We start from the raw sequence: 71040 nt of genomic DNA, 5'->3' as shown, positions 1-71040 counted from the left end.
GTCTGCCTCTGGACTCCAAAAGAGCCTGAAGCCTTCCCCAAGGGGCGCAGAAGTTGCCCTTCATGGCTTGCTCTTCCCACACTGCCTCTGCCTGGGTCAGTCCAGGGACATGCAATAGGACAGCAGGGTCTACTGGTTGCTTTCCAGGCTCTTTGCTGGGTCTGCAGGCACTCAGGCTCAGCCAGGACAGCCCTGGAGCTCACAGCCCACCCTAGCAGAAGCCTTCAAGGTACCATCCAGCCTGAACTTAGTTAAAATCCCAGCTCACTTCCCCTGGGTTGGGGAGACATCTTATCTATGAGAGGAGAAAAAACCCAAACCCATTAGGGAGAGTATCAAAACTGGACCTTCCCTACTCAAAATTCAATACAGACAAAGTCTTGAGAAAACGCTTAGGAAGAGCGAGTGCCTGAGCTTAAATAGGGCTCCTGGGCCCATGGCAGTTGGTTTTTTGGTGAGGGTCCCAGGTGGAGCTGCTTGGGGCAATTAAAGTCCATTAGAGCCCACAGGGCCCTGACACTCGGGCTGATGAGGTCAATTCCTCCCTTGGGTTTAATCATGGTGCAGGTTAAACAGCAGGTGAGAAGCATTTTGGTGAAATTAATCCAGCTGCCATCCAAAATGGCCCAGATGCAGCAAGAGGTGCTTATGGCAGGAAGGGTTAACAGCCCCAGACCGGTTTCAGCGTGGATGCAGCCAGCTCTCTGTCCCCAGCTCCAGGCTCACAGGGCGCAGTGATCCAGAACACATCCAGGCTCCCCGGTGCCCACAGCCATGATGGTGAGTGAGCCCAGAGCTGTGGGGTCCAGACTATGGGGAAACCTGGCAGCTCTGCCCCAAATCTCACCCCACACACAGCCCGGGCACCAAGCACGGGTGGGTGGAAAGTGCATGGAGCATACACCCGCCTTTCCCCTCCTTCCTTCACCCGCAGGCACCGGGCACCCCACTCCCCGTTGGTGCTACGGTCCGGGTACCAGCTCCTCCAGCAGCACCCGCAACCAGACCCATGCCGGTACATCAGCATCCCCTCGCAACCCACGCGAGGAGATTTGATGGTACCCAACTCGACCCGGTTTGCTCTTCAGCCTCTCCCCGGGGCTGAGCCCCGCTGGGAGCGGGCGGGGACCGGGGACCGGACACCGGAGGCGGCGCGGCAGCCGCGGGCGCTCAGCTCCCTCTGCGGGCCGCGGAGGGGCTGCTCCGGCTGCTCCACCACCGCCGGGCTGGGGTTTTTAATGAAGCTGCTCACGGTCCAGCACGGAGCTGCCGTCCCCGGGCTTGTGCCGAGGCGGGAGGAGCGGGGTGAGCTCCCGCACTGGCTGCGCACCTGAACCAATCACCCCATAAACTGGGGGATAACCTCACGTCCCCCCGGGTGACAGCATCTCTCTGACCCCATCGTCTTCACAGAAGGAGAGGATTGAAAGTGCTAAGATTTAAGCCCTTGTTTAAGCGCAGTGATGCTCTATAATTACTTACTGGTGCTGCAGCGACGGGGCTCTGCTTCACCTCTACTGTTATAAGCAGTCTGTGCAAAACCTCGCAGCCCTGGCTTGGAGCAGCCCTCCAGCTTGCGCGCCACCCTGGGGCCGGGAAGATGCTCCATCAGCCACTTGCTCCCTCTCACCACCTGCGCATTCAAACACCAACCCACTTGCGCTGGCAATGCTCTGGCTCGTGCACTGGGGACGCTGCATGGCAGCTGCTCCGCTGCACATCACCCACTCCCCACCCAGAAAACTCCCTCTCCTAAAAGTTGGGTCCTCACCTCTAAAAGATGATGGCTGTGGCCAGTGGGTTGTTGCTCCTTCTTTGTAATACGATCGATGCAGGTTTGTAAAAACACTCTTTCCAACTGCACGTCCTTGTATGGTAGCTCCATCCCACCCCAGGAAAAAACAATTCCTCATCAGCTCAAACTGCCTGTAAAGTCCTGAGTTTTTGCTCTGGAAGAGGGTTTCTCTTTCCCTTGCATCAGGCTGTGATTTTGCAGCCCTGGTCAGCCACTGACTGCATTGCCAGTCTCAGCCTCTCCCGGAGGACACTTGGGTGCATCAGCAAGGACTGCCACAGTGCCTGTCACCTGGGGAGGAAGGGACGAAGGGACACCACTGCCCTGCCAGCCCTTGCCCTTGGGGCTGCTTGGATCTGCACCAGGTCCAAGGTGGGGGAAGAACTCAAAGAGATGTTTCTGGGCTGATTAAAGTTAATTAGCTCAAATGATGCCTCTGAAGGGAAATGTTTCTTATTTCAGGTTCCCGCCGACTTGGGCCCAAGCCTGGTTTTCATAAGGCCGGTAACTGCAAACAGATAGGGCCCTTTCATTGGAAACAGGCAGCGCAGGATATAATTAAAGAAGTATGCACTGGCATCTCAGAGAACCGTTTTCAATTACTGCTATTTCAAGAGGATTAAGGGGAAATATTTTAAACAAGACCACTGCAAAAATAGATTTTGTTTGCCATTAGCTTTGAAATAATATTTGACTTAAGGGATGAAATTTCCATATGCCAGGTCTGATTCTGGCAGCACTTTCCCCAGGGGCTGGGAAGAGGGTGATTCATAGCGGCATGGGATCTGGGAGCAGAGCTCGCTATGCATGGCCCTGTTTCCATATCGGAAATACTCTCCTTTTTCCCTGGTCAGTTTTCTCTTTGTGCCAGCCTGGAAGTGATGCATGGGGCAGCCTCAGACATGAGGAAGATGCTGCAAGGGACTTGTTTGGTTACCAGACTGCACCTGTGGTGCTCTGGGGACACATTGCCACTGCCTTCAGACAGGAATGATGGCTCCCTCCCTGCAGAGGGAACGATGGCTCCCTTGGTCCATGTGCTTTCCTCGGCCAGGCCAGCTGTACCTCTGACCCTTGCGATTTGCTGCTGTACCTCTGCACAGCATGAGCCCATGGGTGCGAATTCGGGCTGATCTGTTCTGCCAGCGGCCAGACAGGTGGCCTGGAAGATGCTGTTTTGCCATAGTCACTGCAATAGTAAAAAGATGCTGCCTCCAGCCTCCCTGTGTCTCTGCCTCTCCCAGCTCAGGCTGTACCTTCAGAAAGGGGATGAAGCTGGAGCTAATCACAGGAGTGGACCAGCATCGGTAACCCTCACCTGGGAAACCATCTCCAGGTTGCAGGTGTAGAGCTTCTGCACAAGACTAGAAATGGAGCCAGAAAGGGTAAGACAGGTTTGCCCTCCTTTCCCTCCCCATCTTTCCCAGTGTGTGGACAGGACACAGCCTGGGGTGTACAAAACCCATGGTCACGTGGGGCAGAAGTGAGCAGCAGTCATGCTGTAAGCACTGTCACGTTCCCAGGTAGGACGAGGTCCATCTCACCCAACCACAGACATCTTGGTACCTTTTGAGATACCTATCATAGGACAGATAAACAGGAGGAGTTGATTTCTATCCATATAAAAGGATCCCAGACTCATACTTGCAAGTTCAACAAGTAATTATCAGGCGACTCTAGTTCAGTGAGGGTCTCCAAGCTTCGTTTGGCGTGTGCAAAGTGGGCATGTACATCCTTCCTTTGCAGGGCTTGACTTCCCACAGGAAAGGGTTGTTTCTCACAGCACCTGGGACAGTTGGACTCCTGGCTCCCCAGGGGCTCCTAAGGGCCTGTGTGAAGTCAACAGCATGGGAAGGGCCTGGCCACAGAGCGGTGAGAAGGGCTCTCCACTGACATTTGCCTAGGGAGCTTATGAGGCTCAAGCAACAGAAACATTGGTCCTAGCAGGATCATGAGAAATCATTTCTCTGCGCTATTTACAGCAACCAAGGACATATTTTTCCTTTCGGAAACACCACAAGGAGGATGTTTCTCATGGTTGTTGAGAAAGAGGGGTCCACCTCAGGGAATAGCATGGGTTGGGGTGCGTAAGCTTGGGACAGCAAAGCAACACATCAAAGAGAGCCAAGGACACCAAAAACGGAGTTTGGCCACTTCCATGTCAGAGTGCAGGGCTGTTGGCACCAGCTCAGACTCTTGTACGTGAGAGTAACGTCAACAGGCTGCAGAGATGTCTAACGAGCAGAGGCACCAAAAGACGGCTCCTCTCCATGTGCACGGGCCAGAGGCATTTCCAAATCCATGGCTGCTGGGTCCAGGGCACACACAATGGCTTCCCTGTCCCACAAAGTGACTGATGGGCAATGGACAGGCTGTAAGGGCAGGGCTTCCTGCCATGCCGATGGAACTAAATAACCCAAAGTGTTACCCAAAGTGCTTCGTATCTCCAGAACTGCAGGCTTCAGGCAGCATGAGAGGCTCAGAGGGCTCCGTCTTGGCCACAAAGCCTCCAAACACACCACAAGAACTAGTGGAAGAGAGAAAATAGCACACCAAACCAGACTGGGTCAAATAAGCCTAGACTCATGGAAATTTCATACTGTTAGCAGCTCTTGGGTGGCTGTTGGGCTAAAAGCACCTGGGAGGAAGCCACCAGCCCCGAGAAGCAGGGACCAGGAGATGCACCTTCTGCTGTGAGCTTAGAGCCTAAGCATAACTACAAAGACCTGCAAAAATAACGTCACCCAGAAGCCAGACAGCAGGGAGAGGAGGGCATGTGTAGGAAGGCATAGGTCTGCAAAGGTGGGGAAAGAAAATGGATAGTTCAAACAAAGAGTAGCATGGGCAGAAGGCTGAAGAAATGCCTCCTTTTCATGTGCAGTATTCCAGTCCCTGTAAAATCCAAGTGGATTTCATCATTAGTGCAATCAATTCTCATGTAGGTAATCCAGCATCTTCTCATGGAGCCCCGATGCCACTTCCAGTGATTTCAGGTCAGCCCTGTGCCCATGCCGACAGGCAGTGCAGCCCAGAGAAGGGCGCACAGCAGGATGGCAGCCAGCATGCTCCAATACACACCTTCCCCCTGCACACCCTATGCTGCTGGGTGCCACCCCACGCCATCGGTCCCTCCCAGCCACTGGTTTCCAGCACAGCAACAAGCATCTCCAGCCATTCCCATGGCCCCCCTCTAGACTTCTGCCATCCCTCTCGGGGCGAGGCAGAGCTGGGGCTGCAGGACCAGCCTCGAGCACCCCAGGTCCATGCAGGGGCACTGGCCCATGGTCCTGCATCAAATCCCAGGGGGTCACCCACTGGCAGAGGAGAGGAGGACACAGATGGGCAGGAGATGTGTCACCCTCCCTCACCCCTCCCCACCTTCCTCCCCTCTCACACCACAGCCCCTCCGGCCCCTCTGCATCACTGCCAGGCATCGATCGGCCGATGGATGTGCTCTATACTATTCTTGGCATTGGCTGAGTCAGTCCTGGTGCTTGCCAACCATTTATAAGACCACAAAGCATCACCGTGATCCCTGTCAGCACCGATTCCTCCCACCACAGGGTCGGGTGGCATCTCTCAAGACTCCTAAGAGCCCTGCAGGAAATATCCTGCAGAGAACAAAATTAGATGTCAAAGAGCAGAAGGATTTCAGCTCTGGCTGAGCTCTGGCAGGTCCCCAAAGCTGAGAAGGAGAAAAGTGTTATGAAAACACTCATCAGAAGGCAGTGAGAAATTAGATGTAGGTCACTTGAACTCCAGCCCTGAGGAAAGGGGTCAAGCCCACAGGGTAAAGCCCAGCTGGATGGGAAGAAGCCAGCAGTTTTTTGGAGGAGGAAGTGCTTGGTTTGTTAATTTGCTGACATCTCCTAGGCTGGGTTTTTCCTCCGCTGGGGGATACAGGTCTGGACCCATGTGCTCAGTAGGGACGGCGGTGCCTCTCCTGCCAACACCATGGAGCAGCTTATGCCTGTGTGATGCTTAGATTTTGGGCACAGGCCACCCAGCTGGCAGCACTATTGGGTGATTTTACTAGATGAAGCGCATGAGCTGCTTGCCCATAGGATGCAAACAGGTTGGGCTTTAATGACATGGTCCAGCCCGGGAGACTGGGACCATAGGTCTGGTCTAAGCAAGTGGCAGTAAGATGTGATCCTCCTTTTAACATATGTTTTGGGGATTGTGGAGTGGGTTTCTGAATGCTATCTGACAGCCTTTCGTAGATGCCAAACTTCCACTTTCAAAAGCAATTGATTTTTGAGCACATTGTCTCAAAGGGACTTTGTCTCCCAAGAGCATCTTCCTTTTGAAAACCATCTCCTAAAGCACTTAGGGCACTTGGTTTTTGCTTTTATATTACAATTTTTAAAGTGCTTTTAAAGGAGGATGTGAGGCAATGGATGGGACCCCGTGAACAAATTAAGTTATCAGCAGTCCTTGTGTTTATTTTCTCTGGAAAAAAAAATCCTTTTTCATTTTCAAGCATTTAGAGTGGCTGCATGCACCAACAGAGCTCACAAAATGTTTCTATTACTTGCTCCTGCATATTTTGGACGCACTACTGAGTGGATTAACTGATGGGTTGACCTCCTGAGCTCTTATAATAATGTTGCAAATGTTTTTTTGAGAGAAGCACAGCATCGCTGGAGATGAAAGAAAAGTATTTGTTGGTTTTGATGGCTTGCATGTGTGAGTGTTCACTTTGAAATTGTGGCCTTTTGGGGATGGGATAGGTTGACTCCTAATAGGATGCTGCTTTCTACCCTGAGACATCCTGAGCGGGTGTTTGGACCAGTCCTGAATCCAGCCGTGGAGACCCTCCAAAGACAGCATCTCCTCGCGCATCCCCCAGGAGGTCACTCCATCCAGGTCCATGCAGCACCGATCGGCAGGCAAATTTATTCTCCCTCTACTTCCAGCTCCAGCTTACCCTGGAAAGATCAGCATCCTTGTGAGAGCTACTTCTTGGGAGATTTATAGCTCGGCTCGGCGGCCGTACACAGTTCAGAGTTTACATAAACGCTGGGCACAGTCCCAGCACTGGGTGCTGACTCAGGCGCCCGCCCATGCGATGCTCCCACGTCACCGGTTCAAACGGGCCTTGCAGAGCATCCGTGCTGACATTTCACGCTGTCACGGACCATAACAGTCGCTGGAGCGGCCAAATCACGGGGCTTCAAGGGGTTTTAAATCTTCCCCTCCCCAGCCCCTGACCTCAGGCAAACACAACGTAATTGGGTTGTCCCAGTTGGCGACGGGTTTGATTCATTTTCCTGCAGGGAGATCTCTCTGGCCAGTTACACAAAGAGGCTCCGCGGTCCCAGCTCAGTCTCCAGTGCCTGCAGAAAGACCGTCTCCCGGAAGCCACCACCACAGCCCACGAGCACCCACCAAGCACCACTGGCCCCCGGGACACTGTCATGGGCAATGGTGGGTTGAAATACTGATGCAGAATAACGGTCTCACCTGCGCTTCAGGGGGAAAAAATATTCTCCACTGCAAGAAAAAGCAAAGTGTGAGAGGCGAGGGAGACTCCCAAGACAAGGGAGAAGGGCACCCTTGCTGCAGCTGCTGAAGGAGAGGGTAACGGGAACAAGATGCTGTAAATCCTCCCCATTACGGAGATACCCGCTGCAGCTCCGGAGGCGGATTCACGACTTCCAGCCTGGGCGCTACTATTATGGACTGTGCTCCAGCTCGAGATGGGGATTCATTGCAGCCTGGGATGCTAAAATATGGCACAGAAAGGCTTTTTCCCCCCTTTTTTTTTCTTACCCAAGCTGTCAAAAAGCTCCATTATTTGTTACTTCACCATAACAGTATATGGCATTTCATTTTGTACCTCACCGGCTTTTCGGAGATGCCTGCTTCTCACAAGCCCTCCCCTGCACGTGTATCTCTATTCCCTTCCTGGGAAGCCCCCCTCTCTTTTCTGAGATGTGGAAGCTGCAAATGCCATAGCACCATCTGGCTGCAGCAGAAAACTGGTCCTTTCTGCAGCAATTAGGCTGATGTCCCAACTCCTCAGCCTGCATCTGAACAGACCCTCCTGTATCTGCTCTTCCTGACCGTATCTCCATTCCTGGAAATTCAAGGCACAGCCAAAAGCCGTAGACCTGTTTATGACTTGTTGTACAAACGTGATAAACGGCTGCTTAGAAAACATCTCCTCTGGGCTGCTCCTCATATGCTCCTTGCCTGCATTTTAATAAGCTAATGTTTGGGAGTAGTTAAGTAGCTGTCTTGACTTGTTTAACACGATAGCCACAGATATTTCACCGAGCTGACGTGGGATTTATGTCTCAATAATGCAATAATGTTTGGTAAGCATCGCGGTTTCGGGGAGATTTATGTCCCATCAGCAATCCAAGAGGGATTTATAGGGCCCGTCAGAGGTAGGGTTACAGGAGGTGCCGTCTGAGAGACACCGAGAGCTCTGTGTCTTACTGCTCGAGGGCGATTCCTTGGAGATAGAAAGTCCTGGAGCATTGTAGCCTGCTGACATATTGCCCCACTAATGTTTTTCATTAATAAAACTGAACACGAGTGCTAAGGGAGCTGCCTGGTGATGGAAATAATTTTGTAATGTGCTTCCCTTCTTCCAGCTCTATGACAGGTGAGGAAGGGCAGTGGAGAACCCACTGCGACCCAGCCTCCAGGAGGGAGGCTATGCCCATCACCTAGCTTGCGTGCTCTCTGGGAAGATGCCAGTGGTGACCGCGCGGCTGCCCCTCAAAGGGTCACAACAAGCTGTCAGTGAGAGCCTGGCGGCAGCGGCAGAATGCCTGGAGCAGGGATGAAGCCCAGGAGGCAGCAGTAGGGCTACAGGGCATCCACTTCCAAGAGATGGAGAAGGACCATGTCTTCCAGTCACACCCCAAACCAAACATTTCACAACACTGGCATTTAAGTGCAAACCGTATGAGTTAGGGACAAGCTGCATTACAAACAATCATAAATTCAGTGTTGCAGGTGGCTTTCCAGAGCAGTCCTGGTACGACAGATGCCCTGTGTCTGGGCCTTCCCAGGGGATGCTGGCTAGGAAACAAATCTTCATCTCCAGCAAGTTCAGGACATCTTTCTCTCTGCTGGGACAGCCTACTTACTGTTTTTTGACTGCAAAAGATTTGACCGGTGTCTTTGTAATTTCCCTGTCAGAGGTTTCTTGCCAGAAATCAAGCCAAGGAAATCCTTGAAAGTATAAAGGGGAAAAAGAAAAGATTTTTCCTTTCTTTAGGAGAGCTGGCAAAGTCTGTGTGAACTTCTCAAAGCGTGATAGACCTGCAAGAGGCTCAGTTGCACCCCAGAACATGAGCTCTGGAGCATTGCTTTTCCCTGAGTCCCAACAGCCTATGTACTTCCCAAGACAAATTTCTTTGGGTTGAAATTGTTCCCTCCTGGGTCTCAGCCTAGACATACATCATCAGCAAGATTCATATGATTAAAATGACTGTAATAAAGTGGTTAATTTTTCAGAAAGCAGGTGCTGGAGGGAGAAACAAAGCTCCAGGGCAGAGCGTTGGAGCTGCTGAGCTGAAGGACCACAATGATGGGAGCTGCATCGTCTTTCCTTTCCAGCTCTCATGGTGACAGAATAAAACAGGTCAGGTTTGATGAGAATTAAACTAGCTTTAGATGTTTTTTCACTCCTGGCAGTTATTAGGACAAGTTCAGTCTTTACTTCTGCAAAGAATGGCACTGAATTTCCTGTAACGAAGCTGTGTTTGGCAGCACCATGACTTGTTCAGCCTCATCAAGAGGAGACCAGGACATGCTTTGGCTGCTCCGTTCAGCAACACTTTGGCTTGAGGGTAGCATTTACTAATTGCAGAATTGTCCAGATATCCATATATCCTTCAACCAGACCCTCCACTGAGCTGCCAGAGCTCAGCTGGGAGGAAAGAAACCTGTTGTTTGGTTGGATACATCCATACAACATCAGGATACGTCAGGATGGATACATCCAATCCTGAGATGCTGAGAGATGGAGTAAAGCAACTTACACCTCCTAGGAATGACCAAAAAAAAAAAGAAAGGGTATCAAAAAGTTAAAAATCTCCTTCCTCGCTGGCCAGTTTTTGATCAACTGCTCTGAGCAGGCTCTGGCATCAGAAGGAGCTGGCGCTCCCTGGGTTAGCAAGCTGGCACACCACGCTTTGAAACCCGGCTCCTTCCAGCTCATCGCTTTTGTTATTAACACGGGAGTTGCCATTAATCACCAAGCATACGTTTCCCTGTTACTCATTCATAACAAGACACGGATGACCGTGCTGCCACCCTGGCCAGCCCGCCAGCATCTTCAAACTTTGTTTTTTTAATGACCCGTACCTTGAAGATATCCCAGGAAAAACAAACATAGGCAGAGTCACCCAGTGTCAAATAAACCATGAATGTTAGATTTCATTAAAACAGTGACGTTTGAGTACATAAGAGTTTTGGAGGGGGTTTTCACATTTTCAGTCTTCGCTTGAAAGATTTTTTGATTTGTTTGTTCAGTGTATTTTTTGGCCATGAATTTTTTTTTTTTTAAACAATTCCTTCCAACTCTTTTTTTTTTTTTTAAATAGGAAAGGTGAACAAAAAATGTGGAGGGAAAGCAGCTTTTCAGCCACACTAACACAAACTCACCCTTCCTCCCTTCCAGAAAATGAACATTTGGGACAAAAGCCCCCATTGCACCAGCCAGGTGCAGGGACAGCAGGGCTCATCCCAGCTCTCTCCAATGGGGTCCCCAAGCCCTTGCATGGTGCCAGCCTCAATACACAGCAGACCTTCCCTCCAGGCTCTGCTCACACTCACCCCATCCTTCCCCAGGACCTACCTCCTCTCCATCCTCTTCTCTTTCTTTTCCCTTCTTCCTTTTGCTGCCCCAATGGGGCTGTGCTACCTGTTGGTGTTTGACAAAGAAAAGGGCACGTGGGGTGGCCAGATGGGAGAGCAGAGCCCGAACCCTCAGAGGGCAACCACACATGTATCAGCGCTGTGAGGTCTGGGTTGGACACAATGCCGCAGCTCCATTGCGCGTCCACGTGCAAACCTCCCCCATGCAGCAACACGAGGAACACAGTGTGCCTGCACTCTGCTGTAAATGCACTGCTGAGGGATGCCCACACTGGCTGGTGTCCTTGGTCAAGGTCCCACTAGGGCTCCTCCAGGCAGGATGAGAGCCTGCAGGAAAGGAGATACGCAAACCAACCAAATCAAATCTCACCACTGCTGTCCTGACTCTTGCCCCTACAGCTGTAACTCTGCACGTATCAGTGCAGCGCAAGCAAATATCAGTTGCACGTGTGCAGCACATGCAAGGCACATTCTCCAAACACATATTTTTGGGCACAGGCACCTTCCCACTGCCATTCAGCGTATGCTTCTCCTCGGTGGTTTCAATAAAGCCAATGCATGCAACAATTAGCTTGAGGTTACACATATGCAGCAACGCCACCTCCTCAAAGGAATGGTGTTGAATGGGACCCACCTTTGCATGCACAGCTTCTCGGATCGTGTGTGTGTGGGCATATACACGCATGTGTGTGCCTGTGTGGGCGCATTCATGCTTATACCCTCCTGTGCCACATCGGCCCCCTGTACTGGGACGGCAGGGGCTGAAAACTGACCACAGCAATGAAGGCACTGCCAGGGCTCCCATCCAGTGGAAGGACAGCAAACGTCCTGGCACCATTAGTGGTTATGATGTGTTTTTTTAATTAGGAAAATAACAACTTTGCTGACTTTTCTATTCTAATCCTGTTCCGTTCTCTGTAACGGCTCTTATTGTACTAAACAGCATCTTAGCCCAGACTCGAAGGCTAATGACTGTTGATGGGAAATATTTTGTTTCATAACAGCAGCTGCAGCCAGCAGAGCACATGAGAACATTTTTTCAGGAACATGGAGGGTGCTATTTTTAACTGTTCTCCCCCATATTTATGGTGCTTGGAGGAAAGATGCGCCAGTTTAAACACATTGCAGCAATATGCGCCATTTAACTCCATCCATGCCATGGAGAGGGTGTGTGCAGAAGTCCCAGTCTGGTGGCTGGGCGGTGGGATGACCATGCTCATTGTAGGCTGGTTTCCTCGCTGTCCATCCATTGACAGCTTTACAGCACCCAACACCAAGACTATCACCATCAGGACATGACACAGCACTCTGTGCACTGACACCCAGCCCCGAAACACACTTTTTGGTGGTGGCTCTGGGCCAGCAGCAGGGCAAGAACAGGGTCTGGTTGTGCCAAGTGCTGCAGACATCCACAGAGGGACATGAGAGCCTGGGCAGAGCAAGACGTGGCTGGTGAGGATGGTCACCAGGTGGGTGTAAGTTACCCAGGTGTCACCCAATGCATTCCCTGCTTTGTTGGCATCCTTCTGCCCTCACCGGGAGGGTCCTTCCCTTTGAGCAGGGAGCAGACCCCATGCCCACCATCTTTCCCACCTTGCCTCCTTTGGGATTATAAAGCCTCGTGGCTTCCCTTCCTTAGCGCAGCACAGATCCACCAAAAATCCAGAACCTGCTGAGGCTGGAGAGGCTCACATGCGAGTACATCTAAGAGCTCCCAACTGGGGCACCAGAGACATTGCAAACCCAACAGCATTAACGCAGACAGAAACGGCATTTAAGTGCCTAGTCAGTTCAAATCACATTCCTCTGTGTCCAACAAAAATACGTTCTTAATAGTCATGGAGCTAAGTGGAGTCACCCAGAGTTACAATTTCCTTTCTGCAGATATTTCGTCTTCAGGCTGTCACTTTCACTCAGGCCATGATTAAAACAATAAACCCCCAAGAAGCCACCCTGTTCCCCGTCAACAGCTGCTTCTCCTCCACACACTGATGGGAGCCATTCATTACCAAAAAGAGGGAGGGGAAATTAAAGACAGATTATTATTATTTATTGTTCAAAGCCACTATGTTTGGCCAGAAAACTCTCCTTGGTAAAGCGAGGGTAGCCATGGCTGCCCCCCTAAGGACGTTGATCGAGGAGGGAGAAGTCGCCCTACAGTGTAAGAGATGCCTTACTGCTGCACATGCTCAACACCTCTAGGACCTTCATCTCTCTTCTCATGCAACAGGCAAGTCATTGTATTGGAAGAATTCCCCTTATTTACCTCTGAAAACCTTCTCGGACATTTGCATTTCACCACTGAAACCCCACCTTGTCAAACAGCTTGCAAAGGGAAAAAATTCAAGTATCACGCATTGCCAAAATAACCAATAAGTGCATCACTGTAACTCCCAGCCCTGGTCCCTGTGATCTTGGGCAGCCTGTTCTCCTGTGCTTCTGCTCTTCCTGCCCTGTGTCTCAACCTGGATAGCACTGTGGGGTTGCATGGCCTTAAATGAGCTGGGTGATGGGGAAGGAGCAGGCACACAGGTTGTCCTCTGAACCTGCAACACGATTTTGTCTGTGCATGCAATTATTGTAGAGATGATGGGCAAGATCTTGCCACCCAGGCTGCCTGCAGGGCTCATTGCACAGTTGGAGGAGACACCTAGAGCTAGCCCACAGCAGAGATGTTAGAGAAAACAGCCTACATCCTGCCAAGCTCAGGACATGAAGCGTCCTGCTTGGACATTTCACTTGGGCCACAAAAACAGGCATTGCAGAAATGCAACAGTTTTCTTGGGGTCTGTTTTCCAAAGGCTGAACATGTTCCACTTCAGCAAGGCTGGAAAATCTATTGTGTCAGCACTCCTGCCATGCCTGCACATATTTGCATTTTCCTTACAGTATTTTTAGAGATTTCCACTCCTTGGCCTGATTTGGGATGAAGTCAAATATGTGAAATTCTTGGAAGCTGCCACAGGAAAAGAAACTCCATTTTTCGACTAGCTTTAGATACAGCCTTCATCTGTGGAGATAAATCTTCTGCCAGCCTGGAGAGCTGCACTCACCTCCCAGGTAAGGGCCTAACATGGTCCAGAAGGTCTTTGTCCCCCAGCCAGTCCACGGAGGTGCTGCCGTCCCACCCCTCCAAGGATGGGCTGAAGCTTCCCACAAGAGACTGCTTCTCTGATGGGAAGCAACAGCAAGAGAGGGCACGTGGCAGAGCTCCCTGGCTCCTTGTCCCATCCAGGCCTCCCAAGCCAGAGGAGTGGAGAGCTCAGCTATCTCCCCATGCTTCGTCAGCTTTCCTCCAAGACAGCCCCGTTCCCCAAGGGTCCCGTATCTACAAGACTCACATCTTATTGCTGACGCAGGGGAGGAAATGATGGGGCTGGCTTGGAAGAGGCTCAGTTCCCAGCTCTACAGAAGGACCAGCCTCAGCTCAGCCACATCAACCCACACATCTGCTGAAGACTCCCCAGCACAGCTCCTTCAGAAACCATTTCTACCTGCACCGTTACAACAGTCAGAGTGGTTTTGTGGGGTGCAGTCCCACAGGCAAAGCACTTGCTGTGGGAGTCACCTCCTTCCACTGTGGCATGGACCTGATTTATCCTCCTGGTCAAACACATGCCTTTCTAGTCCACACCAAGCAGCGCTTCCCAGGCAGGATAGCTTTTCACCTGAGCTCACTCTCCTGTGGAGGAGGAAGACACCCTTAGCTGTCTTCACACCCCTTGTAGCAGGGGATGAAGCACACTCTGGAGCTGCATTTGTTTTCCCACTAACCACAGAGGGCCTTTCATAGAGCTACATCCCATTAATCATGTCTTCATCTCTAGTTTGACTATAGTCCACATGTGTTACCAGGCCAGTCCCAAATCTGCACACCTACTGGAGGGAAAGCCACCGCGTTAGCTCAGCAGCATTATGAGGCCCCACCTCAGAAGTGTGGTGTGAGCTTTCCTGCCTGGGGATGGGCTTTGCTGGGAGCACCCACCGTGTCAGCCCCGTGGTGGGGATGGGAGGAGGGAGCCATGGGAAACCCACACATCCCACTCTCACCTGGGGGAAACTTCACCACCTCCTCTGCTTGTTGGGGTCGGCCATAGAGGAGCACTCGTCTCCTTTGCATGTGGCTGCTTTTTGGGCAGGTGGGACCAGTCTCACCACCCAGCCCCAGGGCAGTCTGACCACTGAAACAGGGTGCTTTGTGGTGTCCTGAGATGTGTTTATAGCGTGGCTAATTTTAGCACCTCCCATTCACAAGGAGGGCTCCACCCGGCCCCGCACTGAAACCACCTCTGGGCTGGAAAACAGCAGCTGTGAGACAACATCTGGCATCGCTCGGACAGGCAGAGGCAGGAAGCGAAGGAAAACAGCGTCTGTCCGAGGCTGCTGAGAGACTCCAGCTAGACAGAGAGCAAAATTTGGCCAAGATGCTGGAAAGAGTAACTCTAATCTTAAAAAAGTTAAAAAAAAAGAAAGAGGAGACATTATAAGATGCCAGTTGCCATTTGTCATCCTTCAGCCTGCTGTTAACTCCCACCACGCCTCTCCCTGCCACGATGTGGAGATGTCAGCCCCTCCTGCCCCAGTCATTCGAGCCTCATCTTCACAGCTGGAGACCTCAGGGCCCTGTCCCAGCATTGTCCCTGGGACCCTGGCACGTGGGCTGGGAGGCTGCAGGGGAACACAGGGCAAGGTCCAGCCATCTCCCGGCCCCACCTTGATAGGGGACAATCCCCTACTTTTCAACTTCATTTAAAAATCAACACCTCGCTCTTAGATGATCCAACAACCTCACCAGGGTTCCCCCTACTCAGGGCATTCAGGGCATTCTAGTCCCAGCAGCCCCACAGATGCCCTCCTGCCCCACAGCAAGCACCATGGGGTGTGGAAGAGGGTTTGGGCACAGCATATGGTCCTCACCAGCCCCCAAAAAGTGATTGCTGGCCTTCTTTACCTCCCAGAGACTTTTTTTTGGTAAGACCTAACTTCTGAATGGCCTGGGGTGCACACTGGCAGTGGTAGGAAATGTAGGTGCTCCAGGCTTGTGAAAAGAGCTGGGGTTTCCTCACTCCTCTATTCTTCTGAATTTTGCCTTTTCGTGTGATTTCATCACATTTGCTGAGCAGGCAGAATCACACAGAATAACCCAGTTGAGCTGAAAGGCATAAAAAGGTGAAAATAAGAGGTGTATTGGGCAGCTGAGGGGCAGAAAAAGAAGATCTGGTGGGGAAGCTGCAAGGGGCAAGAAGGGGAGCCTGGGGCGGTGCTAAGTCCCAAATCCAGGCTGCAGAAACCCAACCAAACCACTGGGCAGCTGCTCCCGCTCGCCTGGGATCTTGCTACAGGGACAGAAGCAGGAAAGGGTGAGCAGGAAAGCCCCCACAAGCAAACCCTCAGGCATGGAGACACCCAGGGGCTTTCCACAAACAGGATGATGTGGGCGAGGGGCAGCAGTTGCCCAATGCACTGCAGTGGTTTAGGAGCTAGAGTTGTGTTTTAAGAGCAATAGGGATATTTCCGTGGATGACTTTTGGACTACAGGGGTCCAAGTCACTCAAGCCCCTTTGAAAAGCTTTGCCCCAAAGCCTCAGGTGTATGGAGTTTACAAATTAAAGTGCAGATGGGGATTATTTAGGGATAACATGCTCATTTTGTTAAGTAATTGCCAGCAAGAGAAAGCAGAGACCCCAGGGAGCACTGTTGAGCACTGCCCTGGTGCCAGAGCACCCAGCCCTAGCCACAGGCTCCAAATTTCTCCTCTTCCTCCCCAGAGCCGTGCTTGCACAACGGCAGATGAAGGGCTAAGCAGCCTCCTGGACAGACAGCATTGGCCAAAAACCTGTTTGGCACATTTATTGTTTTCCTACAATCACAGAGCTCTATAGCTACGCAACTTTTCTTCATCTCGCTGATGTTTTAAGCATCTTCCCCTTTCCCACCAGCATGGGGCAGAGAGGGATGGCAGGATTGGGGGCCAGCCTCTGCCTTGGATAAAGCAACCACCTCTCCAAAACCTCAGGGCCAGCTCCAACCCTCTGTTAGGCTGGAAAAGTTATGCTCCCACTTCTCATAGCTCTCCAACCCCTCTGCACTTCCAGTCTCCATGTCCCACCACCCCATCCCATCCAAACCTGCTGCAGGGTGGGGTTTAGGCGATGCAGGTTTTCCAGTGCATCAGGAAGACCTGGTCTGAGTTTAGGGTCACCTTTGGGCAGGGATCTTTTGTAAGTACCCAGAGCAGCTGGGCATAGCTTCATCTGCTTTGCAGGTCCCAGTCATATCTGAACCATGACCAGCCTCTCCTTCCCTGCTGGGATCAAGAAGAAAAGCCTCCACAGGAATAGACAGGACGTCTCTCTGGGATGGATGGGGAGGTTGGCAGACAGCTGCAGGGATTAGTTGCACCACTTTGAAACATTCCTGGAAGCAGCAAGGGGTGCTGCAGAGAAAGCCAAGGGGGTGAAGGGCCCCCATGGCTTCACCTGGCAGCCCCAGACCCTTCCAGCACACTGCAAGGGGCAAGCTTGAAGCCATGCCAAAGTTTGGGGAAAGACACAATCCAGGCACACGTGTTGCTCAAGACGGGCTCCTGGGAGAGGCTCTGTGCTGGGCATGGCCAGAGGAGCAGTGCTGGCAGGACTTCAGCTCCTGGCTTTCTAGGACAGCCCGTCCAGGTGGGTGCAAGCAGCAGCCACCAGTCAGAGAGCTGGACCTAGAAGGGACCAGGCATGCTGCCGAGAAGGAAGGTTTCCAGAGGCATGGTGTGATTTGGGACTGGCACCTCTCCTTCAGCATCACTCCAGCTGCTGGAGTTCAGGCTCCCTGAGTGGAGAGAAAACCATCCCCAGGAGAGGATCAAGGACTTGCCCTAACGCAAGTCTCCTTTTCAGCATTCCTATGGCTGTTGAGTTCTCACTGGAAGAAAACCTCAGTCAAGAAGCCTGATGTTCAGCCCCTGCATCCACATGTTTGTCATTAAGACTTTCCAGCTGAAAACTAATCTGACACCTGTTATGATCAGAGTAAGAGGGGCTGGATCTATTCCTCCTGATCTCAAAGAGAGGTTGTGATGAAGATAAGCAGTGTCACTCCTTGTCAGCAAGTGGTAAGCAGGAGATATGACTTTCTTGGAGAGATGAAGCCCAGGTGCATTAGATATCTACTCCCGTGGTGGGGAGCAGAATACTGTATGGGTGTAATGTATGGTCAGATGTTCAGGAGATACCTGCAGAAGCAGTGTGTGGCAGCCTCCCCACACACAGCAGAAGCAGGGAGGCTGCCACACACTGCTTCTGCCATAGCTTTTATTGGTCCTGCTGGGAAACCCAGGCCAAACTGGGAGCTGGAGCCCCATGGGGTGCATTGGTGACTGGCAGCCATCAGGTGAGGAGCCACAGCACAGCGGTGCCAGGTGTGGAGATGGACACCTGCCCAAAGGGAGCTCAGATGAGCTGGCTGCAGGTCTGGATGGACATCTGAAGCTTGTTTCAACTCAGTCCAAACCACTCCAGTCTCAAAAACAACTTGGAAGCTATGCTATTTGCAAGCCTACTTATTTTGGCAACCAGAAAATAATAAGAAAGAGGCTGATATTATTATTATTTCAGCTTCAGAGGGGTGAATAATCAGCTCTGCAAGGAACGCAAACTTGGCTGACTGCTGAGGGCTTTGTAGAGATACCCATCTCCTCTTAACAGGGTCTCTCCATGGGCTGGGCTGCTGAAATTTAACTGCCCCTTGCATTCAGCCTGCTTAACCCTAACACACACTGCCCATAGAAGATCAAAAGCCAGATCAGCAGGGAAAGAGGAGGCCAACCCAGACACACTCCAGATTCCCACCATTTGACTCAAATCCAAATCAATCACTTAGAGACCAAGAAGGGAACTCACAGAAACCCACCAGCCCCAGATCCCCCTGATCTCACCCCCAACAACAACTCCCAGCAGAGACCTGCTCTCTGAAGCACAACTCACCAGCCCCAGCCCAGCTTGGTGTCTTCCCCTGGCAAAAGCTCTTCCCTAGCATCTGCCCTGCTCCTACTTTAATAGCCTACTGCACTAATTAGCCCTCGTTAGCCTCTGAGACCCTTCTGACCATCTCCCTTGCTTTGCAGTGGAGTGTTTTCCCTCCTGAGCCCATCTCTTTTTGCTCCCTGCCCAGGTGGTGGGATTCAACCCTTTTCCTCTCCTAATTTGTGGCTTTCCCTCCTTCCGTGCTGGTCACCCACCTCCCAACGCCCACGTAAGGATGCTCAGCCCTTCCTCCCCTCTCCTCTTTGAAGGGAGACCCCCTCTGCACTCCTCTTGCCTCACTTTCAGCCCCACACTGGTGTCTCACCAGCCCGGTGGGGTGTAGGGAGCCAGGGGCAAAGCCACGGGTGTGTCTTGCCTCTTCCTGAAAATATCTCTTTTAGAAGTCTTCATGGATGCTTCCCGCCTTATGCTCCTGCTGAACTTGTTTGCAGCTGCCTATGTTGACAGGAGTATCCTGTGGTTCAGGCAGGGGTCTGGACACAGTGTCCGTCTCTGCCTGGCTCACCGGCTGGCTTGCACAGCGCATGCTGCAGAGGGGTCCCCATCTCCGCTGGGGTGTCTCTGCGGTCCCCCAATCAGCTGCATGGAGTTCCCAGGATAAGCCTGCTGGGAAGGACAGCCCTGAGCCCTGATCTGCCAGCCCTGATCCCACTTTCCTCCCCAAGGCTCCGGCGTGTTCCCAGCCCCAGCCAATGCTGTAGAACACCTCAGGGCAGCAACAGGTGACACATATGTGGCAGCTTATAGAAAGGATTGGGGAGACTTTTCCCCCTTTTATTGAAAATGATCATTTCTATTCTAGTGCAAACACTGTACATTTTACATCACAAAGCAAGAGATAATTTACAGGATACACTTCCATCTGGGAATCCCTCCCGTGGCTTCATGTCAAGCTCCACCAGCCTCCTCAGTCATCCATCCCTGTCATGCTCAAAAATCCCACTTAGAGGGAATCAGCCACCTATTTCGACGTCAAGGGGGGGGGGCGGGAGCTGAGAAATCAGTGTTCGTACAGAGCAGACAAGAGGAATGTGCCTCAAGACCATTTTCTCCCCTGAATGGTACCCAAACTTAGTGATAACCGGGGTAACCATGGCAACTTCCTAGGAGCTGTGACAAAAGTCTACTAAAACCCTGGAGAACTCCATGCTTTCAGGATAAGGTCCTTAATTTGCACATATATTTACACGGTTCAGTAAAATACAGATTAAACATACACGGTCATAATATTTCACTTTGGCTTGATAGACAACTAGACACTGCCTGTTGGCTGAGGTCATCAGCAATTACGAAACAAATAACAAAACCCGTCCATTCATCCAGCTGGACTCAGTTTAGCAAATCCATGTAAACGAAGCAACATTGTGTCAGATGCTCTGGTTTACGTCTTGATGTCGCCCAGCTCAAAGGTGATGTAAAGGTCTCATCTGGACTGGCAACAGCCCAGTCAGCTGAGATGGCATCCCCAACCAAGCAGCCCAACCCAAGGCAAGACCCAACTAAAACTGGAAGTGCAAAAGCTTACACAACCTTTCCGCAGGAGCAGCCCCATGCAAGTCAACACAATTCCTCACACAAATAAAGTGAGGAGGGTGAACAAGGGTTTGCACAAGCATTTATGTGAGCCCCTTCATGTAAACATCACAGTGTGGGGGTAGGGATGGATATCTCAGTCCACAGATGGATAACGGGGTACCAGGAGCTTCATGCTTTCTGAACTGTCTCCTTGCTAACTTCAGAAATGGGTGCCTGTACACAGACACCAAAGCAAGCTGCTCAAGGTGATTTTTCTACTGCAGAAAAGGTGAGCAAAGACTAGGGGAAAGCCACAGGCCACCAAGATGCTGAAGGAAACAGCTGAAACCTCCAGGGTGGACACTCGGGCAGCCTCAGGCCACCACAGGGGAATTCGGTCAGGCTGCTGTCACTGCTGGGATGTTGGTGGATCACGGAGGAGGGCAGCAAGGCAAGGAGAGGGGAGAGCACCAGGCTAAGGCACTCAACGACCGGTTCAACCTCTGAGTAATGTTACATGGCACTGGGTCCTTTTTCTTTCTGATTGTGCAGGACATGTTCTTCAATAGTTTCTCTGTTTGTGTAGGCACAGGAACCAAGAGTGAGTTTCTAAGCGAAGGCTGAGATTTCCAATGTGATCACTTGGCTCTAGGAGCTGGAACCACACTACTCACGATATAAATATTTTCGTTAAGAGACGTTAGCTTCTCCAGACTACAGAAGGAAAGGCCAAAAAAAGGGATCAAACAGAACATCATGGACTTCTTAAAACGCAGTGCTTGTCCAGCCTCACTTCCCCTGCTGGTGTTCTGTCTGCAAGCGTAATCTGTGACTTTTAGCTTTTTGTCCTGATCACAATTAGACTTCTTTTTTTTCCTCAAAAATATTCGTACAGGGAGAAAAAAAATTCCAGCAGCAACACACACAATCATGGGCACAACTTACCCCAGTTTGGATTTGGGGCTTTTTTCCCAGTGTTAGCTCAAATACTTTGGCTGGATTTCCATTCATCCTCTGCCAGTTTAATTTTCACCTTCACTTTGAAGAGATTTATTTCTCATTTCCTGCAACATGCTGTTTTAGACTACCAAAGCCCACTGTCAGACATCTACATATGCCCAGTGTGTCTGCAGCAAACACCAAGATGGAGACCTAAGCCACTCTAGCGGAAGTATCCCTCATGACTGAGCTTCATTCTCCTTCCCTTATGGTCCAGCCTGGACCATGGAGTAGCTCTGCTACCTTCAGTGGGACTATTCTGTGGCAAAGTCCCACTCAGTTTGGGCAGGTCTCCTGCACAAGCACTATTTGTCTTAAATAAGCGCCCTCCTCCCCCCAAATTTGAAAGAGGCAGGCATCACCAGCAACATGAAAGATCCTAATTTCCTCAGGATGCTTGCATGGAAGAAACCTGTTTTGGGTTGCTTCTCCTGTATTCTTAATGGAGAGAAGGAAATTAGGTCCTAATTAGCTCTCCAGACCCCAGAGGAGGGAGGGCAGCAGGTAGGGAGAGCAAAGAAGAGTGGTTAAGTCTACAGGACAAGTCTCACTGGGCAGTGTTATGGCAACTGGGGGGAGATATGGTCTTCGGTGTGGGATGCTCCCTGCTGAGACATTACCTGCCCTCAGAGGGGCTGGCAGAGACTTCCCATGGGGATGTCCTTGCCTGTTCCCAAGAGCCACATGAACCTATCTGACTGGAGAGGAGATCCTCAGCTTATTCTATGAAGCTGCAAATGCCCATGGGGAAAATCTGCAAAGAAGCGCGGCTCCCTCCAGTGCCACTGCTTTGGGGTTTCTCACGGGAAGATGTGAGCTGGCCATTTCAAGCGCTGCCCAAGGCTACTAGGAAGAGCTCTGACAAGGGTGAGAGAGGCTGCGGCTGGAATTTCAATGCACAGCTCCAGGAACCTGGATGCAGCACAAACATCCCAAACATTTTCAATGGATTTTATTTTGTTTAATAAAAAACACCAACCAAGCTTGCATGTATATCTTATATATATAAATATATACAGTATATATAAAACAAATGCATCCGGACAATGCCTTTCCCTGTGGCACAAACTGTAAGGCATAGAAAGGAGTGTCCTAACAGTCCTATTATTGGCACTACAGAGTGATCCCCCCACTACGCCCCCCCCCCCCCCCCCCCCCGCTCACACACCCATGTTGGCTCTTCTCTCTTCTTTGGCTTTTTGAGGCAGCAATGCCGGGAATACTCAAGAAAGCAATGGAGCACTGTGAAGCCCAAGGAGGTCTTCCTCATGTCTCAGACTAGTCCAGGCAACCCAGGCAGGTCGACCCCGTCTTGTTGCACTAATGGGCTTCTCGCAGACTAATGGTAATGGCACTGCCTCTGTGGCACAAGGGACTGGAGGGATGAAGGGTCAGGCAGATACAACGGAAAGCGGTGACCAAACAACTTCTTCTAGGGTGAGCTGGGGCAGGGGGGAGAGGAGCAAGCTTTGCATCTCAGCATGATGGCAGGTGGGACATGTCCACGGGCTGAGATTGGCAGGTTTCTTTTTGCAGTCCCATACGAAAATGGATACCAACAAGGGTGAGACTGTCCTTTACTGAAGAAGCTCGTAGTATATTGAGCAGAAGCAATAAACCTGACAATAACAAGAAAAAAAAAATGGTGGCATTATCCCAAAAGGAAGGAGGAACCTTGTCACTCACAAGCGGTTCAGTTTGCTCCCAGTTTGGTCCCCATGTTCAGTTCTGGGTTAGGGTTAGCTTTTTTCCTTCTTTTTTTCTTTTTTTTTTTTGGTTTTTTTTTTTGTTTGGGTTTTTTTTTGTTTTTTTTTCTTTCAGCACAAACAAGTTGCAAAGCAGGACGGGTGCTGTTGTATTTTCTCTTTCTGCAAGGCAGCTGCCTCCAGTCGTTAATTGACTGTGGGCACTTGATTCCTCTGTAAACTATATTCCTTTGCCTTCAGTCTCAGGTTGGCAATACTGTTGGCCATATTCATGCCCTGCGCTGGGCTGGCATTGGTACACGTGGCAGAGTAGGTGGCCATGGCGCTGTGAAAGAGAGAAACATCACATCAGACGTGGTCTTTGCAGCACACAGAGAGCAGACACGCACCGCAGCAAGGTTAAACCCTGGGGTTTCCATACCTGCGGGACGTATATCTTATGTGAGCAGGGAATTATCACTACTTTTTATTTAACACCCCTGTACATCTCTGCTGCAGTTCACTTACCCGGGGAAAGCCAATGCCAAAGCTGGTTGAAGTCAATAGGAAAAATTCCATTTCCTATTTCCCAACCCAAAAGATTTACAATGAGGTCAGGGAGCCCAGCCTGCCAGTAAGACCATTGTCCCTAAAAGTATTCCCATTGGAAGCAATGTCTTTTTGATGAGAGCATGATGCTGGTTTTATTGCTTGGGAAGTCACGTCACTTCTGAAACACGTTACATTAAAGAAACACTCTGGGAAAAACCCATTTCAACAATTGTGATGCTTTTTGGTTTCAGCCTTTTGGAATGCAAATTTCCACATTTTTTCCCTCAAAACTTCAGCTGATCATACAGAGCATGCCTTAAAGGATGAAGGGAAAAAACCCAAAACATTTTATCTCCCTTCAAATCATGTCTTTATTCATGAAAAACATTACTTTTGGCAGTGGAGGATGAACAAAGATCTCAGAGTCCTTTCTTATCCTACCAAAAGTTTGCAAATCTGCTTTCCAGACCACTAGAAAACTTGTTTAACCCTTGTGTCCCAGGTTTCTGGAAAAGCAACCCCCCCACCCCAAAACACAGCAAACTATCTGACGTGTTGCATTTCCTATATGTGGGTCCACAGATAAAAACCAGTTGAAAAACAGGAGGTGAACTAGAGACACCCATTTAATGCATCCAGTGTGTTCAGAAGGAAACTGCAAATGCTCTCCTGGAGGCAAGCTCAGGTCTGGTGCTGACCTGTTCCAACCGCCTGTGCGAGTGGCTCACGTCCGAAGCTCTGGGAAACGCTCACAGCCCAAGAAATAAGACAGCTTGCTTTTTTCCTTTTTTCTTTTCTTTTTTTCCTTTTCTTTTTTCCTTCCAGTGCTGATCTCCACAACTGGAAGAGCCTTTGCAACAGCAGATCTCCCTTGAGGGAGGTGGGTGTTTGCTGCACACACAGATCCAGGCCATGGGCATGCATGCTCGCCCCAAAGCGCTGGCGGTATCTCTGACTTTGCAGAGCAGCGCTGACCTGCCAGGAGTTTAAATGCAATTCAGCACTGTCTGAATCCTCAGCCTCCAGGAGATCCAGACCAGGCAATACTAGTAGGTCCCATCCCAGGCCAAATGACTCCTATTTCTCACTTTAAAATCAGGGAAAAAAGAACTTCTTCAGAGAGGAACCGTCATCTCTGCATCAGCCCTGGTGGAAACACGACAGCTTACACCCACGGAAATGACAGGTAAGACTCGCGGATATACAGCTGCTTACACCCATCCAGGGAAAAGCACTGAAAACTCTCCCCAGAAGAGCACACATTCAGGACACTTTGAAAGTCTCTAGCAGCTACTGGAAGGATATGGAGGATGGACATTAAAATACACACATCAAAATACAGGCATATCCTTAAAAATATAGACTTATCCTTGTTCAATTTATTCCTTCAGAAGAACCCAAAACCTTTCAGATAAGAAAGCCATAGCAGCCCTGACCAGAGGATTTGGTGAGGAAGAGCTGTGGAGCTCCCCATGCACCCCCGGGGCTCAGGGGTGTTCGACACTGCCCAACATGGGGTACATCGGCTGCATTTTGCTGGGGTCTGGGACGCGATGGATCGGTGTGCCTGGAGCCTTCCCCAGCTGGCCACGCACCCCCTCAGTTTCCTCTCTGTGGCTGACTTCAAGGTTGGGGACTTTACCCTCTCCCCTGTAAGTCAGTAGCAATGCGAGAAGCCGAGTGTTGCCTGCAGAGGCGTCGCAAAGTTTTGCAGGGTCTATAGCTGATGGCCACTAAAGCACCCGTTCCCACCCATTTCCATAGGGTGCATCTCCCCCATGGTTTTATGCTGGAAGAAATGAGAAGAGCCTCAAGGATGCTCTAGCTTAGATAAAATAGGAATTTTCAGTCTTGGGTGCAAACTGTCCCCATTCAAAACCCATATACAACTGCTGTCCAAGTCTGGTCTAAACCTCTGGGGTGCCTCCTGCTCTCAGCTCCCCAGAGGTGTGGGGAAAATTACTGTTGCCCAGTGAAATCTCTGCTAAATCAAAAATCTACAGAAACGCTCTCTTTTAGCAAGTTATTCCACAAGGACCAGTGCCCAAGAAGGCTGTCTCCAAACATCAATATGGCTTGAAGGGTTGGTCCAGAGACCCTCTAGGGTCTAATAAGGGTTGAAGTCACCCTGCTGCCCCCTCCCTCCGCCCCATTCAGGCACAAAAAGAATCTCCTTCCTCTACTCAGCTGCCTGATTTCATGAAACACAGAGGAACATCATGTTTCTGAGACCTAACATCCTTCTTTCAAATATGGTTTTCAGTGGCCCATGGAGTCAAAGTTTGTTGGAGTGGGAACTGCAGGCTGACAGCGCGACTGCTAGTCTTGTTTTCTTAGGAACCTATGCTAAAAAATGTCTAAGCAAAACATTTCAACTTCAAAAAAATAATAGTATCTACTTGGCTATCTATGTGACACAGATCTGCAAATAGCTTTGGTTGACCTGTGGCTGAATGTATTTGGAGAATAAACACACTGATTGAAAATTTTCCCCAGATCTAAGACTAAAAACAGCACCGGCCAACGCAGCTCTCAGCCCTCTCCTGGACTAGCCGTTAATCAGCGGCTGGTACAGCAGCACCAGGGAGATGGGGAGGGGGCAGAGGGCCATGCAAACACTCTGCAAGGCTGTTTTTCACCAAGTGTCCAATACTTTAATAACCCTACTCAGTTCAAAGCCTTAATGAGGCTGTGACAACCTGGCCTGGGTGCCCATTAAGACTCATGTGATTGCTAAGAGACGCCCAGCAGGATGAGAAAGCCTGGGGAGCATAAAGTGTCTGAGGGTCCTGACCACTCCACATTGCGGAAACCAGCTGCTCTGCTCCTCTGCCAATGCCTTCTACTCCTTTGCAGGGCAGTGGGAGGGTGACAGTCCATGCTGGTTTGGTGTGTCGGCCAGTGGGGATGGCTGTAAGCTGCAAATATCTTTGCTGAAATGTCTTGGCTTAAGTCAAGGAGAAGATATCAAGACAGTGAGGATGCGTCTTCGCACCATGGAGAGGCACAACCAGGTCTGGACCTCAGGGGGAGAAAACCATCCCTAAGGCTTTCCCTTCTCCCTTGCTCTCCTTGTTCGCACATCCCAGATGCTTTGGGCTTCTCATTGCCCAGAGCAGCCCCAGACAGCCCTTCCCAGTGTGCCCCTGGAAGTTACCTTTGCAGGGTCTTCTCCTAGAAGCCGTTATGAAGCCCCTCGTGTAAACAACATCTTGGGAGGGACGATCTATTTTTAAAAGTGTGAGAGGTAGAAATAAGCCACGAGTGTTCAAGCAGGCATCTGGTACTGTGACCAAAGCAGTCTCAGCGGGGTGGGGAAGGACCTGTGCTTCTCTCCCCTGAACTCACCCACCCAAACTCCTCCTTAGGATGCAACACTGTGGAACACTTCACAGAGACAAAGCCTAAACCCCAAAAGGGGGATTTTGCCAGACAGCAGTCCTCAGATAAAATCCAAAGGATAAGGGCCATCTCTAAGACCAAACTGGTGGTCATCAAAAGCATCCTGTTCAGTATCTGGAGCAGGTGAACCTATGACTTGTTCCTCTAGAGCTACAGGGTGGATGAGGAAGGACCCCATGGCACTGAAGCAGCAAACTATCAGGGAAGCCACGTGTTTGCAGACCTAACTGTGCAAACAATGTTTGGGGTGCAAGAAGGGGGTCAAGGTGACTGATGAAGAGAGGTCCCGGGCCTGGTGTGATTCCTGGAAGCCAGTAGGAAGCTGGCTGTGATCAAGCCAGATGAACAGGAAGAAATCCAGCCAAAGGCTCCAAGGTTCTGACCAACAATGAAGCCACTGTGCTAAAAAATACCCACCAACCTAATTTTTAACTGCCTACAAGCCAGCTGGCTCCCCACAAACGAACACATCCTGTGGATCTTGCATCCACACCCAGTTCCTGCTGGGCTGTGGATGGCACAGAGAAGGACAGGGAGGCCTGTGACATGCATGGACATCCCAGATCCTTTGAGCAGACTAGGGTTGCCACATCTGCACTTCTTTCCTGCCACCCTTTAAGCAGTGCTGGCCACAGGAGACGGACATTGAACACCAGTCTGCCACCCAGAGACACCTGGTCCTTACTGCGGGCAAACCACAGCACTGCATAACGGCACAGCTCATTCACACACATGCTGCTGCTCTAGCAACTACAAAGAAATTGCTCACCAGTTCAGCGCTGACCATTGAGGGGAGGGCTGGGAGCAACATGCATGGAGTGAATTCCCAGCCCTTCCTTGCATCCCAACCAGTGACTGCCACGGGACAGTCACAGAACTCCCTCTTCCAGTCACTGTGGTGGCTGAGCCTCCCCAAGTGCTCTGCCATCGCCTCCCCTGGATCTGTGTCTCATGGAAAAGTTTCCTCCTTGCTTTAAACTGGATGCACTAGGGAAGCAAGTGCAACCCCTTCTGTTTTCATGTACTTCTACCTGATCCTCTTTCAAAACTTCCTGAATTGCAGAGAGAGACCATCAAAAAAGCTACAACCTCCCATGGACCCAACTCCCAGAGAGCCACGATGATGCTGAACCAAGCCCACTTTGCAAGCCTGGCAGTGAGATGGGGTAGGATGGGAACAGGTAAAGAAAACCAGTGGGGTGGTCAAACTGCTGTATCCTCCAGTTGTCCCATGTGAATATAAACAGCCCATTAGAGCTGTCTGAGGGCCACTCTCAGGCTGCTCTATACTATGCCAAAAATTCATCAGCCCAGAGGGGTTATTCACCCACCTGTAAGGCGAGGCGGTACCCCAGGAGAGATAGTCGGTGGGTCTCGGAGCTGGGCGAGGTACTATGGGCTGCTCCACGGCGGTCACGTCCCCTGAGTAGGATTTGAGCAGAGAGGCGTTCTTGCTGGCCAGCATGGCCCTCTCGTTCCGGCGAAACTTGGCTCTCCGGTTCTGGAACCACACCTGGGATAGGAAGTGCACAGACCCACCAACCATCACAACCAGCTCTGCTGCGACACTCACCCTTTTACCACACCACCTCTGCCCTTCTGGGCAAGACAGGACTCTGTAAAAGCAGGCTGCTTTGGCATGCCTGTCACTAGAAACTCTAATGACAAGACAATCCTTATGTCTGTCCTGATAAAGCCCTCATGCGAGGAACTGGCTCAGTGAGGTCCCTGTGGGACCAGGTCTGTCCTGTGCTGTAGGCAGCAAGGCCTGGCAGTGCTGTACAAGACATGTTCCATGGTCTGCTTTGACCTTCAGAAGGTCAGGCTTGCAAGCTAAGAGCGGAGCAGCTCAAGGTAATGTGAGCAGCCTGAGCACAGGACATCCAACATCTTCGCCTTGAACGAACCATATGAACATATCTGACTGGGCAGGTGGTAAGTACAGTGACAGATCAGACCTGGCAGTCCTCCTCAAGGCATGGCACGCTTGGGACTGCAATACAGCATGACCCAGAAGCTTGGTGACCCTAGTGTGCCACGCAGACCTCGAGGATTTCTGCTGCTGTACTGGAATGGCCTGATGACCACCCCCAGGCGAGGTGTGTCTGGATACAAGGTGCGGGGATTACCTGAACTCTGGCTTCAGTGAGGTTGACTCTGCGTGCAAGGTCTTCCCGTACAAAGGCATCAGGGTAGTGTGTCCTCTCAAAGACCCTCTCTAATGCCTGGAGCTGGCTGCTGTTGAAGGTAGTCCTGTTCCTTCTCTGCTTTCTTTTCTTCTTCTCTTCTGAGTTCAGCTGATCATCTAGGAGAGACAATTGGAGATGTGAAAGGCTAGAAAGCTAAGAGCCCACAGCAATGGGGTGAATAACCTCAAGAGTTTCAAGATGGAAAGGGCTTAGGAAGGGGCTCGCACAATTTCAACACCACACCTTAACCACGCTGTGTTAGTCCCCATGTAAAAAGGAGGTGGAAAGTGCATTGACTCCAAGCATTTATTTCCCAGCTCAACTGCGTAAGACTTGTACCAGCTCTCTCAAGCTACCCAGTGCCTCAGCTTCCTTACCTCTAAAAAGAAACAAAAAAGTCCAAAATGCATCTCCCCATTCCTGACAATCCTAGAAACCTTTTCTGACCATAAAGAATCATGAACCCCTGTTCTCTCGGCTTCAAATTTCCTTAAGGAAATTTCCTTCCAAATGCCCTTACTGGGACATAATACAGCCCTCTGGGGTAAGCACTAGTTCTGCGCCAGCTCTTACTGACTGTGAGAAGGTGTGCCCATCTCTAAGTAAGGAAAGCACAAGGAAACAGCTATTACTCTGGGCTTGACTACAGCCAAGGTAATGTTGTTCTCTGTACGTAGCTCCATTTGGCTTAAATGAGGACTGCATTCTCTTATCCTCCCCGCATCCAGATCGAGAGGCGTCAGTTCGGGCAGAGATGGGGAGCTGTGAATAAAGAGGTGTCAGACAGTGGAAATGAAGCATGACTGATACGGGCCTGAACAAGAGACAAGCACAAAAGCCAGTTTCACTTGTATGCTTGCAAGCCAAGGACATGGAAATACAGTCAGACAGACATGGATAGCATTGCAATTGGGAAGCAAAAACCCAGTAAGAGAGAGACTGAGCATAAGCACGTTGGATACTGTTGACTGAAGAACAGTTGTGCACTCTCCAGCACCCCCCTTGCCTTGCCCAGGCCAGCAAGGTGGTGAGCAACAAACTGTGCGTCCCATAAGAGCACATATTGTTTTGTGCCTGGTTTGTATTTACTCCAGCAATAAATCAGTACATCCATACATCTGGAGTCACACTTATCAATACTGCCTGTACCTACGGTCACTGGAGCAACATTAGTGCTGAGATAGCTATGACATGGCTTTTCCTAGCAAATATCTGCTCTGCACCATCTCTCCTTTTCCCAGTGCTGTTGCATATGCCAATGTAGCAGCAGCGATGGAGCTATCAATGCATGGGCACTCGCAGGTACTGGCAAGCAGCGAGCGATGGCTCCAGTGGTTTGAATGCTCTTTATTAGGACAAGCTGGAGGCTATGACACTCGTTTTGCTTCTACCCTACCTGTACCGAAGTATGTTCACTCATCACACCAGTCACAGCACAGCAAACACGCCAGTTACCGTGGGAAGCCACACCGAAAGCAGTGGAGAGCAAGGCACCAGCCTGCAGGAGCAGGAGGCCACTGCTGCCTCTGTAAAACAGCCCTGTTCAGGCTGCAGGACTGGTATGCCGTCGCCTGTGCGACGTTCAGGTGCTCCAGTATGTGTGGGGTCCCACCAAAACCATCAAGGCTTCTCATGCTCCTGCAGCCCCAGCCTTCAACACTCCCAAGCACACCGGGCAGAGCCCCAGGTGGGCAATGTCAGTGTGGTCCCACTGTCTTACGTGGAAGAACAGTAGTTACGCCTGGGAGGATCTGAGCCAATATACATGTCAGCATGCATTAAAATATATTGACCATTGTATCTATAAAAATGCATGTGCTACTGAATTATATTTTAAGTTAATCACTGCGCACCTTGGCCCAGACGACGGTCCAAGAGCTTGACCTGCTATATACAGTTGCAGAATATCCCCTCAACAGTCATTCCTTTTGCCGTATACAAATATGACAGCTCCCCTCATCCTCCTGTTCTCGAGGGGGTATGTAAGGCATAGGGAGAAGCTGACAAGGAAATTAAAGTCTATGGTTGTCCTCACCACCTGTTTGTGTTGCTTTTCACAGCCCATCTGGTAACAGTTACTGCACCTGAGTGCCTTTGGAGCAAGGCCCATCCATTTGGGAACAAAAGGACATTCCTTTTAAATTAAAGTAGGTTTTTCAAATTCCTGCAGGTTTACAGCTCCTCCACCCTCAGTCCTTCTCCAACAGCCTGATGATCTCTGCAGACTCCTTTCCAGCCTGGGGATTCCTGGGTGCAAAAATACACCCTCGGTTTTCTTGTATCTGAGAGGAAGCGTTTGGAGACCAGTTTTTAACAGGCATGTTGGATCGTGAAGCGCAGCTGGGAAGGGACTGGCAGAGGCAGGAACATGCAAGAAAAACAAACACACGTAGGAATCTCGGGGCATTAAAACAAGGCTACAGGTGAATCTATCCTGCTCAGGTGGTGGGAATCGAAGCAGCGAAGCAGAGGGATGGGATTTAACCGCTGCTTGTGCAGAAGGCCATGCACGCATTTCTACCTGCTGGGGGCTTTAGCACCGTCACAGGGTCTGTCCCTTATAAAGAAGCAGAAAAGTCCTGCATGTTCCTCTCTTGACTCATCATCAAAGCCTCTACAAAAAGGGTCAGTGATTTCCCCCTAGCTTTACTGGTGAGCTTCAACATAATTGTGCTGCCATGCACCACACAACCCAGCAAACGGTGAAGAACAAGCCTTAGGGCACGATCGTCCCTTTGAATGGCAGAAACATTGCAAGACCAGCTGCCGTAGAGGCCAATGTCAACATGTGTGTCTGGCCTCCAAGTTATCCATTTGATGCTATTTTCTAACCTAAACCTTGCCTATGTGGACTGGATGAACAAATCAATAAAAGCCTCTTAGACCCCTTGGGAATCCCCTCCAGGCCTTTGAAGCATCAGTTCCTGCCCAGAAGACGACACCCAGCTGGAGGGAGCACGAGCCCAAGGCTGTCTGGCCATTGCTCAGATCCTGCGTGACAGTTACACATCAGGAAGGGTGAGCACATTGCTCTGGGGAGCAAGAAGAAGGGCCAAAGCCTGTAAAACGCTGGAGAACAAGAATCCCTCCTGCCAAGCACGTTAACACAATTTGCCTGGTTTCCTCTCGGCGTAAAGCGAGACACCGGTGATTCACAGCTCACCTCGTAATTACCAGACCCAAAAATAGCAGGGCCAAGAAACGGAAAGTTGCAGGCAATGGCCGTGTTGCAGTGACTCACGGTCAGGTCACCGTTGGCTAATGTACCTCCAGCATCGGCTGGCGCAGAGCAGGGATGTGAGTCACCCCCTCTCCAAGACATAGCCGGATGGAGGTGGCTCGACAGCTAAGCACAACTTGCGACAGCAGGGATGGGATTTTGAGATCTCCTTTCACTGCACCTCTGGAACAGCACAACACAGCTAGATCCAAATGTCTACAGAAGTTACTTGGGTAGTGGAAAAAAAATAATAATAGCCGTATTAGACCAGAGGGCTGCTGGGTTGATCACTCCTTGCATTTTGCCATGCAGACATGCCGTATGCTGATTAAAAACTGCTAACAAGGGAATGCAGACACCTAAACCCCAGGTGTCTGCAAATGTCACCTCGCTCACAGCAGTCACCGGCTGCCTTCAACATGTCAGCAGGGTATTTTTTTTTCTGCTGTTATTTCTTTATCAGGAAACAACGCTGAACACTGAAAAATGGTATTCCTAAATAGTGTTGACAGCATTAGTGACTGGAGTCAGCAGAAACGGAGAGAAGAGGAAAACAGCTCTAAAGCTTTTTAGATGGGTCAGAAGTCTTTCATCAACATTCTTTTAATCAGAAATGTTTTATTACAAGCAGCGTTCTCAAAAGCTGAGCTGCTTGCAAATGCGTCCCCCAGAGAGATTGAAATGCACGTTCTCTCAGGAACCCAATGCTGGAAAATCTGGGAATTTCATTTCAAAATCCCAACCTTTCATGTTGGGCTGGGGGATTTTGTTTCCTGTTTCCACATTTGTGTTTTCCTGTGTTATTTCTGCATTCACCCATGACATGCAAATCCTGGTGTCATACACAAATGCACTTCTAGGACGCACCAAAGCATTTTTAATTGCTCCTAAGTGATACAGTATGACACGTCCTATTCTTTTTTCCCTTGCTCATCATGTCTCCTCTTGCAACGAGGCAGATCCACACTTGAAGACATTCTGATCTATGCTCCTTATTGCACAGCGTCTGTCCTAATGTCTGTGACTATCACTGGGGTACCATCAGATGGCTCCTGTTGGGATGCCACACTGAAAATACAATACATTACAAAGCAAAACAGGGTTGAGAACTAAATGCGTACATATAAGTTACAAGACCAGTATTTTTTCCACCAATACTTGCAACCGCAACATATTTTGGATTTCCAGTTTGCAGGAATGCTTGTGCATACTTGTTTTCATTCCAGGTCAGAACAAAAACTAATTTCCAGATGGGATTTACATCGTGTGGGCAGTTTTGAAAAGTTTTGACCAGTTCTATTAAGTCCAGAACCAGCTATTATAGTACATTAATTGGATCCGAATTGAAAGTAAACAATTGGATTTAATTAAGTGAGGGACAGAGACATTTAACCGCAATATCATATACGGTAAGGCAGGAAAGATTTGTCACATCAGTTATATAAACTGTAAACTGAGAAAGGATTTCAAGAAGAAAATAAGGCATCACACTATAATCACAGCCTTCAAAATAAGAAGTTACCGCTAAAGTTTGAACACAGATTAAAGAAAAAACAAGACAAAATATTTCACAGGGGAAAAAAAAAATCTAGAAACCAAAAACCTAGCTCTTTTAAAATTAAAAAAAAAATCCTGCAAGCCAAAAAAAGTTTTATTCAGAGTGGTGGAGAAAGAAAGGAAAAAGGAGAATAGAAGGGAAAGGAACTTTTTTTTTATTGGGTTTAAAGTTAAATTTTAAGAAGCTTGAGTAGAAATATTTCCGCGGGTCCCCCCTGCCTCCGGGCAGACTCCTCTCCCCAACATCAGCCGTCCAGACAGTTACAGCCCTTTGCAGGCTCATGTTCCAGTCTTATTCGCGCTCTGCTTTGCTTTCGATTCATTATATCCCTCCAAAATACTGCAACTCTTTGGGCGCAGGGCAGCTTTGTCAACTTATATCATAAAAACCAAAAAACAAAACCCAAACCCAAAAGGTTTAATCAAAACTAAAACAAGGCACCAGGAAGGGGAGTGGGAAGCAGGGACGGGGACATACAAAATCCACCTGATGACAAAGCCCTGCTCCAACCGATTTGAGATGCGTCTCAAGCGATTTTCCACTCATGCGGGATGCTGGAGACGAGCCAGTGTGCCACAGAGTGGGTCTGCCCATGGGCAGGGGGTCCCACCACCATTGCTCGTGCAAAGATGAGATCGCACCCCATCTAAAACAGCCGACAGACACCAACAGCGCTTGGTGCCAAGCCCGGCCAGAGCGAGGTTCACCCTAAACAAGATGATCTCAACATGAAAAGCCACTTTCCAGCCTGAAAACATCACTTTGGCAGAAAACGGGGAAAAGCCTTGCACCTCTATTTTCCCTCAGCTTGTTTTCCGTGTCTTTGACCAGGCTGGACAGCCAGGTCAATCACTGGTTTTGCAGCTTCTCTTCCTGAGCATCACCTGGAAGGACCCCGCTCCTCTGGGCAGCAGGAGCCCATTGCCCAGCAGCATCTGTCATCTTCACCAGATGTGAGCAGGGACAGAAGAGGGGCAAAGGGACCCACACTGATAAGATTTCATGCTCAGAGTTGCCTGAAGTATCTTTCTAAAAGCTCCCAGGAGAGAATGAACTCCAGTTTATATGTATTTCCATGCATGAGAAGTATTTTCAAATGGAAATAAGGTTTAACTTCAGGGTACGCAAATGCTACATGGAAAAGTTATAATTACCCTACACCAGACATCACAAATGTAGGCAATATGGAATGAAGATGACACTTAAAAGAAAACTAAATATGTTAAGGTAGAAGATGCCTATGAAGTTATACTGAAGCTAGCCCTGACGAGCAGCGAAACCAAGCCCAGCTGTACAACCACGATAACAGCAGGTTTGTGTTTGTGATTACAGGTCAGACTACAGAGACTTTTGAACTACCATTTTTCTCCCATTACACAACATCAGCTGAGCTTTTTTCTAACTTTTGCTGTTTATTTGTTTGTTTTTTCTGCACCATCAGTGCACAAGGCCTCAAGTTATTTCAATTATACAGAAAATTCAAGTATCTGAAGTTCCAGTCTTGTTAAGATCACCAGGAACACAGAAAAAAAATAATGAAGAAATCAAAGAAACATATTTCTTTTAAAGAAAAGCCCTTGCTTTCGATTATCTCATAAACTAATCAGGTTCAATTTTTGCATATAAAAAATACGTTATTTTGTGCATGAGCATGGAACTTCAGAAAGTTGATACTGAATTTTTCATACAAAACATGAGTTTTAATATTAAATAGAAAAGTGTGTGTATTTTCAGCATTACCCGTGGGACTACGGCAGTTCCTCTGCGAAGTGTCTGCAATATGGAACCTATCAGCATAATTTTTAGCTGACCGCATACAAACAATTACATATCATTACAGAACTGTGAATAGCTTTTGCATGGATAGCGTGCCTACGGTCTCCCATTGCACTCGGCTCTGCCTGCCAGACTAGGGGAACTCACTCACCGAGGTCCTGTACAACCACAGCTTCACCAGCGCCGACAGTGAAACCCTTGTTGTCCTCCACCAGGACAGGCGCTCGAGCAGAGGGACCTCCTGCCTGCACCATGGCCGAAAGGGACATTTCCAGGTGGGTTTCAAGGCACAGCACCAGCCGGTGACTCTCGCCCACCAGGAACGAGGTCTTGGGGTTGTTGCCTTCCTGGTAGAGAGCTTGTAGACACCTCTGAGCTCCTGAAGACTAGTTTCCAGCATGCAAACAGTCTTCACCCAGCCTTACCAGGTGCTGCAGGGACCTGAGTGCAGAGGCATCCCCTGTGCTCTGCTCTGCACTTTTGGGGATCTGCAGAGCTGGGGATCAGGTCCCCCTGCAACCCCAACCTGCGCTGCTCCTGACCCACAGCATGAGCTCCTCCCTGGCAGCTAAGAGCTCTATCCTATGGCAAATGTAAGATAAAACTCCTTTTCGGGGTGGTTTCAGCTCTGGTGCTCTGCCTCTCATCTGGTGGGAACCTGCAGAGCACATGGACAGTTATAGCATGTGCATCCTCCCTAACCACGTCAACGTTCACGCATGCTGGAGTTGACAGAAGAAATGATGTTCAGAAAAAAAAAGTAATCATGATCCAATGGAAATCCAAAGAGTATCCCTGGAAAGACATGACGTTAAGTGTTAATTACTGGGAGAACAATATTTGCGGGGGGCAAAAGCATACATCCTTCTCCAGAAATTGGTACAAAGCCATTGAAAGTCCCCCTAGATCCCACAGACCAGTCTGAGTTCTGCTGTAACAGTTCTGCTTTTATATTTGCTAGGGTTTTCCTTCTGGGCATCCTACAGCTCATAAGGCACATGGCTTAGTCCTGCTCTTCTAACAAGCCTTTCCACCGGGTCTTGGGGTCAGAGTGTTCCCATAATACAATAAGCGCTGTATGGATCTCATAAGCTCCAAGGCACAGTATGTTATGTGTTTGGAATTCCTTGTATGCTTTTATACTTTGTTTTACATATTGTAATTTTTATATGCATTACCACATTGATCCTTGGAAAATTAATTTTAAAAAAATATAATCAAAAGCAAACACATATTTTAAAAGCCTGCCAGCGGCAAATCATGTTCTGTGAGACTGCACTTTGTAACTGACAAAGAGACCAAACCACCAGACTGTGGCCGCGATCCAGTGGGGTGGATTTACCAGGCTCGGGAGGGGACAGGATCCTAGGGGGCTACAGTCCCCCTCAAGTCCCTCATTAGGGTAGTCCGATGCCGCAAAGGCATTGGACCTGTGGCAGAGGAGCAGAAATGCAATCACACAACTCCACCAGCCAAACCCTACCACCATATGCAAAGGTATCGTATCTAAAACGGGTCTGTGCTTCCCAGCGCAGCACTCCTCCGTGATGACATCCAGCCACTGGTGCCAGTATGACCACCAGTCCTTCCCTGGAAAGCTGGAGCACCTCAGCCTTCACAGCCCCTTCCTTATTCTTGGGTAAGACCTGGGATCAGTGCGTTTGGCAGCGCTGAACACGTGTAAAGTCACGGCTTTGCAAGGTCAGGGGTATGACTTCCAACACCCACATCCTCTTCCCATCAGCTCTCCTTCCCATGCCATGTGTCCTGATGTTTCATCTTAGGAACGGCATTCATGCAGCCAAGATCAAACTTCCTAACCTCCGCCCTGCCTCATCGGTATTTTCTCATTTCCAAAGCCGCCTCTCTATGCTCTTGGCCCCCTCCCTGCCCTAGTTCATTCCAGATAACGTCTTTCTCCTCTCCTCTCCGGCACCCTTTCTTGTCCTTTCTATGAAGGCTTGAAAAGCCGAATTGTGTAATGCTGCCCCTTTTAACTCTAACATGTATGTGGTGTATACCCAAACCAGCACAACGGCTGAGAGTATTTTTCTTAAGAGTCAACACTGCTCTTAGCTTGACCATGTAACGAGGACTTCCCATGAGGAGCAGACTGGTGCACCAGGAAGGACAGTATCCACGTCCACCTGGATACCACCAGCTGCCTCAAAGATAGTGGCAACGACTGTCATGACAATTAGGCAAGGACAGGCTATTAATCTATTTTCCACACTCATATCCCCCTCCAGCGAGCTCCACAGGCTTACACGTTACACAAAAGGCACACAGTATTATTTCCACCTGCTTTCCTGTTGGATTTACCTGGTGTCCCCTTTCTCTTTATGTACAGAGGTGAGCCACAGACCTATAGCTCGACATGAATCACAAACAGGTGTCACCTATGCCCCAGGTCTCAGGGATCAATATGCCCTTTGACACCAAGCTGCTGGGCAAGACAACAAAATACAGAACGTGTTAGGGAGACTCCCTCATTGCAGGGACCAAGCGTGGGGTGGATTTTGATTCCTTCCACAGGAAGGAGTCCCTAGGAGAGAGCAAAAACGATGCGGTGCTGGTGCTTAGGCCAGGGGTTAATGGGTTGTGCTGGAGCCAGGAGCACAACACAGACAATACTATGGTTGCTCCAACCCTTCTGGATGGCACACTTCAGTCTTTTCAAGGTCTCTCCAGCCCTCAGAGTAGTCCCTGAGACCCAAATAGATAGAAACCACTTCCACCCTCTTCTGACGGCCACAGATTCAGAAGGTTGAGCCTCCCTGTTAGTACTCACATAGAAGGATGCATCAGCCAGAAGCCACGAAGCGGGGACCCTGCAGTCCCCCTCCCAGTGCACACCCACCTGAACGCTGGGCAGCACTGCTTTTATTACATTTTCTCTAGTGTTTAAAAAAAGTGGCACAAAATCCTCATGAACTTCAGCTAGAAAAACTTTCTAACAGGAAAAATTAGAGATATTTTTGCAAGAAGCAGGTAAGTGTAAAAGAAAAAAAGGAAAGGAGGAGAAAAGGAGGAGGAAAGGAGGAGGAAAGGAGGAGGAAAGGAGGAGGAAAGGAGGAGGAAAGGAGGAGGAAAGGAGGAGGAAAGGAGGAGGAAAGGAGGAGGAAAAAAGAAAGGAAAAAAAAGGTTTTGCCAAGATAGAAAAGGGCTGCTTTGCGGGGGATTTTTTTTTCAGTCCATATATATGTTGCAGATGAACCACTTGGCATTTCGGGTCTTTCAACTGGCTCATTTCCAAATGCTGTGGCAGCCGCAAGAGTCTGCAAACGTTACCCAGCAGTCTCCCGCCCGCACTGGGAAAGACTGACTCAAGCTGACCGACTTCATGAATGTCTCCACTTGTTCAGGTCCCCGCGGAGGCCCACTGTGCTGCTGAGAAGTGCCATTATTAAACAGCCCCATCCCGGCTGGATCTGGAAATTCACTTGGACATGTTTTTTTGGTACATGGGACCTGCGCGAGCAGACAGACAATGACCGGTGGGATGCACGCGCCAGCTGGCCCCACCGGTAGGCAGAAACACTGTTCTCAATGGATTTTTCATCTGTTTATTGTTGAAATATCCAGGACTGCAAACTGCATGGCACAGAACGACTGTGCCGGGACCATGGGGCACCATGGGCCAGGAGAAGGGGCAGTGCAAACGACGGTGAGAACGTTGAAACCAGCTCTCCACAGGCTGCGCTCCCCTTTCATTAGCACCCAAGAACAAATGTGTTTCGACCAAATCAGGCCACCACTACCATTGCCCCTACCAAGCAAACTGCACTGGAGCCTCTGCAGAGCTTCGCTTAGAAATCCAGATTTTGACCGTTAATGCATTTTATGGCTCCCTCTTGATCACAACTGGAAAAACGATGGCATCCGAGATCCAGAAATAACAGAACTTGAGCCCGGCTGTCAGCATCCAGCCCACCTGCCTCTTCCAAGGGCTGAGCATCCTGACCGGGAGCACGCTCCTCGGGTGGGGGATAAAGGACTTTTACATCTCGCATCACTACAGGAGGCAAAGGGATTAGATTGTGTAGGGCCATTTCAAAACAACTCTTTCTCCTTCCCAGGTCCATAGTGAAAACCTGCTCTTCTAAGGCCAGGGGACAGGGAGGAGGGACAAGGCTGCTGCTGGGCTCTGGGGGCTTTTTGTTGGACACAGGGACATTCAGCAAAACAGGAGGGCAGATGGGACGGACCACAGGCTCCAGCGTGCTCCGCACTCCAGCTCTGCAGGATGCAAAGGGAAATCAGGCTCAGATCCACCTCCATCCTTAGCCTCTTCTGGACAGCAAATGCATTTCACATTAGCTAATAAATTGCTACATCTTATGTTTCTTAGCCTGCTGGAATGATGAATATTTTGGAATGTATTTTGAATGGTTCCCTGCCAGAGTTGAACAATCATCTAGAGATTTTAAATCAAAAGGCTGAAAAATGGAAACCTCTGTATTTCCACAAAGTTCACTGCAGTTTGAAAAGCGCAACTCCCAGCAGAGGACGCAGAATAACGATTGTCAGAGCTCCTGCGAATTGGGGCAACCGAGGGATATGTTGGAAATGACAATCCCTAATACGGAGTAATAATCTTTGCCTCCAGGTGATGAATATATTATAGGATATCTGCTTATTGCTGCCCTTAATCTGGCTGAAATGTCAGATACTCTAACCTGGAGGATCAGACAATTTAGGGGACCTGTATGGAGATGCAGGATATCTCAGCCAAAAAGCACTGCTTTTGCTCTGGTGCAGGGCTAGCAGACTAATGCTGCCACTCTAGCACAATTTAGCAGAATTTAAGGGTTTTTAAAGGCTCTAGCTACTGAATCACATCCATTGCCAGACTAGGCACATCCTCACCTAACAGAGGAGTATCTCAAAACCAGTGAAAGATTTGATGGCTCACCCAAAGTAGCACAGTTGGAGAAACACGACTATGCACCCGTGCTGCGCCCCGTCCCCCTGCTCCAACCGCTGCATCCCGCCAGCTGCGGGAGCCCAAATCAGTTCATGCAGACGACTGGTCACCACGCAACGAGGGCTGAGCAAGCTCAGCACAACCCCAAACTTGGACACAAAGTCTCCATCGATAAAGGAGACCAGTAAGTGGGCTTGTCTCATCGGAGCAGCCACAGATGGAGCGGGTCCAAGAAATAAGCTTCTCTCTCCCCCGTGGAGATGGGCTGTCTAGACACATTGGCAAAGCTGCGCTGCCGAGTTTGCAGTGCTGCATCCTCCTTGTATACAGCCTGTCAAATACAGCAAATTCCTGTCCCCTGGCCTGTTAGCATGGGCATTTTTTCAAACTTCCTAGTGTCAGTCATGTCCAGAAATGCCAATTATGTTTAATGAGAAATTTTTAAACAGATTGTTTTTTCCCTAGGAAAACATCTTATAATTTTTTTGATCAACCCTCTGGCAAAATCATTTGCTGGTTATTTCATTATGTCCATTTTTACTAACTCTTAAAGTAAAAATAAAATAAGTCGAGTACAAAGTATTTTTAAGCCAAGAAACACTGATATTTGAATATGAATTGCAATGGAAAACTTGGGGAAAAAAAGTTCTCCAAATAATAAAAAACTATTGAACAAAACCTATGGGAGCCAGGTGATGTTTTTCTCTAGAAAAACAATGATGTTTGAGGATATTTAGAGACAGCATGCCTAGCCTCAGGGCCATATTCAATACAGTATGTAAGTTTAAAACCATCCCTCTCCGGTCCTTCTCCACTCTAATGACTCCCGATGAACCACAGAATGAGAGCTTTTGCTCCAGATCAAAGCCCTCCTGAAATCAGTAAATGACCTTCCACCAGATTCAAGTTCATGGGGGTCATTAGCATATATTATACAGATTTCTCCATCATCAGAGGTCCTTAAAACGAGCGAGAGCAACGTGTGTCAGGACTGGCATAGGTCAAACAGCATGTGAAAATTCGATCTTGCCCTGGGGGAAAGGTGGACTGACGACATGACTTCATCGGGTCTCTGCCAGACTCGTGTCCCTGGAGCCCACACCATGCGCCCAGCTCTCAGTGAAGCTGTATTTTGGGGAAGAGCTTTGGGAAATGGCAACAAAACCAGCACAAAAGCAAAGCTGGTGACAGCAGATAGAGGAGCAGGGTGGGATTTGGCAGCCAGGGAAACTCCCCGGCTCCAGCTTTCTAGCAAGCCAGTCTGCTCCTCTGCACCTCTGCCTCCTTCCTTGCTTTGCCTCGCTCATCTGTTTAGACATCCCACTCTTGGAGGACGTGTTGTGCCACTCTCTTTGTTCATAACACATCTAGTAGTCCTGTACTTACAGGGGTGCAGACAAAAAGCAGATCACTTCAAAATAAACCAGAAGTGGGAGGCATTCACATTACAATTGTGCCATTTATGCTGTTGAGTTTCACAGCACAGAGAATAAATTAACAGCAAGTAATTAAAACACTTTCGGTATGTGGTATAAAGATGCACAGCAGCTTTTTAATTTCAGTTGCATATGCAAATGCTAGCTGGTGTATTTGTGAGCACTGCAGACCACATTTCCTAGCCATCATCAGTGCTAACAGCGAGGCTCCGCGTTGATGCTGGCCTTGCTTTTAATCCTTTGCAGAAAAACTGTCAGTTTTGATTCATAAATGAAGGCAGATGGATTTATTTCAGGTTAACGGGGCTCCATAGCAAAGTTTAATGGCACCCCATCAGCTGATGGGCACCACCATGTCCCTGTCCTGAGGCTTCCCCAGGCCGTGGCAGCACACAGCTCCTGAAGCTCAAGCTCAGTCCCCTCTGGGTCAGCCACAGCCGTGGCCATATGACAGCAGGTGAGCACTGAGCATTGCCTGCATGGGACCCCAGATCGTCCCACTGCTGCAGTACAGCGGCTCCCTCTGCCTTGTCAACCTACCAAACCATCATCCCGGGGCTTGGATGTCTGGGTCGATTTAGACAGAATTGGCTGTGGGATGGGCTTTCCACTCTGCTCCACCAATGGCATCGCTTGAGGGGACTTCTGAAATCACCTTGTCCCTAGGAAAGAAAGCTCAGCTGCTCCTGGCTGCTCACAGAAACCTTGAGAGCCTTTGACTTCACTTAGGAAATCTCTGCCAACCTCTTTGGTCACAGGACTAAATGCATTAGTGAGCGTGCAGGTGATCCCCTGTGAGAGGTGGCTTCCTCCCTCCTGCTCCTCATTCAGCTCTCCATACATCTCCCAGTAAGGAGTACTGGGGATGGACACCATGGTTCAAGCTGAAGGCCCTCTCCTGCCAGGCTCAGGTCCCAGCCACATGCTGGAAGTGCTGGCAGGAGTGCCAAGCCGGGACTGGCGAGCAGCTGTGAGCAGCCAGACACGAAGGTCCTGGCCATGGGCCACTGCCAGCCCACATCCCTGCAGGCACGTCCCTCTGACCGGCCCCAGGCCACTCACACCAGCTCTCCAGGCTTCCCCTTGATCACAGAAATTGAATTCAAATGGAAAGACTGAGATCCCAGCATGGGAATCCAGTGTCCTAATATGCCAACAACTGTACCTGCAGCCTGGTTGGAGCCTGGATTTTCCAAGACGGGCCAGTTGAGAATACCCTTCAACTTTGGGCACAAGGGACAACTACAGAGTGGTGCTGGGTGGACTGAAACATCCCCCACGCAGGTCCTGTAACAAGCATATTGCTGTGCAAAGACTATTGCCATGCAACGTGGTGTAACAAAGATCAGAGCACCCAAAGAGCCACAAACCAGCTCAGAGAGAACTAAAGCAGAACGGTCTGGTCCTGAAATAGGTCCTCTTTTTCTTTTAAGCACAGCTCATTAAATGTTTGCTGGAAAAACAGAAAAGCATTTTCCACAGAGAAGAGGACATCCAAGAAAAGCCCTTTCGGACATAAATTGGCAAGAGACTCCCAAGCATTTATCTTCGGCATAGAATGTGCTCTGTCAGGAGGGCTGTAACTAACAATACGCTGAAAAACATGCCACAGACTTCCACCGTATTTTATTTGGCGCTAAGGGGTTATTCCTCAGCACAAAGTATTTGCAACTGGCATCGGTTAAACGAGAAATTACAACCTTCAAAAGACCTATTTAGCGTCAGCTGCAGAAAGTACGGAATTTGTCATTGGCTTCGATGACAACAGATTATGCCCCACAAAATGCTGCAAACACGCTCGGCTACAATACTTGGTGTGAGCTGCCAGTTCAGTGGGGGGATTGAGGACGCGGCGCTTCCTTCCCCTTCTTGGGAGGCTGCTGCCTGGTTTAGGACTGGTGACACCCCTCTCCCTGACCCTCTGGCTCACGTGCCTGCCAAGTTCAGCCACAGGGCTCGAGACACAGCAAGCTGATTTCTGCAAGGGCCTTGCAGAGCTGACGGGCAGCTGGCAGAGCCAGGCTTGTGCTGGTTCTAGCCAGGCTGCAAAGAACCTTCGAGCCACACAGCAGCATCTTGCTCCATTTGGAGCAAAATACCCCAAGGTTGTTAGCCCCACAGCTCATTAGTGCTAAGGAGGAATAAGAGGGAAGTGTCTCATTCCTCTGTGCTGGATGTTCAGCTGGGACAGACTGAAGACAACAGCATGGACAGGTCAGGAGGGCATGGAACCCAACGGGTGGGTTACCTGGCTCTGTGCCCAAGGTGGTGATTTGGGAGCTCCATCACCTCCTGATCCCACACAGCTCAGCTACATCCGAGAGACAGCTGTGCTGCCCCTGTCCTGTGGGATTATTCCTACCTCTCCAAGAGGAGGAAAGAGCTCTGCCAGCAAACTCCCCAGGCCCTCAAACCTCTTTCCACTCTGGCTTGCTGAGTGCTCCAGAAAAGGAAACCTTCGGAAACCTTCCTGGTGTTTGCTCAGGACGAGCAGCGTGTCTGCGCAGGAGCGCACACAGAAGCGCTCTGCAGAGAGCATGTATGCCTGGAGAAGGGAAAGACCATCACCTGGCCCCCTGCACTGGGCCAGCGCTATCTCGAGTTAACCTGGAAAAAGCTATGGAGATTCTCAGTCCAGAAACAATCACTGCCTCAGCTCTCAGACTGGGCTCCGGAGAGGTCAGCCTGAGCTAGGTTTTCCTGCCGCAAACCTGGAGCCCACTCAGCAAGCTGTAAAACGCTCCTGTCCCCGCGCCCTGCAATAACGTTACTGTTTCCTTCCCCAGCCCGAGTCAGAGAGGCACAGCTACAGCAGACCTACAAAGACAGGGGTTTATTGGGCAAAGGCCCATCGTTTACCTCGCCCTGGCAGGATATTTAACCATTCACGGGACTTGTGCAGCAACAACAAAAATGAAAGGGGGAAAAGGAGACTTTTTGCACATAGCTGCAGCCTGTGGCAGGCAGCCTGCCCCGCGTTAGCACGCACTGCTCCAGCACTCGTAAAGCCCAGATGCCTGCACAGCTTCTGCAGCCTTTGAGTTAACCCCTGCTCCTGCAAGCCCAGGAATTGTCACTTGGCTTGAAATTAAGTGTGTCTGTGCGTCTTTACTGGGCTGGGGGAGAGGGGATGGCTTTGCCTTGGCTGTGCTACCCAGTGTTGTTCGCACACAGCAGGAGCAACCAAAACAAGACCAACATAAACGTTCACCGACCATAAGTTGGACCCTCCCAGAATCGCACAATTGCCTCCGTAGGAGACCAGCGTCGAGGCAAGCTCCAGACAGAGTGTGCCTTCTCTTGGTGCACCCTCTGCTTTTTTTTAACCTTGAAGCTGACTGAGTCTCATCTTTCTGACTTATACACGCTGCCAGAGATGTACTTTTTTTTACCCCAGGTTTTCACATGACCCCAGAATCTGCAGCTTAAAAAAAAGTAATAAAAAAAGAATTAAGAGCTACGGTCCTTCAAGGAGTCATAGCAATGCTGAGACTGGACTTCGGTCCTGCTGTACTGGCATGGCACATTCATGCGGTAAGCGACAGTCCTCCCATAAAGGCTTCAGGCACTCTGTTAGCAAGCCAGGCAAAAGCTGGCATCCTGGTAGTAAGGGTCTATCGTTCGCCAGTTGGCCCAATTTTAAAAGTTGAAGTGTGACAGCTAAACCCATCTGCAGAGCCCTTTGATGCTCAAGCCACTTGCAGTCAGGCACCTAACTGCAGGCTGAAATGCCCAACTTGAGGCAACCGCACAGGAAAATCTCGGCCACTTCCCGCTCCAGAAGTCAGATGGCATTTTCGACAGGGCAGACCCTGGAGTCCTCTCCTAGCTTTCTGTCAGGGAAAAAAGGCCTTTTAAATTGACTCTCCTTACACAGAGACTCACAGGGAGACCAAGCTAACATCATCAAACAATTGTATCAGAACCATGTTTTATTTCCCAACGTCTGACGGGAAGAAGCGTACCAAACCGTATGTCATCTACTGCTGCGGGCTCGTTCCTGAGCGAGAGCCTGCCGAATTCACAGGGGACGCAGGGGCTGCTCCCAGCTTAGACACTGCTTTTACTTCACTGATAGTTTAAGTGCCCCTGATGAATACCAATGTTTTCCTGAATCAAAAGAAAGAGGAAGAAAACCCCAAGTCTTCACATAAATTAAACCCAAGTAATATTTTGACCAAATCTGTTCCCAGCATTAGAAGGATTGCAGGAGCTGGAGATGAAAAGCTTCTTTTAAGCTGGAGAATTCATCCCCTCATCCCTGATGAAGGATGGATGGGTTACTAAAACAAATATTACATTTCATTCTGGCTAACAGCACTCTGATCTTGCCTTACATGAACAGGGGAGGCAAAAGTGCTCCCGATGATTATCATTTATGCACAGATGACTTCAAGTCCTCTTGCTTGCTGAGCCTGGGCTGTGATATGACATGCAGGTTTCTCCCACAAACCTCTTCTGTTGCTCAGGCATTTGTTTTGCAGTTGCTCTGGCAGTTTTATTGCATCTATCAACCTGCACAGAGGTAATAAAATACTAAAACTCCTCACCCCTCGGCACGGACTGTATCTTTCCCTGGTTACCTGCCAGCCTATGGCCAAAGTCAAGAGTGCCATCCTCGCTGCCTGCCTTGGGAGATCTGCTGCTGCACTCACCCAGAGGCACATCCGGAGAGATGGATGCCCTCATCCACCCCAACTGCACGTCTGCCCCGTAGCTCCACCACCAGCTCCACCAGCACTGGCTGAAACAGGCCAGGCTGCCCCAAAACAGTGCTGAATTCCTGCAACTGCCCAGGCGGCTCTGGGATATCCTCTCTCGCCCAGCAGTCCTTTGTACCCAAGCATCAGCCTTTCCAGCTTTCAGGTACAGCCTGTCACCAAAACCTCCCCGTGCCTCCAGTTTTCACACAGAAAGGGCTTTGAGTTCTCTCAAATCATTAGAGAAAATGAGCCTGGGAAATTTCAAGGCTTGAAAACCAAGCACTTTAAAAAGTTACTACTGATAGTAACCAAAGGGGTAATACCTCCTGTGTTTGCTAGAGCAGAGAGTACATTTGCAGGGCAGAGATGCTGCCCTCTAGCTATTAGGTCTCCTGCTGTGAGTCTTGCCTTTAAACTGAAAAATAAAAAAAGTGGGAAAGATTGTCGGAAAAAAACTCATCGAAGATCTTTCCCCCTCTCCTCCTTGCTCCCTGTCCCGCCTGAGTTCAAGGCAGGCCGTGTCTTGCTCAGAGCACTGCTTGCCACGTTGGAGCAAAGCAAGTCGAAGACGGGCCTCGGCGCTTTGAAGCAGCCACAACAGAAAGGGCATTCGCTCTCAAGGGACATGCCGCACGGGGCTGGCCCAGCCAACAGGACAGCAAAGCCAACATGCAACGTGTGGCAGGAGAGAGGCAGTGACGGAGGAGAAGCCGCAGGCCAGAGCTCACACCAGCCTCCTGTGGGAGCCAGGCACCCAGAGAGGAGACTGTGTCCTTGGATGGGCTGCTCTGGGCACTGAACTCCTTGAAGGTGCCTTCCAAAAGGGCAGCCCAGCTTCCCCAGCTGGTTTCAACTGGGTTTCTGGAGAAATCGCTTACAATGTGACACGCTCTTTGCCTCTGATCCCCCCAGCAGTTTTTGTGTTGTTGGCCAATTTCGACCACAATTTGAACAGGAACTGTGAAGATAACTCAGCTCCTACAATTTTCTTGAAAACCCGCTGGTTCAGTAAAAGGAAAGAGGCATTACTAATGCTGGTGAGAGACCAAGCAGCTGGGTGAGCCCAAACTCTTACAAGACACTCAAGAATCCAGACGAGAGCACATCATTGCTCTGCCAAAGCGAAGGGAAACCCCAGCAGAGCTCAGCCCCGACTGCTCCGTGGACATCCCAACCTGGAGGTGCACAGTGGCAGGAGCATCATCTCCAACGGCTGCCTCCTTCACATCACACCCCCTTGCCTTCCTCGGTGAGGCCAGAGCTGGAAGAGGCTGGAGCTCAGGACGGGCAGCCCGAGCCGCAGGTTTCCGTATGGCTGTGCCAGTCTTTTTAATTATTAAACCAGGAGAAAGCGGAGACCAAGGCAGTGGGGAGCTCAGCACTGACCGTCTCCGTGTGCCCTGCGCAGGGAGGGCGAGCGGCCCACGCTCCTGCGGGACCCCGGACACACCACACCATCCACCCGTGTTTCCCTCCACTTTCCCGCTGCCACAGCCCTTTCTGTGGGCTCGGACCAGTAGATGGCACCAGAATAACAGAAAAGCCCCTCCGGTTCTGCCCTCCACATCTCCCCAAATCCTCGCGCAGCATCACCCCCCAAACACGACTGGGCACGGGGCAGTGGCAGCAACCAAAGGCTTTCAGCTCTCTACTTTAAAAGCCTGTTTGGAGCTGACCTGTAACAGGACTTCTAAAACTTTTAGCAAACAAATTCAGGAGCTGGGGGGAGGGGGGAGTCAAAGTGGTTTCTTTCCATTTTGAGGCTTATAAAAATCTGTTTTTTCCCCTCAACATAGATGCTGCTTTCACATGAAAAATAGAATCAAAGTATTTACCCAAAGCATCTGCTTTCTCTGTAATTACTTTAATTTAGAGGAGGTTTCCCCCCTCCAGCTGGAACCAACAGAAATTTCCTGCCTGCTGCAGTTGAACAGAATCTGCATTTCTCCATGTAGAAGCAACTCACCCAAGAAGTGCCTGGCTACATTTTTAGGTAGGAAGGTGCCCTTCTCTTTGGCTGTAGTGACTGCCGATATTATTAAAGGAATGTCTAGTACTTCTTCCCAAGCAGCTTCTGCTATTAGCTAATGACAACATCCTTGACCTCGGTGGGTTCAGCATCCTCTCAACTCTCTCAAAACAAGCAACAGGACCAGCTTGGGTCAGGGTGGGCATTTCCCCCTGGGAGGTACCTGCCTCTCTTTTGCATGCCACGTGCATAAGAATTTTTCTCTTTACAGAGAGGCTGCCCTAAGGCAGGATTAACAGCCAGGAAACAGCCTGCAACAAAATCCAGGCACATCACAGCCAGTTTAGGATGGCCCTACTCACATCCACGCCTTGTGGTACCTCCTGATCGCAGCAGTGGATAGCCACATTTTCAGAAGAAGGACTTGGGCAAAGATGATGGTGGTCTCCAGAGACACTCGCTGCAGCACAGCCAGGACTTGCACAGTCCCCGGCTCGGCTGCGAAGCATGACGAGGTGTACCCAAGCACTGCACAGTGATGCTGAATGCCCTGGAGCCGCAGCCATGGCTCTGCCTGGGGGAGGTTTAACATGCTCGTGGAGGCGCCAGGTTTTTTTCAGAAGCTTGTATCCTGCCTGGAGTCAATCTGGGACAAATTCAGAGACCTTCTGACTTTTCACACCCGGGGCTGAGTTTTGAACGTGGCTCAGCCCAGCAAAGTTTTAAGAGGAGTTTGATTATTTTGATCTTTTCCCCCCCATCCCCATCATTAATCATACCGAAGCAAAGCGTAATTCCTCCAAACCAAACTGTTTGCCAAACCATTTCTCTGCACATTTTTTACTTAACAGCCCTTCTAGGAACGGAGCACATTTGGAAACCTCTGTGCCTCCATCCTCCTTGGCCAACAGTGTGTGCACAAGCACGTGGCCATGAGCACTGAGTATCGGTGCTGGGAAATGCCCAGCCTGGTGGGGTGGAGGAAGGCTCCCATCCCCACGGGCTCGGTGGCAAAGCAGAGGGCCAGCCACGAGGGCTTCGTGCCACGAACACTCACAGGGGAGACGCCTTTCTGTGGCTCTTTGGCCATTCCTGGTTTCAGCGGGCTCCTCCCCAGCTAGCGACAAGCAAATGCAAAATGGAGCGCAGACACGGGAGGCAAAAGATGGCTCTGACCATTGTGGCCCACCCTATCGATTTGGAGCCCCTCTGTCCCGCGAGGATGCTGAGCACATTTATCCCCCTCCCGATCACTGATTAGATTTGCAGCTCTCCCTGTTTTCCTCATTTTACCCGAAGCCAACAGTGTTGCGATTACAAGAGACACCGTTCACATAGACTCTCAACCTGGCCAGAAATACCAGAAATCTCACGCAACAGCCTGTTTTCTTCAGAGCCGCAGTAAACTCAGAAGAGGTCCTGAAATACGAGAGCAAGTTGGACTATTTCCGTGCCTGATGTTCGCCCTTCGTAGCTCTGCAGAGCTATCTCTGCTATTCCTAACAGCGGGATTTTGCAGAGGGGATTGTCCTATAAATGAGTGTGGCAGCTGGTTCACATAAGGGCCTGAGTTATGATCAGAGATGAGGACATTGCTTTTCTTTTGTGTTTCTCACTATGTTTTCATTCAAACCTGTAAACAGACTTGCACCAAGTGGATCTGCATTCTCCATCTGGTCCTGTGATCCAATTTCCTGGCAGGAATATCCCTGACATCGAATTGCACAGGAATGCTGCAGCGTGTCCATCCGTCCCACGGCCAGAGCTGAGTTCTTCAGTTTGCCGGTTTCTGTGCAGGACCTAGCCATGGCGTTTCACCCAGTTACCCGCTAGTGAGACCAATAACTCACGGCTGACAAAAGCAGCTCTTCCAAAAAGGCTTCCAGACATTCATGGATGGAGAAGCCAACGCTCTCCTTCACAGTTATTTCTAGTGACTACATTGCATCTCACAGTTAAAAAATGCATGTTTTCTACCTCCTTTGAATGCACGTCTGGCTTTTGCTCCCAGCCACTGGCTCTTGTTCTACCTTTCTCTGATGGATTAAAGAGGGAAAAAAAAGAAAGACCTCTTCCCTGAGAGTCACAGAAACGTGGATTCAAATCCATCATCACAAGCGTCTGGAACAACTCTCGGCATCGCATGGCCCGAGAGGGACAGTGATACGTCACAAGAGCAAAACTGCTCCCACTTGGAGTGGAGACTGGGGAAGCAGAGCAGAGAGCAAAGGCCTTCCGAGGAAGCCTGGAGAGCAACGCCGTGGGTGTAGCAAGAGGGGCTGGGGGAACAGGGATCCTAGCACCACTGCCAGCAAGAAAATCAGGATTCAGCACCCAGCTCTGCACAGAGTGCTCCAACCCTCTGAGAACAAGGCGTCCTCTTCACTTTCTCGCTGTAACCTCCTCCAGGCACAGACTATCTCTGGCTGGAGGCGCACACAGCATTCACAAAGGCAGACACGAACCTGCCCAGATTGATGAAGGGCAGCTTTTCGGGGCGGTTCTCTTGCTAATCACAGACTAGTTTGTCTTTTCAATCACACCAGCTACTTCTAGCCCACAATGCCCAAGCCAAAAGGCACGTCTAGAAAATCTGTTGCCTGGTTTCCCAGCAGTGGGTCACCCCCAGTGAGCGTGTCCCTTCCCCATCCACGTGCTTTCCCTCAGCTGGAGGGGTCCCTCTTGCCCCACAGGCACCCCAGTTGAACACAGCACAGCAACCTGCTTGGAAAGTGGGGAAAAATTGGAGGCAGCACCATTGTGCTGGCCAGGACAGATGAAACGCAGGGTTAAGCACACAGGCATGTTCCCACTAAAGTCACGCAGCCACTGAAACTTGGGGGAAGGACTCCTTTCCCAAGGCAGGACAAGCTCTACACTGTTTATTCCTTTACATGTTTGTCTCCATCAGACCTGCGCTTGGGGTCTCCACAGCATCCTCGCACCACCTCTTCCAGGGTTTCCCTATCGTCACTAGACCTGGGAAGATTTCCCTACGACCTCACTTACATCTCCCTTGCTGCAACAGAAATAGGTGGGCTTGGAGAACAGTTTATATCCTCCTCTTGTTGAGCTTAAGCACCCCTTCTTTCCTCCTAAACTGGATGCTGGGGCTCTCCTTACTGCTTTTCTTCCTCGACATGCAACTTGCCCAAATGGAGCCCACCTGGAGCCCTCTCTGCAGCTGAGCACCATGAGAGGATGCTCCACAAACAAGGCAGAGCTACAGGAGATGCTGGGGGTGAAAAACATCTGCCTCTCCTCATAAAGATGCAGCATTTTGCACTGAGCAGGAGAGTTGGTTCAAGGCCAGGTGAGCAGATTTGCAAAGGGCACAGAGCCACAGTGCTCCAGCATAGGCTTCTTACGCCAAATTCATCCCCCTTTATGCAGGCAGCAGGTAGACACCAGTGGCTCCTGTGCTGCCCTCCTTACAGGACACCACACAGAAACGCACTGGGCTGTGACGTGGGGGAGATCTGCTCTGTAAGCTCATCAGAGGAGTGAAAGCAGCCACTTCCCCCAGCAAGCCCAACTTCCCCACTGGGAATCACTGGTGGAGACGAGATGGATCCGTCCCATCAGGCGCCCGTGACTGGACCTCACAGAGCACGTCCTGTGAAGGACCGGGTCTCCTGCAGCTGGAGGGCTTGGCCGGTGGCAGGGCATTCAGAGGAAGGTTTAGCACCAAAATAGGTCATTAGCAAGCAACGTGGGGTTCTTCATTCTTCTCCAGGCCCCTAATTTTCCTAAGGGGAATGCCTCAGAAAACCCTGGGGGGGAAAGGAGGAATTTACAGTTCCCTTCCAAAAACCAGCCTTTGTTTGTTTGATCGTTTTTTTAAATGATCGAGTAACTTGTGAATACATTTTCTGATGATTCCCACATCCTCCCAGCTGGAGAACGGTTCATGAACAGACTCCAAACTCTGTAAATGAGCTTGTTAGTCATAGGTCTTCAAACAGGCTTGATAAACAACTTTCAGCCTGCAGGATATTCATCAACCATTCTGTCTGCCTGGTCTCCCGACACTAATTTATTATTTACAATGAGAGATTCCTCTCCTGAATTACAGGTGATTGTTTCTTTTTACTGATTAACTGATCTTTTTTTAAAGGAGAAACAATGAAAAACAAATCACAAACAAGCAATGCGTCGCAAGCACTTATTCCTGAGCAATTCCCCTAGTTTCCATGAGACATATCAGCAGTTGTTCAAATGAAAAGAACTGTAAGTAAAGATCTTTTTGGCCAAACCTTCAAGACCAGGCAATAGCCAAGAAAAAGAGTGTGACCGTCCCAACCAGCCGCTGGGAATTTCAGTGCCTGCTGCCAAACACTCCAGGGACCTTCCAGCTGACCGGCACGTACCGCTCTTTGCATCCTTTGGGTTTGTGGAGAGCCCAAGCATCTCAAGATGTTCCGGAGATCTGAGTCTGCATGCAAAAACCTGCCACCAAAAACTGTTTCACCCCATGGATGGGTTCATGTGGCAAACACAACTTGCCCTGAGGGCATGGGGTGCACTCAGTTGCACCTGAGCAGAAGGTGGGTTCCCTGCAGGAACAAACTTGCTGGCAGTTGCTCCAGTTCATGGAAGGGGATCTCCTCAATGCTAATCAGTTAATTAACACAGAAGGTGGTCAATTCCAGAGACAGAGGCAGATGAAATAGCAATTTGCTGGGGGCTATGCAGAGGGAGGAGAATCTTCTCGAATCGCTGCTAAAGCCAAGCTCTTACATAACACACATCCAGCAGATTTCAAAGCCCCTAATTAGGGGCCAGGATCATACCCAGTCATACGGGTAGGAAAACTGAGGCATGGCGAGGTGAACTTGGCCAAGTTATGGCAGCAAGTATACAGAAAAAAAGACCTCAAGACTCCGTGGCCAAGGCACTAAGCCATTTTGGAGCAATAAAAGACAGGCTGGGCCATCCTACTGGGCCATCTCTACTGACGTTTGGAGGAAAAAAAGCCCCAGTTTCAATTTAGATTCTGGGTGCAAGCCTTTTCTGGGTAGGCTGCTCCTAGCACCAGCAAACGCTGTACCCTATAAACCCTGCCCTGCGGTACCCCCAAGCGGAGTGGCCCTACACTGCCTGGGGAACACAGGGAGCAGAAAAATGCCCTCCCCAGCAGGCTGCCTTGTGTGTGTGCATAAAATCCAGATCTGTGTTTCCACCACCACCTTGGGTCCCCATCTCTGATCCACTGAAAGGTACAGACTCCCGTCAGCATTCAGAGTGAAGGCAGGAGGATGCAGAGCTTGGCTCTGGACTGGTCTTGAAAGTTTTTTTTCCTCTCCCTCACTGCAAAATCACCAATACATTTGCCCTGACAACCTCAAGCACTCAAGACCAGACAGGCTGCGCTACCAGCTTGTGTCTAGAGACAGCCTTCCCGGTGCCAAATGGGAGCAAACACGCTCAGGAAAGAGACACAGACTTGTCACAAGCTTTCTCCAGCACTGTCAGCATGGGAATCATCCATCCCAAGCAGGAACTCGGTGCTGGATTCACAAACCTCCACTCTGTACTTTCCGTCCAGGGGGAAACGTGACGCTGCGCAGGATGCAGAAGGATAACGGGTATGAAGTGTTACCGGCATTTCAAGCCACAGGGTGGGGAGAGTGCTGTAAAGCTTTATGGGAAACCAGCCCCGACTTCATGGGGACAGGAGCTGCCTGCAGAGCCACCAGCAAGGGCAGCCCTTTCTGCAGCACCAGGCCCAGAGCATTAACACTCTGTTTTCACTGTTATGTCTCAGGCAGTTTTCCCTGTTAAAGTCCAATCCATCACCGCAGAGCCCTGACTCCGCTGAGCTGATGTGGAGAAGCGACGGCTCTTTGAAAGCTGCAAACATGATTTTTTTTTTTTTCCCAAATGTGGGTCGTATTAGTGACGCCTCCAAGAAAGAGGACGATTTCCAGAAGCACTAAGCAGGTCTTCATGGCTTTGCCAGCAGACCGGCTGCAGCTCAGCCCAACTCACCCACCACTCATTCAGCAGCCACAAACACAACAAAACCGAGAGCAAACAGCAGACTACTAAAGGTCCCAATGGGTTCAAAACCTACCCAACCTTGACTGGTCCAGCACCTACATTGGCTACAAGAGAGGGCTGGAAGCTACTTGGATGCTGCCTTCTGTAGCCACCTGCTCTGCTCCATCACCCCCAGGCACCCTGCTTTGTTCCCAGTGCCCCTGGGACTGCTGGTCCCCTTCAGAGTTGGATGCCATTTTCCTTCTCCAAGCCTGTCCACCCAGCAGCTGCTGCTGGCAATTTTGTCTTGCCCCAGATGCACAGGGCCATGGATAACTTTGGTTTTACTTTGGTCAAGGAGGCCACAGGAGAAGTTCATCTGCTGGTGGGCTCAGAGCAGGAAGCAATGTCCCCAGGCTCCTGATGAATTCCAGCTCTCGGTGCAAAAGCAGTTTTGCTGCCTGAGCAGTTCATCAAGACATGGAGAGGGTCCTAGCCAGATACTGAGCGGCTCTTTGGACATTTGCCCTGCCAGCAGTCTCGCTGACTGGCTGGAGTTTCTCCTGTAGGAAAATTTCTCTAGCCAGAAATGGGGGAAAATTTGGGTGGAATATGAACTGGATGCTGCAATATGAACTGGATGCTGCAATAGGATGTAGTGACTTGTTAACAGCACAGCTGGCTCCCCTCACCTTTCTTCTAACCTTCCCTTCCCGGAACACAAGGCACCAGGACGTCCCGGGCTGTCACCCCAAGGCAAATGTTCACTTCATACGGGCATGACAAATCCAGACTGTCTGGGACAGTGCTTTAAACACTGGCGTAACCTTTTCTCGGCATCTGGAGGTGAGAGAGGAGCCCAGAAAGCTATGTAATCTGAAATAGATGCTCACTGGCTTGCTCATCAGGCCTCTCTTCCCAGCTTTAGCCTTCGCAGACTCATCCTTGCAGATGCCAGGCTTTCCATTGCAGGAGGTGGCCCTCAGCTTTGGCACCACTGTTCCCTTCCCTTCCCAACCAGCATCCTCCAGATGTTCTCGCTTGAAAGAAACTTCTCTCAAAATTACACCACCACAGTCCCAGCAGACACATAGTGCACCTCTGCTGAGCTCCCATCCCTACCTCACAGCATCTTCCAGGGCTACGTGGTAGAGGCCAGCCGGCTCCAGCAGAAAGAGTGCAGGAAGGGAAATGGCAGGTTAGGTACATACCACGCATTTACATATCAATGCATGAATGACAATCATGAGCAGGGCCAGCAAATCTAGGTGTAAGAACTGCAGGACTGCCCTGGAGGACCCTCCGACCCCTGGCTGTAAGAGTGCTGCAGTCACAACACAGGGTGACAAAGGACAAATCCCTACGGACCTGTGCTGTGAGGCTGGTGGCACCCGCGTCTATGCATGTGTGAGCTTCCACCGACACAGTCTATAACACAGAGTCTCCATAAAGACTCTCCAGTGGCTAGTAAGACGTTGAATTTATGCTGCATCTCCCTCTCAGGGGGAGGCACTGCTAGCATCCTTCTCCACACCCCACCCAACTGCCATAAAACCTGCTGGGATTTCACACCCCTTTGAGCTGTCTGCTCTCCCACCAGAGCAGCCAGTGGGTTCAGAAGATGTTTCTCACATGCGGCGACCACACAACAGGTTCTTCTTGGGGGAACCAGACTAAAAACCTATGCTCTTGTGCTCCACCACCCAAGCACAAGTTGAAACCTTTCTGTGCCCTGCGCGTAAAGCTGAGAGGACAGTTCAAACAGAAAGTCAGATCAGAGCCTTGGACAACAGCTCCTCCAGCCAGGCTGTGATGATTCTCACTCACATCTCCATAATCCGCCCCGAAATCCAAGCCTCCTTTAGGAAAGGCGAGTAGGGTGGGGAACAAGCAATGCAGTGATTCATCCTCCCCAGAAACAGAGGCCCAAGTCTGGAATATTGTGACACTTGGTAAATACTCGTGATGTACTTCATTATGCAACGGAGACCCAGCAGGAGCACAGCTCCCTTAGGGCTACTTAATATGGGTTTCAAAAACGATTAAACATAAACAACTTGCAACCAGGAATAAACACCTATAATCCCATCAAGCCATTCTGGTGATGTCAAAAACCATAGGAGCAAACTCAGTTACCGGGGGGAAAAAAAAAAAAAATATCCTCAAAGGAATTATGACCCTGTAACTCTGTGTCTGCCTTGTCAAACACTCAACTCTCCCAGCCCCACCTGCTTATTGCATGGACAAGAGCAGTCCATGCTCTTGCTCTCTCTTTCCAGGCTTCCTAACATCACATATTTTGATGCATGTTGCACCTCTGCCGAAAGGCAAAAGGATCGTGCCCCTGAACGCAGACAGCAAAACTCTTTCATGCCTGTGCAGAAATATTCCACCGTCCTGAAAAAAAAGTTTTTTGCACGACTCAAGGCTGCTGGTCAAGTCTTTAATCGCTAATACTCATCAACTGGCATACATATAAGCAGTCCATTGAATTGCATGCAATGACTCGTGTGAGTAAGGATTGCACAAATTAACCCTGAGATAATATTTTCCCATGCAATCACTGCTTTATACATCATCAAAAAGATGGAAAATAGACTGGCTAGTAGTGGAAACTTGGTGCAGATGACAGAAAGCTGATGCTCATTAAAAGCGTTCTAGCAGTTTAGACCAAACCTTTAAGTTTTATGAGAGATTTCAAAATCTAATTTTCATGGAAATGTTTTCATTACATTGGGGGGGGGGAAGTAAAAACCTTCAGCAAAATCTTTTTCAAATTAAAATGTTGGAAGCTTTGTGCAGATGGATTGAAAACACAAATACCATCAGCAAATTATGAGACCATGAGAACCAGGAAGCAAAACTGATTATGATCAAAAAAAGTGAAATTCACAAACAAATAAAAGTCTAGTTTCAGCCGTCAAAAGGAGGGCAGCATGGCCAGCACTCACAAACTGAGTCAGCTCCCTCCTTCAAATTCACATGGCTCTTTTTTCTTTGTTCATAATAGTACATTGTCCATTTTTGTTCGATTTTTGGTGCCTTTATTTTTTTAAGACTCCAGGTTTATGACGGAGTCACATTTCCATCTTTCGTCTGCATCCAAAAGCTCTAGAAGTTTATGTGAAAAACACAAAACGTTTTTCCACTTCAAACTGTAGGATTCAGGGATGTAAGAAAACTATTCAACACTGTGAGTTACTTGACAGAATAACCATGCACCAGCCAGCCTGCGAGTGAAATTAAATAGATATGCCCAAGGAACATAAATGGAAAGCAGTTCATCAAACTTCTAACAACTGCTCTGTGTCAGTTATCTGTCTGTTATTCAACCTTTACTCCAGTGAACACTTTTCGCTCTTTCTGCAAGAAGCCTCTAGGATGCGTGCAGGACAACTGGCAGGCATAAAGATTACTCCCGCAAGAAAAAGGAAGCTGTTGTATTTTTCACACAGATAAACAACAAGTGCCTTAAAAATAATATTGTTCTGATCCTCAATTTTTCCGCATCAGCTGCTGGAAGGGGAGGATTGGTTCCGGAAAGTCTTTCTTGGCAGCACCTTGTAAGGATGCTCACCGCTGCCCGCCCTGTGTAACCTGTGGACATCAGCAGCCAGCTGCTTCCTGCAGACTCTCCCTTTGCCCATCAGCTATGTAGGACAGGAGAGGAAGAAAATAGCTGCTAGATTTAATCAATTTACCCTGCTTTCTCCGCCCCCCCCGCCCCCTTTCTATTCTTTGTACATCCCAGGTCTACAGTCTGAGCATCTTCTGGGAATAAGGGCTGTGTTTTACTAACAAAAGAGCCACTTAGTACTTCAAGATAAAGCAAAGGTTTGCAAAGAAAACCCTGCAGTTGTTCCTGGGCTTCCTCTCAAGTTCACCCTCCACGCAACTCAGCAGCCCACCAAATCGCTTTTCACATTTCAAAGCAGTGGCAGAGCTTTTCCACCTCTTTTTAAGAAGGCATATGTTTTTTTGTGAAGGGTAGGGACCACAGACAACTTCAGGATCAGCAAAAAAAGAGAAGCAATTCAGTATTTACACGCACCCTTCTACTCCTGCAGCAACCTCACTTACTCTGATTGAAGAAGAGGCAATTAAAGCATAAAGAACAGCTATGTGGGAGCAGACTAAAGGTCCTTCAGCTCAGGACCCTGTCTCAGACTGCCAGTAACAGAGTCAGAGGGTATAGGCCCAGGCAGCAATGGAGCGATCTCTGCCCCAGCTCATCCTTCCACTCTCTGAGACTCGCGGCTCTCTGAGCCAGATGCTGCCTCCATACACTGCTACAGTGAAAAGCCATCCTCAGGCCCCTCTGCTCCCTGAATTAGTCTCATTCTTTTTTGAAACCATTTCTATTTCTGGTCTCCGTAAAATCCTGTGGCAACGAGATCCATCATCAAACAACGTGCCGGCTGAGAAAGCCTTTCCTCATGCTCTCAACCCGCTGCCTGAGAAGAGAGGGCTGAAGCCAGCACAGATGCTCTGCTTGACCCAGCCTGAGCAAAGAAACTCACTTCTTCCTGGCCGCCCCGGCAGGGTTTCTGCTTCCTTCAGAAGGAGCAGTAGTGCCGAGGGGTCACGATGCCCGCCGAAACAGAAGAAGTCGTGGGGAGCCACAGGCAGCCTGTGCCCCAGCTGTTAATCACGAACCAGCCCTGACAGACCGACGTAATCTGCCAGCCTGGGAGAGAAGCGCAGCCCCCAAACTGCCATTGCTTTTATACTGAAGAGAAATTAAAGGACAGTGATAACTCCAATATGCAGAACTCATGCACGTACTGGACCAAAGCGGGGTTTATTCATTCCTCACAAAAGAAAACCAAGCATAACAATTGTTCTTTTGCTGCTCATGCTTTCTCCGCATCATTTTATGAGCCATCAACAGCGAGACTCAAACAAACAAACCAAAAAAAGCAGATGTCAAAAATGCCATCTTAAAAAAAAAAAGCTAATAGCTTACCAGCTCTGGATTTGGAGAATTAACCCTGCTCAGAGCCATGAGCTCTGGGAACCCATACGCCACCGACAGGTTTCTACCACCCCTAAAGAGCACGGGAGCAATAGGAACTGATTGCTGGGAAGCTCAGGGGGTCCCCTCTGTTGAGCTGGGACCCGCGTTTTCATCCCAGTTTTAGCCAGAGTCAGCAAAAGCCCTGCTACCAAAGCAAGAGTTGATTATATCTTAACAGGTGGTTTTGTGATGAAGAGGAACTCGGACTGCAAAGTCTTCCTGGCTGAGCGGCAGAGGCAGGGAGGTTTGCTGTGAATTGTATCAGCTCTTAGGGTATGGTTTTCAGAGCTACAAGTTGAACTAAAGTCAATGAGAGTGACAGCTTCGCAGCACCACTGAAAAATCAGCTCCGTAATATGCTGACAGTTCTCCCTGTAAATATTACAATCACAGCTACTCCCAGGGATATTTGTTTTTTCCTTTTTAATAAGAGAAACATTTTCTCCTGAACCTCTTTCAAATGAACTAGTGGTGAAACAGTTCCTTCAATCTCAAATGTCCAAATAAAACCTTTTGTCATTTCACTGTCGAACTTTTTCCCTTAATTTTGGATTACAAAAATAGCACCAATAATTCGGCTTTTCACTTCAGTTTGGGACAGAAATCAGTGACAGACTAGCTGACTTTCCTCCAGGTTGGAAGAACATTTTTAGTATTCTTGAGACATTCCACAATTTCTCCAAACGGCTTTTACCTTCTCTTCCTTAGTAACATGGAGAATAACTGAGCCCTGTGTTAGCTTTTCCACTGAACCAGCTCTCATTTTTCACCGAGAAAAGCTCATACCTCTGTAGCACTGCCTAGCTCCAGCACAGTCGTTTTCCTGCATGGACTGCAAAACACTTCACAAAACACATGCAATAGGTGGGGAAACTGAGGCACAGAGACGCATGGGATCTGCTAAACGCATCAGTGAAAGAGCCAGAAAGCCCAGATGACAGCTCTGCCCAATAAACCAGGGAGAATTTATCCCCACTATTTATTTTTTTGCTTACTTTAGAATACTTTTAAAACTTTCTAATTCACCGCAATGGCATTAAAACTTTTACCGCATTCAGAGAACTTCTGATTTATTTGAAGCTGTAGTTTGGTCCCTGCTTGGCAATCCTGGCTGGGAAACACACCCTCGGACTAGGATTTTTGGTCCTTTTCATGAGCTAAGAGCAGAGTGGGTATCGGGGAAACACAGCCCCTCTTTTCCAGGCTGACCGAACTAGCTCCAGAGAGCTCAGCAGCTGGCAAGTGGTAGCATCAGGAGTAAATCGGGTCCAAATAAAATATGATAAACGAAACCAGGGGAGAAATAGAAGGAAAAAAAGAGTTGTCTACATAACTTCTTGGTTAGTATCTCGGGGACTCTCCGGCCGCAGTATTGCGGCTCAGGGAGCTGAATCGGGGAGGGGGGAGCAACGATCACTGCCTTCTCCGCTAAAATATACACCTTTCGGGTTAGAAATTGCATTTTTCCGGGTCCTGGGAAGGGAATATTTTTAAAGCAATCTCCCAGCGGCGGTCGGTCTGCCAGCCGCTCCCCGGTCCGGCTCTCCGGGAGGGTAGGGAGCCGCTCCAGCAGCCGCGCACCGCTCGCTCCCTTCCCGACCGCGCTCCCGCAATAAACCCGCCTCGGGATGATGCTTCCCCGCCCGGAGAAAATGTCTTGCCGGGGTTAAGCTCGGGGATCCCACGGGTGGTAGTGTAAGGAGCGGCTGCTTTTTGGAAGGCTCCCCCCTTCTCCAGCCCGGTTTCCTTCGGGACACCGAGAAAGACACGTCGGATCCGCGGGGAAAAGAGGGTCGGAGGCGGCTCCCGACGAAACGCGGAAAAAAAAAACCAAACTGAAAAGCGAACGAAAATTGCAATCGCAATTTTCGTTCGCTTTTCGTGTTTTTTCGCCTTACGCCGGGAGCCGCAGAGCAGCGCCCGGCCCGGGATGGGGGGCTCCCTGGGAAGCGAGCCCGTGTCCACAGCCGCGGCCCGTGCCCACCCCACGGGAGACGCGGCGGGGGCGGCCGCAGCCAGCCCTTACCTACAACGAAAATCGCGGCCAGTCCCTGCGGCCGGGGATATTTTATTTTTAACACAAAGCAGAAGGAGGGTAAGGGGAGGGTTGCTGGCCCTGCACACCCACCTCGCCCCGCTCCGCCGCGGCTCGCCCTTTCTGACAGCGCTGCCCTTGGAAAATAACAAGGGGCGCTTGGAAAATGCCGCGCCAGCCGGCGCCCATCCCCGCTGCCCTCCAGCCGCTGGGCTGTTGTTTTACGGCTACTTTCGTTCCCAAGCGAGGGCCCGTTAGGACGGGCAGTTCAGAGGCAGGTCTGCGCCCTGCCCTGCCCGCCGGGCCCGGATCAGGCCCGCACCGGGAGAACCGGGGCTCGGGGAGGAGGGGACTGGCGGCTCCACTTGCAGCCGCGCACGTACCCTCCGGCTGTTTGCGAGCCGCGATGCTCCGGGCAGGTCGTCGGACAATCGTCCGGTCCCCATCCAGACGCCCGAGCAGCTTCCCGGCGTCCCGCAAACCACGGCGCCGGTCCCAGCTCCGACGGCCCGGAGAGACGGGAGGATGGGTGGATGGATGGATGGATGGACGGACGGATGGATGGATGGACGGATGGATGGATGCTCAGCCGCCTGCCGCGTCTCGCCCCGTCCAGCCAAGCCCCGTGCTCAGCCCCCCGGCAGGCGATGGAAAAGGGGGCTCAGCCCTCCGGCCCGATCCTGCTCTCCGCGGCTCCCAGGGCTGTTCTCCTCCGGGTCCCCCGAAGGGAGACGGAAGAGCGCGGCGCGGGACCCGACGAGCGCGGCACGGCGGCGAGGGGCAGCTCGCCGCTCCCCCTTCCCCGGGACGCGGCTGGGGCGAACAAGCGTTTTCGCACGCCGCCGGGTGCCGGCCCCACCGAAGGCGGGGGGACGCGGGCTCCCCGCACGGGCACGGCGGGGAAGGCCGGCTCGGGGAGCGGGGCGAGCCGGCCCACGGACCGGCCGGCGGCACCTCCGGCCGCTTCCCCGCGGGAGCCCTCTCGGGGCCGGCACCGGCCGCCGCGGCTCCCTCCGCCGCTCCGCTCCGCCCCGGGAGCGCGGCGCACGTGGAGCGGCCGCAGCGGCCCCTCGCCCCGGGGAGGGATGGAAGGGGGGTGTCCCCGCACTTACTGTCCTGCTGCGGAGTGTCGCTACCGCTGGTCAGCCCGGGGGACTCCAACAAGCTCCGGCCGGGCTCTCCGCCGCCCTCGTCCGCCTGGGCGGCCACCATGTCGCCCGCCTCCTCCAGGTCCAGCAGGTGACTCACGGAGAAGTTCTTCTTGGCTTGTAAATTGTCCAGGCCGGCGGGGCCGTCGAGGCGGGCGGGCAGCAGGGCCTGCCTCTCCATGGCGTGGGCATAGCTGGACGCCATGGTGTCGAGCGGGGCTTTTCTGCCCTCGCCCCCCCCGGGCGCCCACCGCCCCCGCTCCCCCCCAGCCGCCGGCCCTTCGAGGGGGGATGCGCAAGGACCGAACGGGGGGGAACGGGACGGGACCCGACGGCGGCGGGAGGGGAAGCCCGAAGGGGAGCGGGCAGGGCCGGGCTTAAAACATGCCGGAGGGGAGAGGCGGCGCGGCCGGCTCGGGGCGCCGGGGCGGCGGCGCGGGGAGCTGCCGCCGGCCGGGAGGCGCAGGGTGGCTGTGGGGCCGCTGGGGCGGGTGCGCCCCGTCCCTCCGCCTCCGCTGCCGGCGGCTCCCCTCCCTCCGCCCCTGCGCTGCCCTCCCCTCCCCTCCGCCCCGCACTTCAAACGGCGGGGGCGGCTCCGCGGCGCTCCGGCCGCGCCGGGCACCCGGGGGAGGGCGGCCCGCGGGGCCCCGCCGGGACGTGGCACCGGCGCGGCCCCCCCGGGACGGGAGTGGGCAGCGCCGGCCCCGCCGCGCTCATTAGCTCCTCGTGGGGGGGTGGCTGGGGGAGCCCCCGATTAGGCGGTGAGAGGGGCGCAAAGGGGGTGGGGGGGTTCCCCTCCTTGCCAGCTGGAGCTGCACCTGGAGGGGAGGGTGGGCATAGCCCTGGGGAAGGCACCCGGGGCATAGGAGAGGGGCAGAAGGAGAGAAATAGCAAAAATGAGAAATGCAGATGAAAAGGTGACAAAAGAGAAATGGAAGACAAAGTGTGAACAGGAGAGAGGAAAGGAAGAGGAAAAATAGTGAAAGAGGAAGAAAAAGTACAACAGCGAACTAAGAAAGAGAAGACAGACCAAAAGGAGAGCAAAAGCAAAAGAGCAGAAGAGAAAATGGGGGGGGGGGGGGGAGGCCGAAAAGAGAAACAGCAAAGAGAAAAAGACAGGAGGAGGAGGACGCACTCAGAGCTCCTCAGGCCAGCAAGCAAAGAGGTCCCAGCAGTTTGGCCTGGCCAGCCCCCGTGGCCAAGGACAGGTAGAGGTGCAGGGAGGTACCCCCGGACCCTCGCTCGCCATGGAAGGGCCCCGAGGGCAGCAGGGCTGGCAGCGAGGGGCAGGGTCCTGTGGGCCAGGAAAGGCCGCTGCGTCCCAGTGGCTGGAGCCTGGGCTCTGAGCTGCCACAGCCAGCCCAGAATTTCCATCCCCCCTGATCTGGGGAAAGAACATTTGATGCCATCAAAGGGCTCCAGATTGAAAACAGATGTGCTTCCCCAAGCCTCTCCATGCATTTAATTAAGGCACAGGCATGGAGGAGACATTTTCATCATTAGTTTGCTTTCAGCCCCCCCCCTCTGGTCCCGGTTTACCCTTTGCAGTCTCAAAGACCCAAATGAGCATGGCAGGGCTGTGGGGCTCTGCTGTCTCTGGCTTGGGGGAGAGCAAAGCTGGTGGGCATAGGCTGGAAAGTCCAGGAAAAGTGCTGGGGCAAGATTGCACGTGTGCACAGAAATGTGTGGGTTTATACACACCCAAAAATGCTGTATGTGCATCTATGTACAGAGTGGTGTGTGCCTCACTGCATACTGGTGCGGCCCTTTTTCTGCATGTGAGGGAGCATTTGAGTGCAATGTCCTGTGGTACATGCCCACGTGTTGGATGGGGAAGGAGCTGTGTCTTCACAGGGGTGTGCGAGGCTGTATCTGGCTGGCTTTTGTATGCTGGCATCTTGTACCCTCGCTCTTGTGGTCTCCAGGTTTAGGAACAGCAGGGTGGGTGGGTGTACACGCTTCCATGCTCTGAAGGACAGTTATCTGTACAGACCCCTGTGGGCAGCCCAGCGCATGAAAAACCCTTTTCTCTGCCTTTCCCAAAGATTTGGCTGCTTTCTTTCTCGGTGAGCTGGGTTTTACCCTTTTTCTCCCTGTTCTTCTTCAAATGGATGTTGCAGCTGACCTGGCTCTTCTGGGTGGGTGCTGGGGAGTCCCAGTCATAAACATGCCTTTCCACTGGGGAAGGCAGGGGGGGGCTGCTTTTTGCCCCAGGCAACTTCTGCTATGGGGGTGACAGCAGAAGCCACAGAAACCAGAACAAGAGCTCCCTGTGCTACCTTCACCAATATTCTCACTGACATCCCTGGTAAGAAGTATTTCTTCTTAGATCTCCCCGTGTCTAAGGGCATCCTTCAGACAACCCTCCCTCCCAGCCTTGGAGTTTGGGAATGCAGCCCAATACCAGCAGATGCCCTGGAAAGATGGTGGATGAAAGCATGTTGGTGCTGTGGGTGACCACACGTGTGCATCTGCTACAAAGAGAGTGTCTCTCCTGCAAGGCAATAAAGGGACCCAGCTCCAAGACCAGCTACTGTGGCTTTACCCTGAAATGAGCCACAGGTGCTCCCCGTACATACAGCACCCACAGTCTGAATAGCAACATGGGATGCCAGATTTGTAGAATCATAGAATAGTTTGAGTTGGAAGGGACCTTTAAAGGTCATCTAGTCCAACCCTCCTGCTGTGGGCAGGGACATCTTCAACTAGATCAGGTTGCTCAGAGCCCCGTCCAGCCTGACCTTGAATGTTCCCAGGGATGGGGCATCCACCACCTCTCTGGGCAACCTGTTCCAGTGCTTCACCACCTTCAGTGTAAAAAATTTCTTCCTTATATCTAGTCTAACTCTACCCCCCTTTAGTTTAAAGCCATTCCCCCTTGTCCTGTCGCAACAGGCCCTGCTAAAAAGTTTGCCGCCATCTTTTTTATAAGCCCCCTTGAAGTACTGACAGGCTGCAATAAGGTCTCCCCAAAGCCTTCTCTTCTCTAGGCTGAACAACCCCAACTCTCTCAGGCTTTCTTCATAGGAGAGGTGATCCATCCCCCTGATCATTTTTATGACCCTCCTCTGGATCTGCTCCAACAGATCCATGTCTTTCCTGTGCTGAGGGCTCCAGAGCTGGACGCAGTACTCCAGGTGGGGTCTCACCAGAGCAGAGTAGAGGGGCAGAATCACCTCCCTCGACCTCCTGGCCACGCTTCTTTGCATGCAGCCCAGGATACGGTTGGCCTTCTGGGCTGCGAGTGCATATTGCTGGCTCATGTCCAGCTTTTCATCCACCAGTACCCCCAGGTCCTTCTCGGCAGGGCTGCTCTCAATCCCTTCATCCCCCAGCCTGTATTGATACTGGGGGTTGCCCTGACCCAGGTGCAGGACCTTGCACTTGGCCTTGTTAAACGTCATGAGGTTCACACAGGCCCACTTCTTGAGCTCGTCCAGGTCCCTCTGGATGGCATCCCGTCCCTCTGGCATGTCAACCGCACCACTCAGCTTGGCATCATCTGCAAACTTGCTCAATCCCACTGTCTATGTCATTGATGAAGATATTAAACAGTACCAGTCCCAATACGGATGCCTGCGGGATGCCACTCGTCACCAATCTCCATCTGGACATTGAACCATTGACCACTACCCTCTGGATGCGACCATCTGACCAATTCCTCACCCACTGGACAGTCCACCCATCAAATCCATACCTCTGCAGTTTAGAGAGAAGGATGTTGTGGGGGACTGTGTCAAAGGCCTTACAGAGGTCCAGACAGATGACATCTGTAGCCCTTCCCATGTCCACTGATGTAGTCACTCCATCATAGAAGGCCACTAGGTTGGTCAGGCAGGACTTGCCCTTGGTGAAGCCATGCTGGCTGTCTCGAATCACCTCCCTGTCCTCCATGTGCCTTACCATAGCTTCCAGGAGGATCTGTGCCATGATCTTCCCAGGCACAGACGTGAGACTGACTGGCCTGTAGTTCCCCGGGTCTTCCTTTTTTCCCTTTTTAAAAATGGGGGTTATGTTTCCCCTTTTCCAGTCAGTGGGAACTTCACCGGACTACCACAACTTCTCAAATACCATGGATAGTGGCTTAGCAACTTCCTCCGCCAGTTCCTTCAGGACCCGCAGATGGATCTCATCGGGTCCCATGGACTTGTGCACCTTCAGGTGCCATAGATGGTCTTGAACCTGATCTTCTCCCACAGCGGGTGGCTCTTCATTCTCCCAGTCCCTGCCTTTGCCTTCTGTGGCTTGGGCGGTGAGGCTCGAGCAGTTGCCGGTGAAGACTGAGGCAAAAAAGTCATTGAGTACCTCTGCCTTCCTCATGTCCCGGGTAACCAGGTCTCCTGTTTCGTTCCGGAGAGGGCCCATATTTTCCCTTGTCTTCCTTTTATCCCCGACATACCTATAGAAGCTTTTCTTGTTGCCCTTGATGTCCCTGGCCAGATTTAATTCTATCAGGGCTTTAGCTTTCCTAACCTGATCCCTGGCTGCTCAGACAATTTCTCTGTATTCCTCCCAGGCTACCTGTCCTTGCTTCCACCCTCTGTAGGCTTCCTTTTTGTGTTTGAGTTTGTCCAGGAGCTCCTTGTTCATCCATGCAGGCCTCCTGGCGTTTTTGCCTGACTTCCTCTTCGTTGGGATGCATCGCTCCTGAGCTTGAAGGAGGTGATCCTTGAATATCACCCAGCTTTCTTGGGCCCCTCTTCCCTCCAGGGCTTTGTCCCACAGCACTCTACCAAGCAGATCCCTGAAGAGGCCAAAGTCTGCTCTCCTGAATTCCAGGGTAGCGAGCTTGCTGTGTGCCCTCCTCGGTGCCCTAAGGATCTTGAACTCCACCATTTCATGGTCACTGCAGCCCAGGCTGCCCTTGAGCTTCACATTCCCCACCAGCCCCTCCTCGTTGGTGAGAACAAGGTCCAGCATAGCACCTCTCCTTGTTGGCTCCTCTACCACTTGGAGAAGGAAGTTATCATCGATGCATTCCAGGAACCTCCCGGATTGCTTATGCCCTGCCGTGTTGTCCCTCCAACAGATGCCGGGGTGCTTGAAGTCCCCCATGAGGACCAGGGCTTGTGAGCTTGAGGCTGCTCCTGTCTGTCTATAGAGGGCCTCATCCGCTCGGTCTTCCTGGTCAGGTGGCCTGTAGCAGACCCCCACCGTAATGTCACCTGTCCCTGCCTTCCCTTTAATTCTGACCCATAAGCTCTCGGTTGGCTCCTTATCCATCCCCAGACAGAGCTCCATGCACTCCAGCTGGTGTTCACATTCTGGAAATGGCCTAAACACCTCCTGCAACACAACTGGATTTTTGTGACTGGGTGGGAGAACTCTGCTGAGGGACAAGATGAACCCAAGGGAAACTCTTCCAGCTCTGTCTGTCTCAAAAGAAAGAGGGTTAGGAACAGTGGGAGGCCTCCAAGACTGCACAAAACATCACAGGGCTGTGGCTCTTCTTTCAACTTCCTAAGACCAGGCAGGCCCTAGGCCAAGGCACACCTGCAGTGTGGAAATAAGTGTGGTAGGATCCCCCTGGGCTCTGAGAGGGATGGTGACTGTGCTGCCACCTCAGACAATGAACTGCCTCTCTCCCTAGGTCATCTGTAGTGCCTTTAGGACCAAGCTAGTCTTTCAAAGCAATGCTGCCCTGTTCTGCATGTGCCAGAGGGCAGAATTAGTGCAGCATCCATGATACTTTGTTCCATGGAGAGCATGGTTTGCCTATGGGAAGCCTAAGGAAGGTAGAAATAGAGGTAGTGCCAGGGAAATAATCCCACCAGGAGAAAGTAGTGGAATGTGCTCTTTGTAGCAGGGTATCCTATTGTACTGGGGATCAGCCCAAGCTTGAGGGAATGAGTGGGATGGGTAAAGGCACCTTGTCACATGCAGGAAGTAAGTCACATGAGAAGTAAGCGATGGACCAAGGTGGCCCACAAAGACCATGAGCAAAAGCAAGTAGAAGAGAAAGAATCAGAAAGATGAGGAGAGGGAGGGGATGAAGGACATGCTCGCTGAGCTCCTGGGTGAGCAAGCCAAGGGGTCCCAGGGCCCTACACAGCTGCAGATCTCAGCCTGCCACTAAAACAGAAGTTCCATCTTTACAGGACAAGCATGAAACATCCCTTCGTTAGCTGTTTCCTTTAACTTGATTCAAAGTTTTAGAAAACTTCAGGTTAGAGAACAGGCAGATATTATCACCTTACCTGAACGCTCAAGGGTATTGCCTTCTAGTGTTCATCCTTCCCACCTCCAGCCATCAGCAGTGAAGGCAGAAGAGGATGGGGCATTTGCCACCCATCTCAGATGCATCAGTTTCTTCCTGTGTGAGCATCTGATAGCCAGCCCATGCACTCTCTCTAGGGTCTCCAGAGTTTCTGCAGGATAAATAGCCATAGGACGGGTATGAGCCACACCATGGCCTGCTGTAATCCAAAGATCTCAACACACTTCCCCCTGTTTCGGATGGAGAAACTGATGCAAAGACAGTTTGGCCCTTCCTGCTCCCAAAAGCGGTTATCATTTTGAAGGACATCAATGAGACTCCCCAGCTGGAGCCCTGCCTCAAAACCCATCTAGATCCTATGCTGTGATCACATCTGACACTCAGAGAAGGTGAGGCAGAAACCACAAACTCTCCCATTCTCCCTCCCCCAGTTGCATATCAAGAAGGGTACAAGATCTGTACCTCTGCAGATGACCAGCACATTTGCTTCTGCTTTCTTTTCTCACAGAAAATTACAAGCTCAACCTGCAGTGCCAGCGAGAAAAAGTCCAACTTGAATATTTGCTCCAATTCCTGCAATTTCCCATGAAATCCTGGACTTGGAAGTTCCTGTGCTTCCCAACTCCAATATATGGGCTACTAAAGTATGCTATAAGCCCTCAGAAATGTTCCCCTCACCTTCTCATCTGTCCGAACAGGGAGCTTCCTAGCACATATAGCTGCAGTCTTGGTGACAGTTTTCAGGTACAACAAACGAGGTGACAACCTTCTCAAGGGTCTTGCAGCCAACAAGAAATACTCAGAGCAGATGAGCGGCTGGGCAGCAGTAACATCCCCAGGGCAGCTCACACTCCTTGTAGTTGGCATTAGTGGGATGCAGGAAGGCACCAAGCACTGAGTAAGCCAAGCCTTTGCCTGCTCTGCTCCTACATTCAGCTCTTCTGCACTGACCACCGCATCACATGCCTTTCCCAGCATAGACTACATACTTGTTTCAGGTGCCCTAAACATCTTCTCTTCTACCTGAGTTTAAAAAAAACCAAACAGGCAGAAGAACCTGTGGCGGCTGTGACACACAGGCGTGGATTCTCAGCTCTCTAATAATATCATGGCACTCAGATGAAGCATTTTGCTCAGTGAGGGAAAGTAGTTTGGGTTTCTTTTCCCTACCTTATTTTCATGAAACTTGTCAGCATGTAATGTCTTAGAGCCCTTTTTCGATCTGCCAAATTTGTTTCATCCTAGCAGTTTAAAAATAATATTGCAGGAGGGCAGCAGGGAGAAGGAGGAGCTAACAGCCAGTACCATTGCACAAGCTTGTGCCTTTAGGAAACCTGACCAAAATGCACACACAATTTATTACTGCTTAGCTATTCTGAGACATGCTGGGTACCCTCCAGCGCCACTCTCCTGAGGACCTTGGCTGGATGCCAGCAGTTCAGATGGGTGATTCAGAGGAGAGGAGGGCACAAATGGTGCTTACTCCTCTCTTAGGCCCACAGCGACAGCCAGTTTGGAGAGGGAGTGCTCCAACATAGACCTCCACCTCTTTGCACCCCAAAACATCAGCCACAGCTCCTTAGGGGCAAGCTGATGAGAAGCATCAAATCAGAGCATCTCTCTGCTGCTGGCCACTTCTCAGGCTGCATCCATACTGTCCCGTCCCTTGCCCAGCCCAGTGATATCCCCACTGCTGGACTCTGTTGCTGATGCCCACGTGCTGGGGAGCCAAACCAGAACTCTGCTGTCCTGGAAAGTTTTCCTCCCATCATCCTGTCGTGCTGGTTCACTGAAATGTCTACTCTCAAGCCTCTTTGCACTTGCTCTGCCCTGGGCTAGATGAGAACTACGCTGAGCTGGAGACAGAAAGCACCTGCAGGAACATGTGTATGCATATAGGTGTATCGTGTGTGTGAGCGTTTGGGTATGTATGCACACACTCAAGTCTGGAGCCAGATCTCTCCCCCACAAACTCCTGCTAAACACTTTGGCCAAATCTCCCTCTTTTCTTCCTTTCTTCCCCACATAGAAGTGTGTTATT

General features: G+C 50.6%; 1 protein-coding gene across 2 annotated transcripts; it reads right to left on the bottom strand.

Annotated features, from left to right (window-relative positions):
• Positions 1 to 22372: 22372 nt before the first annotated feature.
• Positions 22373 to 62992, bottom strand: PRRX1 (paired related homeobox 1). 2 transcript variants are annotated; one of them, XM_076338194.1, is made up of 5 exons: positions 62747 to 62992; positions 28952 to 29127; positions 28154 to 28335; positions 26578 to 26646; positions 23148 to 23214 (listed from the first exon to the last, which is right to left on the bottom strand). In XM_076338194.1, the coding sequence occupies exons 1-4, from the start codon at positions 62985 to 62987 to the stop codon at positions 26595 to 26597; spliced, it is 651 nt and encodes a 216-aa protein (XP_076194309.1). In that variant the 5' UTR covers positions 62988 to 62992; the 3' UTR covers positions 23148 to 23214; positions 26578 to 26594. The 2 variants fall into 2 exon arrangements, with proteins under 2 accessions (XP_076194308.1, XP_076194309.1); XM_076338193.1 differs by lacking the exon at positions 26578 to 26646 and having other exon boundaries at positions 22373 to 23214.
• Between the last annotated feature and the right edge of the window lie 8048 nt (positions 62993 to 71040).

The sequence above is a fragment of the Aptenodytes patagonicus genome, chromosome 5 (assembly GCF_965638725.1).
Source record: "Aptenodytes patagonicus chromosome 5, bAptPat1.pri.cur, whole genome shotgun sequence".
Taxonomy (NCBI): domain Eukaryota; kingdom Metazoa; phylum Chordata; class Aves; order Sphenisciformes; family Spheniscidae; genus Aptenodytes; species Aptenodytes patagonicus.
This window is presented reverse-complemented; position numbering and strand designations above follow the sequence as displayed.

Excerpts from the sequence above, each read along its gene's own strand:
- PRRX1 (XM_076338193.1), bottom strand. The coding sequence starts at position 62,987 with ATGGCGTCCAGCTATGCCCACGCCATGGAGAGGCAGGCCCTGCTGCCC. Across the intron at positions 29,128-62,746 it reads CGACACTCCGCAGCAGGACA|ATGATCAGCTGAACTCAGAA; the intron begins GTAAGTGCGGGG and ends TGTCTCTCCTAG. Across the intron at positions 28,336-28,951 it reads TCACTGAAGCCAGAGTTCAG|GTGTGGTTCCAGAACCGGAG; the intron begins GTAATCCCCGCA and ends TTCCTATCCCAG.